Source organism: Brachypodium distachyon, chromosome 3, assembly GCF_000005505.3.
Source record: "Brachypodium distachyon strain Bd21 chromosome 3, Brachypodium_distachyon_v3.0, whole genome shotgun sequence".
In the NCBI taxonomy this organism is placed as follows: Eukaryota; Viridiplantae; Streptophyta; class Magnoliopsida; order Poales; family Poaceae; genus Brachypodium; species Brachypodium distachyon.
In genome coordinates, this window is record NC_016133.3 from 19,790,543 (window position 1) to 19,859,377 (window position 68,835).

Below are 68,835 nucleotides of genomic sequence, written 5' to 3' on the forward strand. Positions count from 1 at the left end.
ATCATTTTTTCAGTTTCAGGTGGACATCCACCCTAATTGTTGTGAATAATTGAAATGATTTCCTTCTAAAATCTTATGCTTAAAGTTTTTGCAAGGGCTAACAAGCGCCCAAAGAATACCAGTTAGTTTGACAGCAAAGCAAAGGAGCTCAGAATTCTAGCATCCTTGGAACAAATTTGGGGAGAGCATATTTGAAACAAGGAAGGTCTGCACTCTGCAGGTACATATTTTTTCAACATCACCAGGAAGGCTGGAACCCCAAGTCACAGCAAGTTTTGCCTTTGCTGCATCAGGCGCAAAAACTAGAATGTTGAGTTACAAATTTCACAACTGCTAGATCCGAAACGATGAATTCAAACGCTAGAATTAACATTGACTTTGCAGCTGCTATGTTCGAGAGGGTAAGGGAAATTTTTCACAGCTGCTAGATCCGAAACGATGCTAGAATTAACATGGACTTTGCAGCTGCTATGTTCGAGAGGGTAAGGGAATTTTTTCTGGAAACGGAGAGGGCAAGGAAATATTGAGTTCAAGAGGAAGTGCTCATATGTAACTTTGCTGCCGAAGAATGGAAAAACAAATGGTATGGATATTATATGGATATTGGTCAGGTCTTCATCAATGAAAAGGTAATAGTTTTCATATGTCTCTCTTTTATTTTTTCAAGTGATCAGGTATGTTAACAAATATTTATGTTAACAAAAGCCCCCTAAAGTTGACCCGTAGTGTTCTCTTCCTGTAATGAGTGCCAGTCGAGGATTGTTAAGTACATCAACCAGATGCTCAGATACACGAGTTGAATGAAGGATAAGGTATAAATTATTGTTGTTTGTCTGCAGTGACTCCTTTTTTGCCCTGCGTATGCAAATTAGTCAGGTTCCTTTGTGATACCGTTTTTATTTTGTTTTGGAATCACCGATGGTTTGGTCTATGTGGAGTTGCATTGTTCATGTCCGAGTTAATGGGATTTAATTTATTGAGACAAAATTCTGACCCTTCTGTTTTCTTTCAAGTGACAGTAATTGTAACTGCTTATGTTACTTAAAAGACCTTTTTGACACTTATGTTGCATTTGTACCATGTGTACTTTTGTATAGTCATTTGATGCTGAAAATTGAGTAGGTCTCTTTGAAAATTTGTTGCCCTAATTATCTACTCACTCCGATCCATAATAAGTGTCAGGAATTTAGTATGTTATGGATCAGAGGGTGTAGCTGTTACCAGCGCTTGGACATATAGCAGCCCACGTGAAGCAAATCTCAAGATTGATCGATACATTTTTGTGTTCGTTTTGGACATGCGTGCCAAGATGTATAACTTATAAGCTGATCACTTATACGTGTATACACGTTAATTGGCATACAAAAATCAAGAGGAAAATCATATCGCTTATTAGGGTACGAAACATAAGATTGATATGCACGGTTTTGAACACAATTTTACCAACACGACCCCTCAACCTATGTCTTATTTTTGTGAGAAAAAAAGTTTGATGAAATTTCCAACTGATGTAAGAAAATAAAACCTTTACCAATTCTAGTTACCTGAAAAACTTGGGTAATATCCTTGCAGTTTACATAATGACATACACTATAGATGTTAAAATTGGTCAAGAACAGTAAATTTCCATGAATGCAGGTAGAGAAAATCATTGACAGAATATAAATATAGAGCAGAAGCAAATCCAAGTCACATTGTTCATCAGAGTTCAACCACGGTAATATGATGTATCTCCAATAATTCCATACAGTCGGCAATGACAAGAATATTGAATCCATAATCCAGGCAAATGGGTGATCGCACCCTACGTCCTGATAACATCACATCAGTGACATAATAAGAGTCTGCAAGTAAAGGAAATAGGTACTAGGTGCTCACACCTCATTTGCATTGCAAACAACGGTTTCTCACATCACATCTGAGCTGCCTCTCTGCCGCTTATTTGAACTTTCGGAAGGAGGAATTGGTGCATGTCCAATGCCGGTACCAGCTCTGCCGCTTGTTTGAACCTGCCCGGCAGGAAATCCAGCATTACCTTCCATGTTGGTAGCATCAGTTGTAGGTGTACCGTTCACTGTCATTGGATATGGATGCCGAGGTGCAACATAAGAAGGATAGTGCAGGGCATTTTGATCATATCCTGCAAGGTAACCAGGATAGTAGGGGGTGGCATTCTGAACAGGACCAGAACCTGGGTAAGCATATCCACTAGCCTGCACAGCCTGATGGGACGCCATGGGATTGGCGTATGCATAAGGCACAGGATAAGCGTAAGACCAACCTTGAGTTGCTTGCTGATATGCGGCTGGAGGGAAATAACCATATGGGTATGCATAAGGGCAAACTACAGCAGATACAGCCGGATTTTGTGCCACCCCAGATTGACTTGCTTGAGTTTGCTGATATGAAGCGGGGAGATTATTGTATGTCCTTCCGTAAGGGTCCATGCCTGGTTGTGCCACTTGAGCTTGTGCCATCCCAGGCACCATTGTTGCCAATCCTGCAGCGGTTTGTTTAAAGAATCAAGCACCAAACCGTTATAAGAATCATGCTGCCAAAATAACAGGAACTTCTCACCATTGCTCAATAAAATCGCATCCCTGCCGTTTTGTTTATTACTAAAAACTAATAATCACATATTTGGTCACAACTTCAGAAGGAATTGCAGATCTTGCTCAAAGTTACAAAAAATTGCATCAGCATTATTCTACAGAATTTTAACTAAAAACACATGATATTATAACAGCCGTGCAACACTTCATGTGTGATATTATCTCTCACAAAAGATAAAATGTGATTGTCATAGTGCATCCAATGGGACCTATTTCCAGAATGTCCGCGGCAGTGCTAAAAATAAAGGCATGTTGGACCATGTACCAAGAAGAGAAGGGAATATGCACTGGGACTTCAAATTTATTTATGTGAAATTTATAAATCTGCCATTGGTTCCAATGTTAATCATAGATTCAATATACATGTTACATTTGCCAGTGAGGTGTACTAAATTTAGCACTACGCACCTTACCAGTCCCTAGCCATACTTCATCACAACACATGTACAAACCTTAAAACGGGCCAAGGGGGAAAAAATACCGTGCGCTCTCATTTCAGCTTTTTGTGCCTCCTCATGTAACTTGTCAACCTGTTTCATCATGGCTACAAGGCTCATTTTCATTGTTTTCATCTGCTCAACTATCTTGGTGAATTTGTCTCGACTGTTCTCAAAGACACGTCTTTTGCAAAAATAAAAGCAGGCGACAGATTAGAAACAATCTCATATGCTACCAAAAATGAAGTTGACATGGAAAATCACAAAGTGAGTGCAAGATCACAAACCGTATGACATCAGATTGTCCCTGCAACTTATTTAGCTCATCATCTAATTCATTGCCTTCAAACCTTTTGGCTGCGTCCACTATTAGTTCACTCAGCTCTTGCAATGCAGCACTTAATTGAGCGTGGAGTTTATCTTCCTTGAGAATACTTTGCAGCCGTTCCTCCATTTCAGCCTCTATTTTTTGGATCCTCCCCATCAGCTCCCTCATTTGCATACCAGATACAGCTTCAACATTACGTCGCACGGCTAGAGAAATTTGTATCACTTGCTCAGTATTACCATGATTCTGCCTCAATGTCTGATGGCCTGTAACGTCCTGCAGTGCATCCCTGGATTGCATCATCTCAAGTACAGATCGAGGCTCCAACAAATATTGGAGACAAATATTGGATCGACTTGCCACCAGCTGGCAACAAAGGAGCTCGAATTGGATGCGAATGATCTGAAACCAAACAAGCGCTTACGGTGAGGAATTGAATATGAGGGGTCTGTCACCAGACAACACTGGGGAGGGAAGATTGGATCTACGAGATCTGTTACCGGACAACCCCTAAGGAGGCAAGATCGGCGAGAACCCGGTTCGTTCGGGTCGAGGAACGGGATCGTGGGACGCGGGTCGGCACCTTTGGGGATAATTGAGGATCTACCTTGGGGACGCGGGTCCGGGGACACGGCGGCAACCTGCGATCCCAGCTTCTATGGATCAGATCTGATGAATCTTTCACGACTCACAAGGTGTAGTGGCCGCAGGGAGCGGTGCAAACGCCAGGGTGTCAAGCTTTGCCAGACTTGGATATGAAGTCGGATTTATAGTTCTTTTTGGGATATTTCCTGGTTTCCTCGATTGAATTTGAATTGGGTATAAGGGATCTAATACGACGTGTGCGGATAGGAGGAGGCGTGGGGGACTGGAGGAGGGGAGAGCGGAGATTAAGGGGCAAGGTTTCAAGCTTTGGCCAAATTGCTCCGTTTGGCTTTACTATTTATATCAAAATTTCCACAGTTTATTTTCATGACTTTGGATTGGATCCAGGGGCGGAGGCAGAAAAAAAACATAGGGAGGGCCATAATAGAAAAGATGATTTATTGGGGGGGCGAAGCCTAAAAACTGAAACTTATAAGATAAAATTACAAAGGTTATGAAGGGGCTCAACTAAAAATTTCAAATCTTACGGGGGGGGGGGGGGGGGGGGGCAAGGCCCATGCTGGCCTGGGTGCTGCCTCCGTCCCTGATTGGATCCATGATAGGACAAGGTACCAGGGAAGGGATGTTAGGTAGAGGTGTTAGACACTAGAAATTCTATAATGGGGGTACAATCCTAGTGATATGTAAAACCTGGCAACAGCTGGCAATAGTTTTGAGCAAAACTCCACACTGAGGTTATGTCAGCCATGCCCAACAATTCTGGCCTCTCTGATTCAAAGGAATTTCAAGGAAATTTGGAGGTTCTCATTCTAGGGATTTTTTTACTATACAACTCGTTTGATATGCAGGATGTGAAACCATAAGAAGTTTTCCTATGGACCACTTTGCATGCGATTCTAAAGGAAAATTCCCATGAGGTCCAACATCATGGAATTTTTTCTGCATTTCCATGACTAGCACCTGATCCTTCAAGTCCCTGTATTGTGTTCATTTCTCTTGTTCCTATGTTTTTGAAATCCTGGGAACCAAAGAGGCCCATCTATGGGAGCACCACTTAAAATAGGAAAAAGAGAAGTTAATAATATGCTAGCATAAGGGACCCTTGTCATGTAATTTTGGCAAAAATGAATGTTGTTGCAAGAGATTTGAATACTGTCATAGGGTGGTCAAATGCAAATACTAGAAAGTGACATTAAAATCCCAGTCCACAGTAACATTATACACTAACTATGATTGTCTGACACAATTGTAGGTAATCACGTTCATTTGTAGCTAATCCTATTTTAATGTCTAGTAAAATTTCTCGGTCACTTAATCCAGGCAGACTGAGAGTATAGTATGAAACCTCCTTTGATGCCTACACATTTCTGAAAGCATGCTGCACATGCATTTTAAGCAATGGTTGACATCTATGCATATTTCTGAGTATGTGTATGTTTTACAGGCCTTTCTGTGTGCACTGTACATAACATCATTCAGTAGTTAATCTCAAATTTCATCAAATTAAATTAGCAATAGTAGGAAACTGAATTACATACTATTCTCGCAAATTATAACAGGGACAGCACAAAATGTAAACATTGAATTCAGATATAAGAACAATTTTACATTTCTTATTGTTATAGCATGTTTTTTTTTCTTTTACGAGGAATAGCAAGCGTTCTGCTTTTGCATTAAGAAGAGGGTAAACAATTTTAAATCAGTTGAGTAGCAAAATAGCCACAAAACTCAGCCAAGAAAAGGAGAAACAAAGGAATTCCGAATCTGCAAAAGCAGTTCGGCTAATTCAAACTTGTCAAGAGGGATATACACAAAGGTGATCTTGAGTTTGATTTTCTTTGAATCAATGTGGTTTAAGAAATTTCATAGGAATAAGGGGTACCTTTTAGACTCCAAAGATCTAAACCCACTCCATCCCATACAGGCTCCACTCCAAACCGACAGACACCGGCTCACTCCCTTGTCCTTTTGAACTTGCAAACAATGGGAGCATAGGCGCATGTGCTACTACAGATTCACTCTTATAACTTAGTATTAAACATCATATTATTACTTTAACAGAAAAATTGAATTCAAATATCTAGTACATGCTATATCCATTCATAGAAGAGGCTCCGCAAGAGAAGGGTTCGTTCAGCTCCTCTACAACAACGCAGGCATATGAACAAAGATCGTAAGTGAATATGCAATCAGAACTCACTTTAGTTGATCATAGATAAAGGCTACACAGTTAAGCTTGGCAGAAACCAAGTGCATGTACCACAAATACAATTCCGTGTCATAATACAGGATTCAGGTATGCCATCTCTTCTACCAAATTCCATTGCTTACCTGAACCCGTACCCTATAAATTGGTCGGCAGGTTGCCTGCCGCTGCCTGCTTTCTGCCCCCGCCCTCAGTGGCAAGACAGGTTGGGCTATATGTGTTGCCATTGTCAGGCCGATAGGTGTGATCTGAATCCCTTCCTGGTGCTCGCATTCAGAATTCATCTAACAAATGTAAGCCGGGTGCTCAAATATCTCAATCCATGCATACTTCCTTTGCAATGGCCTTATGCACCCCACCTGTCTGAAGAAAAGGACAAAGGTTTATATTGTTGCTATAAGATGCATCTCAAAGGAAATTAACGGATCCAACATAAACGCCATGCTTCCTATTTTGATGTACTTTTGTTTAAAAAAAGGAGTGGCTTGGCATTTATTTTGTTACAACTACTAGAGGTAGAGGACTAACTAACCTGATCTGCGCTTGCTGTGTTTGTTCGTGGCAGGTAATTCTAATATAAGCATTGCTATGTGACGGAAGAATTAGTAGCCTTGGGCAGAAACATGATCGATTATATATTGAGTAAATTTCACAAAACCACACATTTTATAGCTAGGGTTTCAACAAACAGCTTCTGGACACATTTTATATGTTGAGAGACCCATGCTAATCTTAGAGAGTTACAGATGCAAGACCTTCTGGACTTCTCCAGCTTATTCCCCTTGAACCTAGCGGAATCCACAGTTCTGAACGAGAATCCCTGGAAGATCCCAACAAACAGCATCCTATCACCAATGCTCCTCATCTGAACCCACCACCACAGCGCCTCATTGTTCTCCCCCGCAATCTCCAGCCAGTGGAACCTCAAATCTCAATCCCGCCGCGATAATCCTCCTGTAACTGCCCACACTCATCTCCCCCGATGTACCGGACCATGTCAGGGACTCATGTTACGCACAACAGTTCGTTCACCGGAAGGGACAAAGGCGGAGTATCTGAAGGCACCCCCGCTCAGATTCACAGCCGGCAGCGGCGGTGGCACCGCCCCGACCACGGCCAGCGCATGGCGGAGGGGTGGGGACAGAGCGGACGGCGCCGGAGGAGGTGGTCGGGATGTCGAGAAGCGAGAGAGGAATTGGGGAGGCCGCGGCGGAGCACCGGCAGCGGAACTGCGGAAGTGGAGAAAGTCGAGCGGGTCGTGGAGGCCGCGGGAGACAAGGGGGAGAGGATGTGCCTCGCCGGGGGAAGGCCAAACCGCAACCGGAAGGTGGTAGGCCGGGAATTTCCAGCATGTTTGGCCCTATAGGTGCAAACGGGGAGAGAGCCAGAGGAGCAAGTCGCCGGCACGGCCCAGGCCCACATATAAACGGCCCGTTCCGGCGAAACCCGGACCAGGCACGGCACACGAGCCCGGTCGTTCGGGCCGGCTCAGGCCCGGTCAGCACGATGGGCCGGAAAGAAGCCCGCACAGAGGGAGAGAGCCAGAGGAGCAGGTCGCCGGCGAGGGGACGGGCGGGCGGGCGGAGCAGCAGCCGGCGGCGAGGTGCCGAGGTTGACGGGCGAAGGAGCGCACGAGGCTGCAGCGGCGAGCGGCAGGGGGTGGGAAAGGCCGGGCTGCAAGCCGCGGCAGCGGCGGCGAGGCCGGCCTCGTGCTCGTGCTGCAGACCTCGATCGGGATCGAGACAGGAGAATGGGATAAGAGAGGGCAGCCTGCTGGGCCAGAAAGATGGCCGTCATGACTTATAAGATGGGCTGGGAGGATAGGATACGAGGGAAGTGGGCAAGTGGCAGAGTGAGCTGAATGAGATGGGTTGCTCGTGTAAAATATTAAAAAATATTAGACGGGCCGGGCCGGCACACGGGCTCGAGGCCGAGGCCCAGGCAGCCCAAGACGGCTCGTGGGCCGGCATGGCCCGTTTAGATCGTGACGGGCCAAGCACAGCGGGCTCACGGGTTTTTTTGGCCCGGTCTGTTGGCCACCTATATTTGGCCCTAGTTAATTTTAATGTGTAGTATTAGATTTCGATAAAAACACTAAATATTTTCTGAACATAAGATTTATATGACATTGCACTTGCATTATTCAACATACGATTTTTTTCGAGGAGAATATGATTTTATTTATATCATATGAATCACGTATCAATAGATATTCTTAATCGCAAACTTGTCCTAAAAATGCAACACATCTTACACAAGAAACTACAGCCGCCGGATCAAAAGAAACTGCTGCTTTGGTTAAATTTTCAAACAAGGATTATTTCGGCTGAACTTCCTACAAAAAGACAAGTTTGTCATTTTACCGAAATAAGATGTGTGCGCTCGCTTTGAAAAAAAAAGTGTCTATGTTAATGTAGGGTTTGTTCCCAAACGTGCATCTTCCTCTAGGTTTTTTTTTTTCACGTATCCAAGTTGCACTTCATTGTTTTGTGAAACTAGACCGGTTAGAATATGTAATTGACTATTTTTATTATTTTAAATGATTTCTACTCCGATCCATAATAAGTGCTTCAAATACGGCGACTGGGTACTTGACGCTTTTCTTTGCTCTTATTATTTATTTTTCCTCGATTGCACTTTACGAATTACGATACATGAAAGTTGCACGCCATAGTTTTGTGTAAAACTAGCTTTATCTACGACGCCATAGAACATCACAGTTATTTTTTCTTCAGAATGGTTTTTTTTTAGCAAAAGATAATAGTTTAGAATTAGGAATCTAGAAGAGAGCGGGGGGAGACTAAGGCCAAGCCCAGACCGTGGGCAATGCACGTAGGGGTGGTGGTGGGGGACAGAATTTTCTCAGCCGACTGATGATGATCAAGCATGCTTTTGGCATGGTGACGGGAGGAAGCTGCAGCTGCATCTTCCACGGGTACACAGATTTTCACAACGGTACGATAGAGAGCACTGATTCCATGCCCCCACCAAACACCCCGGCCGCTCCGATCCAAATTCCTCCAGCTCACTGCCCACACACACACTGTCACTCACTCCCTGCCAGTGCCTCGGGCCTGCAAGCTAGCTGATCTCGCCTCGCATTGTCTTCTTCCTCCTCCTCCTCTGTCCCAAGCAGCAAGGCAGCAGCAGACATTGCCGTTCACACTTCACAATGCCGCTCCTCTTCTTCTTCCTGCTCCTGCTCCTTCTCCCCGCGGCGCCCGAGGCGACATCGTCGGCGCTGCTGGGCATCAACTACGGCCGTGTGGGCAACAACCTGCCCCCAACCTCCGCCGCCCTGCAGCTCCTGACAACCCTCGGCGTGGGCCGCGTCCGGCTCTACGACGCGGACCCGGCCACCCTCCGCGCCTTCGCCAACACGGGCATCGAGCTCATCGTGGGCGTGCCCGACGAGTGCCTCGCCGCAGTCTCCACGCCCTCCGGCGCGTCCTCCTGGGTCCGCTCCCACATCCAGCCGGCCTTGCCCGCCACAAAGATCTCCCTCCTCACCGTCGGCAACGAGATCCTCACGGGCGCCAACAGCTCCTCCCTCTCCCGCTACCTCCTCCCCGCCATGGGCTGCGTCCACGACGCGCTGGCCGGGCTGGGCCTCGACAAGCAGATCGCCGTCACCACGGCCCACAACCTCGGCGTCCTCGCCGTCTCCTACCCGCCCTCCGCCGCCGTCTTCCGCAAGGAACTCCTGCCAGTCCTCTGCCCGATCCTCGACTTCCACGCCCGCACGGGCTCCCCGTTCCTCGTCAACGCGTACCCGTACTTCGCCTACGCCGGGGACCCCAAGGGGGTAGAGCTCGAGTACGCGCTGCTTGAGCCCGGCCATGGCGGGGTGCCGGACCCGACCTCCGGGCTGCACTACCCCAACATGCTCGTGGCCCAGGTGGATGCCGCGTACCACGCCGTGGCGTCCGCCAACGGCGCCGCGGCACGGGCAGGGGTGGAGGTGCGCGTGTCGGAGACCGGGTGGCCGTCCGCCGGCGACGGCAACGAGACCGGCGCCACGCCGCAGAACGCCGCAAGGTACAATGGCAATGTCATGCGGCTGGTCTCTGAAGGGAAGGGGACGCCGCTCAGGCCGTCCGGGCCGCTCAGGGTTTACATGTTTGCGCTCTTCAATGAGAACATGAAGCCCGGGCCTTCGTCTGAGCGGAACTATGGGCTATTCAAGCCTGATGGCACGCCGGCGTACGAGCTCTCCTACCGCCTGCCCAAGGATAACTCCACCACCTCTGGTGGTACCGGTGGCGGCATTAGCGGCGGCGGCGGGTACAATGGCCACGGCGACGGGTCGAGTGACAGCGGCTACTACAGCATCTCGGCGTCGGGGAAGGCCCCCGTGGTGAGCTGTGCTTTCATTATCTCTTGTCAAATCAATTATTTACTAAATTATTACTAGTGATGGTTTATGCTTTGCTTTGATTCCTTTTCTGAAAAGTTTCATTTTGGAGTAGTTTGCAAATTTCTTGGATTAATTAGGATGCCATATTATTTACTTTAGTGTAATATTGCCATGGAAAAAGTTTAGGCAACTTCAAAAGCGCCTTTGCATCATCCAGCTTCAGTTATCCTCCTTTCCGGACTGCAGTTATCATCACGAAATGTCATGTAATAAAGGAAGATGCCTTTGTCTGGTCCACGAACGTGATGCTACAATTGAGAAATTTCCTACTCTATGTACCAAAAGCAAAAGTAGCGCAGTTATAATTGTTTGTGCACCAACGCGCACACACACCCAAGCCAAGTAACTTCTCTCCAATGACCATTTTGACCTCGATTTGACATTATAGACCGCTATCACCAATGATCAATTCTCTCTGTTCGGACTATAGGCACATAGGAGTAGCACAAAGCCATGCTTGTGCTATAGAGAGACTGCGTTACATTAGCCGACAGGTGGGACCATGGACAAGCGTAGTCAAGAGCACACAACTTGCTAGCTAGCTCTACTGATCTGAAATCATAGAGGAGAACGATTTCAAGCGACATACTGTCACATGAGTTGCAATCATGGAGGAGAAGAAGTTCTCCAAGGACCTGTGTACCTGTTGTTCTTCTCATTGGAGTTTTGCCCCCCTTTTGCTGATCACCTGCTGATATGTTCCCTTCTGTTTGTGTTTGCTAGGGTTGGTGGGGATGGACACCGCAAGCAGCTGTGGCTGCATGTGTGGCTGTCCTCGTGATGGCATTGTGATTGGGAGCAGATTCAACTTTCAAGTGAGGCTTGGATGGAAGGGCGTGTGGACTGAAGGAAGCCTCTGGTTTCTAATGGAGTCAGAGGTGCGTGCACAGGGTGAATTCCATTTTGCTGCTGATGTCCTGGAGAAAAGCATTGATGATGGTGTCCTAAGTGTCATTCCATGTTGTTTTAATTGGTGTGGTAATTAAGCTAATGGGGTAGTCACTAGTCAGTGTCACTAAACCGGATGCTGTTTTCCGTTTTGGTTTTATCTCTTGAACTTTGATATTAAATATATTTTTGAAGAATAATAGTAGCACGTAGTTATATACCTATATCCAGTGGCAATAGTTGGGACATCAACAGAGCAATACAGTTATTCCTGGGGTCTATTATATGAACTACTGTATATAAGATATTCTCTCCGATCCTAAAAACAACAAGAATTTAGAATCGGAGAAAGTACGACCCATGGAGACGGCTTGTCTAACTGACATGACAAGCGTGGCCAGAACTAGTAAGAGAAAATGCACCGAAATTTCTAGCTTTGGCTATCAATATGGTTTTTCAAAATATTTACTTGACAATGAAACTTTTTTCATCTATATGTGTGCAAAATCTACTAAATATTGTGATATAGAGAGAGAACATTTCTAATGACAATAGTTCTAATACGCGCAAAAGCATGTGTATCTTTTGATCGAACACACGCTTTAAAGCTTAGAGATGGACTTCACTGAACTGGAGGTATAGATGCGGTTTACTTGTCAATGGAACTTTTCTCCTGCCATCCAAAGACGAGTTTGTTAGAGATATAATACGGTTGGGATTAGAGATAAGATAGAATTAGTTTAAACGAGATTACTTGTCTTGTACTTCAAGTCTATCTCCCCCTTTACCTCTATATATACCCCATGCGAGGGTCAGATCACAACGAATATCGTGAAATACAATTTAGGGTTCCAGTCCTAAATTCCAATCTACTAGATTGATTTCGTTTAGCCACCAATTTCCAATAACAGTCCGGTGAGAATCCGTAGCAAAACTCGGTGTATCCAGGCGAGGCGGAGAAGATGACGACCTCGACGCTGATCGGGCGCGCAGGAGGACACCGTCACCTGCACGGAAGAGACGCGGCCATCCATCGGCCCGCGCTGCTACGGCATCGAGTCTTCATCGCGCGCACGATCAAGCTCCGCCACGAGATCCTGCTCCATCCACCAACCAAGGTCCAGGGACATGCATGCACGTGTGCGTAGGACTCCATCCAGCCGGATCAAGCAGAGCAGCCCCACCAATATGCTGCTGTTCGGTTATGATGCGTCCGTGCCCACATCGCCGATCACCGATCGATTCGATCGTTACCTGGCGTCGTTTCTTCCTGACGCGCGGCATCCCGCCTCAGCGCCTCTCCTCCTGCATGCAGCATCCACGTCACCGGATCTTGGACACATCAGTACTGCACCGAGCGCACGCTGATCTACACCGACTTCTGAACCCTCTACATCGAGCCTTCTACAACGCCGAGCTGTATGACTACATCAGGCCTAGCCACGAGAGCTGCTCTACGTCGGGCACATACACGAGAAGCGACATCAACATCCATCCGCACGCCAGGCCGGTGTGGAACGAGATGCAATCTCGATCGACTTCTCAGGCACGGCACGCCGCACGGCAACGTCGTCAAAAGGGACGTCTTCAAGCGACAGATCATCGTCTGACATGCCCGCTGATACGCAAACGCACACACTTCATCGCCAAAGGTCTTCGTCAACGTGGTCTCCATCAACAATCTTCATCAACTAGCCGCCGCAACTTCATCCACACAAATGGACATATCTCGCATCCTCTGACAGTTCAACTGCAAGACGCATCAGCAACGACGGCATACCCGCATTAGTTTCATCGACGACGGCATCCCCGCGTCAGCGACACCGACGCTGGCTTGACCGCGTCCGACGTAGAGCAACTGCATCGACACCGGCATCACTATATTGTGATAGCCCCTACACGGTGCACACGGTTCTAGCAAAACCGTTGTGTGCGGTGGGCTACCTCCAATCTTGGCAAAATTGGTGATCTCACCTCCGACCGCGTCCTCTGACATCCGCAAGACGCCCCCGACGGTACCTCTCAAGGTGCAAAACGTCGGGCCCGATGGTACCATGTGACTTCCACAAGGTGCAAAACGTCCCTGATTGCAGCTCCGCCATACACATCGTGTCTTTTTTTTTTGCGCCTTCGGCTATTTGCGGTACCATCCACTACGACGACTACTACTTCAACCACTACTACCTCGACCACGGCTACATCATGATCGGCTACCTCGACATCGACATCAAGGGCTACGACGTCTACAGCGACTCATCGACAACAACTCCAGTCAAAGCGTCCGCGTCGTCACTAGCGTCCATGGCACTCCCGTTATGACTGCGGGAGGGAATAGAGGAGAGATAGGGGACGGCACCAGAAGGAGACAACAGGCACGGCCCTAGGTGACGGACCAGTCCATCAGAGACACAGTTGATGGTGGCGAAACGGAGAAGACGACGGAAGCACAAGACTTCAAATCCAGTCGCAATCGTCCGCTTCGCTCCCGCTACGACTGAGGAGGAATGTTAGAAATATAATACGGTTGGGATTAGAGATAAGATAGAATTAGTTTAAACGAGATTACTTGTCTTGTACTCTAAATCTATCTCCCCCCTTTTACCTCTATATATACCCCATATGAGGATCAGATCAAAACAACAACGAATATCGTGGAATACAATTTAGGTTCCAATCCCATATTTCTGCAGCCTATTTTTGCTTCTCTCACACACAAAAGGCTTGCGAGTTGTGACTGTGAACGGTGAGCGTGCTTTTAAGCTGCACTGGACGGTGATTTCTTAGGTTCGGGTGCCCGTGTTAACGCTAGTTGTTGGTCCAGACAACGGTCGTCTACTGCAGGAATAATTTAGCCGGCCGGGTGTAAATTACTGACAAAGGGGACTAGTATTTTCTTTTGTAAAGGCGACTGGATGAATCCTTGGGACGAGATGTCTGTTCACGTGCGATGTGTCTGTCTCCCTGCGTGCGCGTGCCCTGTCGGTGTTTCTTTAGTCCCCTATCAACTGTGGGCTGTGCGCCTTGCGGTAAACGTAGAGATCGCTGCTGCGTGCTTCCTGGAGCTGTCAGCTGCAGCACTGTTGCGGCTGCACGAGCGGTATATTGTAATTCCACTCGCCTTCTAGGCAGTATTTGGTTGTTGGAAGATGACGAAATATAATGAAACGTTCAGATTTGGCCATGATTTCTATGTTTAGTTGTTAGAATATATTAAACTGAAATGAAACTTCGGAGGGGAATACAATGAAACCATCTCATCCTTTCAAATACTCCATCCGACCAATATTACTTGTCTCAAAATTGCGCAAATATGGATGTATCTATGTTTAAAAAGCGTTTAGATACATGTAATATTTCGACAAGTAATTTCGGCCGGAGGAAATAATAGATATCGACAGGACATGCCATCAAGTTTGATTGCTAGCTGAAGAACTTTACATAGGTTTGGCATTATTTCTCCGTACATATATCTGAGCGTACAAGAATGTGGGCTACTGTCAATTCTGGAAAAGAAGTTGATTGCCTGTGGCTTCTAGTGATTTGAGTGATCATTGCACAAGCAACATACAGCTATATAACTAACTGGACCATGTAGTTGGTGCTTGTGTAGTGTTTGTGCTGTTATATTAAGAACTACGAACTCAAAAATCTTGGAGCAAATCAACTGGCACAAGGAGGGGTCTGACCACTATTTGTTTTGTTTTATTTTTGCAATTTGCATGTCATAATATTTTTTTATTCATGCATTTCCAGTGGTTTTTTATCCTGCCCCTTCTCCAAAAAACACACATATAAGCATGAGCTTTCTCAAACACTGAAGGTACAACTGACCAAACACTGAAGGTGCAACTGAGAACTGACCAATTCCTTGTTTTACGTTTAATAGCCTGTCTTGCTGACAAAACACTGATGTGGTACCAAAAGGATTGACCTCATAGTTTATACAACAAAAACAACTGCACAATTGTTGAGCTATTGGATTCACCAAGCGATCTATAGCAATCTGTCTGCTCAGAGTCGGATGCTTATTTGTAATTATACATTGCAGATACAAAACCAGTTCAGAAAAGAATAAGCGCGTAGAGTCTTGGCATATATGCAAGCAAACTACAAGAACGCTTCATCCATCTCTTCAGTTTTGCCAGAAAAGGATCGCCACACAGAAAACACTATGGAAATGTTATTTTTGCAAGATGATCCGCCCTTATGGAGCCTTCCTTGAAGCTAACCAATGCAGATGAGTTAATCCCTTTGGTTATCCTCTCATTGACCAAGCGCTGGTTCCTCTGGGTGAAAGGGAAGCAGAGCTTATCGCGAGGGATCGGCAGGCACTCCCCGCACGACATCTTAGCATACAGGAACACGTCACTTAGATTCACCGCTGCTTCCATGACACGTCTCACATACCCCACCATGTAGTCTTTAGACTGAAATCCGAAGATGACGAGTGTGGTCAGATTGCGGTGCTGGAAACTAGATGAAGGTGATTTCCACTCTACACCTTTCTTCTCACTGTAAGAATGTGACTTCCTATCCTCCTCATCCGTTACCATTTTACACAGATGGTCCCATACCTGCATTGCAAAAAGAGATAAATATGAACAGATTATTAGGTTTCCAACCATTTGTATTTTGTGCTATAATTTCATAAATTCAATATCAAGTGTAGTGGTGTAAAGAACATACCGTCAGGTATAGATCCTTAAGATTCGATGCAACTTCGAGAATGAACAATGTCCATGTGAGATCATACCCTTCAGGAATATCATCTAGATACACAAACCTTAGTCGGTGGAAACAGATGCCAACCTTGTCGTCAGACATTCTGGTTGAACCCAGATCTGCAGCAGATAAAACACATGATGAGGTGAGCAGAAGATCAAAAGCCACACCAAGCAAAAATATTTGTCTTGAACCTTTTCACATTCAAATCCCAACTTCAGGTTTCGTAGAGAAGTATCAACAAGAAATTTACTTAACTTGACCATCTTGTGCCAGCTGAGGCAAACATTAGTGAGGCATAATGCCTCTAGCAATGGGACATAACCAAGAGATAGTGGATCTTGGAAAGTGATCCAACCTTGAAAGGTCATCCGTATGAGCCTCGGGAGCGAGTTGAGCTCAACTCTTTCAAAAGAACAATCAACGATAGAGAGCTCACTAAGTTGCGAGTGTTCAAGTTGCAGCACTTTCAAGCTCCCAGAGTCACAATTGAACAAGCGTAGATACTGTAATCTTTTGCAAGTGATGAGAACATTAGATATGCCCAATTCACCTAATCTTAAATTCTCTAGGCGGAGGTGTGTAAGACCACCAAATGCAACTGGGCATGCATCAAAGAACAACATGAACTGTCGCCCATAGCCAATCAAATGATCGTCATTGCAACTGATGTCATCCCTATCTGTCAGAACTGTGAAGTCGGCTATCTCAACCTCCTGAGTCGCCATGGACTGACCAACAGCATGTCCAATAGAAATCATGTCATCATCTTGTAAAAAGAAATCTATGGTCAAGGAACGGATTGTGTATTGGCTCGAACCCCTGCGTGTGAGGATGCTCTTGTTGCTTCAACCACAGCTGCATTGATCTGAGGAATTTCTCCAAGGGAGCATGTGGATTTATTCTCAGGTAGGAAGTCCAAAACATCTATCTTAAGATGGGAGAGCATGGAGGGGAGATGGCGCCACCGTCGCGAGAGGACACTTGTTCGTGCCGCATTGCGGACATTGAGTCGGTCAAGGATGTTAAGCAAAATGTCGTCAGTCAAGCTGCTGAGCCTGTCATCTCCAATGATATTCTGCATTTGGCATGACAACAACTAAGAATTGATTTCATATTATCAAAGATGCTACATTAGGTTCAAAGAAGCGTTTGTTATAGTTTGCGATTTTTGCAATCTCTAGTATAGCATTTCGGTAAAAGAAGATGCAATTCTGATAGATTATGACGAGAAAAGATGAAATGTGCAAGATACAGAACACACACACGCAGAGAAGCATTTCCCGACAGAAAAGGATGTGAATTTTACAACTCAGTGACTCACCATCATGGCGTAAATCAGCCAAGCTGCCGGGGCCCCAGAGGACGAACGAAGGAGTCGGTCCCTGCAGAAGGGAGGTAGCCGTCGCAGTAGAGTTTTTCTGATGGCCGGCGAGCGTCTGTTCTCCTCTTCCTATAATACTCCAGCTTGGTTTCCGGTTCCGACTGCAGATCAGAGATTGAAAAGGACACGGATTCATTGAGGGGGGAAGTCGACTTCCTAGTGAAATCGATTCGAAAAAAGTCTGATTTCCGAGTTCGGTCTGTCTCTTCCTATAACGAGCTGGCAAGGATGGCTGTTAAAAGACGAGCCGGCAAGTGTGAATTATCCTGGCGGGCATTCCATAAGCAGCATCTATGTGGCGCGGCGTCGTGGCTAGCGAGGATATGACGGCGTCGGTGCGGCGGGGAAGCTCGGCTGCATCGGCACTACGCCGGGGGCGTGGCGGGGAACCCATCTCTCTAGCCTTCGATTAATCTGTCTACATAGTTGGATTGGCAGGAATAGATATAAGTGGCCTAGATATATATTTTTCTTTTCTTTTATTTTCATTTTCAGGAACCACTTAGTTGGATCGGCAGGAATCAGATTACGAATTTGTTATTTAAATAATTTTATTTTTATTAATTTCCTTTTCTAAAAAAATTTCATTTGCAAAAATAACGCCCACACATGCATCTTTGATATATATAAATAAGTTTCCTCGCTACATATTTCTCTCGACATATGATCATGCCACTTAGCAGATCCAGCATATTGTTCATGCAAATCATGTCGCATCATGAAGTTATACATGTCTTTCTTTAAATCATGCATGTACTCACTTACATTTTTCATTAATAATTTATCAATTCAAATCATGCCTCATCAATTCAATTATATTTGTTTAGAAATGTTTTTCTTTTCTATACACTATTTTGTCATAAACTTCTTAGGTCTTATTGTCAATTTGAATTGTCTTATGTAAGAAAAGGAGAAGACTCGTGCTTTTTTTCTCTTTTTTCCAAAATTGAATGCTCTCCTCTTGGGATCCAGGGATCCTTTGATGTTCTAACCATTTTCAACGGGCCAAATTATTCCATGCTTTAACATGTTTAACCCTCGAGATTTTTAAAGGTAAAGTACCACTCAAATCTGGTCATCAGACTAGAAAGGTTGTTCAGTCATTGTCTCTCATATTTCCATCTAACTAGTGGGGCGGCCCACTCACACTGTGCGGCTAGATACTTGTATAACACTCAGTCTGATCCTAAATATTTGTCGGGGTTTTAGTTCAAATTTGTACTAAAACCACGACAAAAATTTAGGATCGGAAAGAGTATGTTAATATTTTATGTATTTTTTCTAAGAATGTGGATTTTTCTAATAGTTACATTTTGGATGGCATTTAGATATGTATAGAATTTTTAAATCCTGGTTTCTCTCTATGTATTTATATTTTTTTTTCTAATAGAGTCATTTGGATGTTTTTGTTCACGGAGTTTTTTCTTTTAGACATCTATTACGTGTGTGTGTGTGTGTGTGTGTTTTTTAGTCCTCGATTTTTTTATACGGATGACGTGTAGTAGTAAGCATTCCTTTTCATGTGGTGCAATTTGTATGTATCAAGCTCATCAACCATTAGCATGTACGACTTTGCGTCCCACACGAACTCCCCCCGTTCGTTCTGGCATGTGTGTTGTTTCTGGTGCAACTACGGCTTCTGGCGGCCGGCAATAAGAGCTGTTCGGCTTCACGCAACTGATTGCGATCGTGGTTGTGGATTGGAGTGAGATAGTGGTAGATCAGCATCCCGTTGCCGTTTGTGCAAGGGTGTTGCTTTCGATCGGCGGCTGGTGGCACATGCATGGAATCGGAGACATTGCATATGTGAATGACTTTTTTCCATCCGATACACATGCATGTCACATCTATCCTATCATTTAAGACACATTGTTTACTTCGCTATTTCTAACCCACTAAAACGCACCATACACATATAGACAAAGTTGCGTCACTTAATTCCGTAGGAATGGAATATGTTATTACAGTTCATCGGCTCTATTTTTAGGAGACCCCATTAACCATTTGGCACATGTGGTGGATGAGGTGGAGTAGAGATGGAGTGAAATGTTAATGTGAAGTGGAGCTTAGAATTTAGAAGAAGAACAAACACACCAAAAGTTAAGCTCCGCCGATTCGGCAGCGGTGCGTCCACCGATCCGGCGCGGCGGCCAGAACAATGGTGCGGGGAACCCAAACTTGTCCAGCAATTCTGTTGTCCCATTCTACAGGGACCCACATGTCAGCGTGCACCATTCCAGCGGAGCGCACGCGAAAGGACCGGGGCTTTCCACGCCCAGCCGTCGCCTACCATTACAGCCCGTAATTTCAATTTCACTTTTTTCCCCTTGCGTCCTCTCGTTTCGTTCCCCCTCCGCTTCGCGTTCTACATTCCGTCCAAATAAAAAGCTCGAGCTACCAAACCCTAGGTAGGGCTCGGTTTTCATCCGATTCGACTCGATCTCGGTTGGGCGGCGGATTGAATCGGAGGTGGGCGGAGGAGGGATGACGATACCGAGCGCCGAGGGGTTTCTCCCGGCGGCGAGCTGCCTGCCGTGCACGGCGGAGGAGGAGCGGGCGGCGGTCGACTCCCTCACGCGGCAGGCCGAGGCGAATGTCAAGACCGGCGATCTCCGCTACCTCGTCTCTCAGAGGTGGGCCAAGTCCTACCAAGCCCTGTGAATTGTGTGCGCATTTTATTTTTGCTTGCTCGTGAAATTCGTTCGTGTTTCTGGACGATAGGCTTTAGGCCGTGCGGATCTTACGTGGGCGAGTAATTTAGGTCTTGAATTGGGGCAGGGGATCTCACGCCTGTCATTTTGTTTTGTGACCGGCCCAGCGATCGAATCTATGTGTGTTTGGGGCTGGTTGTATTGGGCGCCGTAGAAATGATCTAATTCTGATGCGCTCTTTCGATTTGCTCCTGCATCATTTGCAAATCGTGGGGTTTCCAGGTTCTGGCGGTAGATTATCTTTATTTTGGAAATTGCAGATTTATCAGGGTCATCGACTCAGTTCTGGGTGACTTGTTGACATAGGGTACTTAACTGTTGTCCATGTCCTCCACATTTTCATGTTGGTGTATTAGAGTTTGGTGCTTACATTGTAAGTGGTGATCTGTGAGGGTCTGTAGTTACGGTAGTGGAGAATGCAACTCATGTGCTGAGTGCTGGTTGAGGAGAGGACGAGAGGTTATGTATGACCCTTGTGAATGTGGCTGAGGACTTGATGTGGATGTATGACCATCTGTTTCAATATCTTGTCTGTGAACACAGATCATGAATATCCAACTGACTGTTAGAAGAATGCCCTACTTCGGTTTAATATCTTGCAAATATAATGTCCGCATTGAAGACCTGTTGAAGTTAAAATATCAAGCCATCTGCTTCTCATTCAAATGGTTATTTTAATTAGTGATTGTGTAAATTTTGCAGCTGGTGGAACAACTGGCAATCTTATGTGGGCTTACCCCGTCACGGGGATAATGACACTGACATGCCATCACAACCCACCAATAGACCTGGAGAGATTGATAACTCAAAGCTTGTTTTGGAGGAGACCATCAGTGGTAGTGAAGAGCCAGAGCTCCAAAGAACCTTGAGAGAAGGAGAGGACTACGCTTTGGTGCCCGAAGAAGTTTGGAGGAAACTATATGGCTGGTATGCAATCGCAATACCATATAATGCATGCATTGTCTTACTTTTGCTAATACCATCTACTATAACAGTATAACTTAGCAGGAAATTTGCTAGACCAACAATATCGCCTCCATTATCCTGTTCAACATGTTTGTTGGCAATTAGTTGTTGCACTGTTATTCTCCTTTTACCTGACTACCTACGAGTAGTTCAGGGCCACTATGCCTAATTATACTGACAGCTTGTCAGTTGAAAGACAGGATTCTGTTGCTTCATTCATTTGTATTTCATGATAAAATTCAGAGTTCCTTACCTCCCCCCTTTTCGGTTGTGTCTGTGTGTGTTTTGGCGGTGTGGTTGTATGCAGGCAGACTATGGATTGTCATCTACTGGTAGCAGTTCATGTGAAAAATTGTTGGTTACTACTCCATATATATAAACAAAGTTCGTGCATCTTGCATAATAATCTAGGCATGAGCATTGAAGAACGTAATAGTAATACCCTTATTGGATGGCTTACTTAGAGTTAATTTCATTCAGTCGTAGATGCATCCAGACTTCCTCCTACACATGGAATTAAGAAATACATGTCGGCCAATTCCATCGTTGGAAGTTGCAGTGTGAAGTGACTGAAGTCATGCTAGTTTGGTTGCAAACTTTAAACTCGGATGCCAATGGCATGAAGGAGACTAGTGGCATATAAGAAGAAAAAAGGGTAAAATGCCATGTCATTCAAAGTTGAAGAATGACATGTACTTGGATTTTGAGAACAAAATCTGAAAGCTAGATGTACACGTAGTTGGAAACATATGAGTTATTTATCTATATTTTGCACGATCTATTTTACTCATCTTGGGTAGATGGTTATTTTCAGGTATAAAGGTGGACCAGTAATTTCTAGGAAAGTGATTTGTGAGGACCCAAATTCCAAGAGATACATAGTGGATGTCTATCCCCTCCGTTTGAAACTAATCGATGAAAGAGACAGCTCTGAGCGGATTATCCAAATAAGTAGGAAGGTAAATTAGCGTTACTATATTTCTTTTGATATGATCCACAATTCAAATTGGGGTTCTTATAATTTTTTTGATGTGTGATAGATTATGTGTCAAAACACTTGTCCATATCCTTTATTTACTATATGCATGTAATAAACTTAAAATCCAGAATTTCTCCTTTGGAGCGATGGCACATTAAAAGAAGAGAAGAGTCAATTTCACTTGTCTTTTTCTCAGCTTCCAGTTGGTATCTCCTTTTGTTCTCCGGCACACTATTTTGAGATCTTCAATACTTTTACTTGTCCTTTGGTTAAAGTGTTATGTGCTAGACATGGTAAACGGTTCGGAGACCGGGATAGGGTGCCTGCCCTCTACAACTTGCGACAGGGCTCATCCCTGACGTGGAAGACAGGAACTTATTCTTTGGGGAACTTTTTATTACTTCATTGCTTAACCAATAATGAGTGCATAGTGTCCCTTTTATAAGGAAGGCTTGGCTTGACTGCTAAGAATAGAATCCCCACTTTCCTAACAAACCATATCTTTGTTTCCCTATTTCAACTAATCTCTTTCCTAATTGAAGATATCTTTCCTAAGTCCTAACATACTCCTCTCAGGATCTTCTGCCCTACAGAACGGACAAAAGTTTGTTTCAGGCTGATGCCAAAGAAACTACTATGGGTTGACGTTTTCAATACTATATACTTCCGAGTAAAACTGCATGGAATGAAAGAATTTTGTATGAGCTATTTTCCTTGGCACTGCTTAGTATTCATCGAGAATTAAAATTGGTTTGTTCACTTATTTGGCCAGAGTAAAATTGGCTGGCAATTTTATTCTTTAAGCAATTATTTATTTTGACATATGTATTTGATGCTTCCAGGCCAAAGTTCATGAGCTTTACCAATTGGTGTGTTCACTTATTTCTGTAGAGCAGTCTAAGGTATAACCATTGCCATCAATTGTGTCACATATATCTGCCTTTTATTTTTAGTGCAGCAGCAGCATTGCTGTGCTTATGCTTTCCATTCTTTGCTCTCATTTGTATTTTCAGCTCCATATCTGGGATCATTTCCAAAAGATGAAGGTAAAAAAATTGACCAATTTCAATGAGACACTGGAGGAAGCTCAACTTATGATGGATCAAGAGGTACCATGTTATGTTCATGCATTCCCGTTCTGAAACCTGTCAGGGTTTCTACTATGCTCAGTAACAACATGGCACCTGTTATTTTGCTGCATTACTTGCATCTTGTTCTCCTACATGAATTAATAAAACCCTTAAATTGGCTTCCGTTTTTGTTATGTTAGTTTGCTTCTACATTTGGTAGGCTATCTCATGGCTGACATTGGTACTACCTCCGTTCCATAATTCTTGTCTCAAATTTGCCCAAAAATGGATGTATTTATTCTTAAAAAGCGTCTAGATACATGTAATATTTCGACAAGAATTGTGGAACAGAGGGAGTATTACTTTAGATGAATGAAATTGGCTCTGATAGTCTTATTGTATAATTCTCTTTCTAACTCTTGTGTTTTGAATATGTGAAATGAATAATCTAGTGTTTGAGTTCAATTCTCCTGGAACTCAGTCCTTCCTATTCATGAAACAATGCTTGTGGCTTTCTCAAACCATATGCTTTCACCATGCACAGTTGTTACCCTTTGTTTTAACTGAAGCCTGTAACTACTTGCTATTCTCTCCGGTGTGGCTGGAAATCCTTAATTTTGCTTTATGCTTGCAGATTCTGTTGGAGATAAGTGCAGATGATACCTGGAGTTCTGATCTTAGTACGAGATCCTTCAACAATGAATTAGCAATAGTTCCACTTGAACCCTCCACGTCATCATTTTCTATTGCTGGAGGCCCTACCTTCTCAAATGGTTATTCATCTGGAATTGGTTCCAGTTTTTCACAAGATAATAGCTTTAATCCTTTACAAAGGGATGCAGAAGATGGGTATAGTAGTTTCAGCAATGGAGTAAAAGACGACATGCATGGATTGAGTGGGTTGCATAATCTTGGTAATACATGCTTCATGAATAGTGCCATACAGGCCTTGGTCCATACACCTCCACTAGTACAGTATTTTTTGAAGGACTATAGTCAGGAGATAAACACGGAAAATCCACTCGGGCTTCAGGTATGAGCTCCCTTCTTGTAGTCCGAATTTTCTGATCTTGGGTCTGTATGAACCCTATATAGTACTACCTCCATTCTTAAATGTATGAAGTCCTAGCTTTGCCCTAAGTCAAACTTCTTAAAGTTTGGCCAAGTTTGTAGAAAATATATCCAAATCTAGAATATCAAGAAAGTATACTATGAAAATATATATCCAGATGGATTTAATAAAACTAATTTAGAATCGTAAATGTTCGTAGGTTTTTCTATAAACTTGTCAAAGTTTAAGAAGTTTGACTTGGGACAAAGCTAGGACATCTTACATTTAGGAACGGAGGGAAGTTTATGTAAAATCATATCTACAAAATTTAGCATTCGAAAAAAATCATGTATGTAAAGGATAGGTTTAGGGAAATTTGGTAAGGAAGTATGATCATTTGAGCTGTATGAAATATCAAGTTAAGTTACTGTACAGTTAGGTACAGTACAACTTATGTAACTTGTTGTATAAATATCTGAAAGTTACGGTTTGCAAAGACTACAAGCAATCATGTATTTTACCAAATTTCACATACACGTGTTTCTAAATTTGTAGATTAATTTTCTGCCAAGTTGCTAAATTCTCGGGTTCATATGAAGCCATCAGACTAGCATTTTTATCATTCTTATCCCTTAATAACTTACAAGGTAATACTGTTTGTGACATAGGATTTTTCAATTGTGCAGGGTGAACTCGCGGTAGCATTTGGAGACCTACTGCAAAAACTTTGGTCAGCTGGTCGAACTTCTGTTCCTCCCCGTGCATTCAAGTCAAAACTTTCTCGATTTGCTCCTCAGTTTAGTGGTTATAATCAGCATGATTCTCAGGTTCGTGTTGTTGTGAACGTTTTGGGTTTTCAAATCTTCATCTTTATCTTTACTCCTATAAAGATGTCAATCGGTGGTAGCGGTACGTCACCTTGTCACCACATACTAATTTTGACATACATATCTGAGTTGAAAGTGAGTTACAGATGGACGTATAATAATATTTTTAAACATGCAATGTTATTATTTTTATCTGTTGCAACACATGGATATTGCGCTAGTTTTTGTAGAATGTTGACTTGGAATAAGTAAACACATAATCCCTCCATTCTTTTATATAAGCGTATTGGGTTTCATTAAGACAAGGCTTTGACCAATAATTACTTCATTAATATGTGTCTTATATGATATGGAATTGGTATCACTAGATCGTCTTCAAAAGTACTTACTGAAAATTTTCATTTCGTATTATATAAACCACATTTTCATGGAGTAATTCTTGTTCAAAGCCTTGTCTTAATGAAACCTAATATCCCTTATACTCCCTCCGTCCCATATTAAGTGACTCAAATTTGTCCAAATATGGATGTATCTATACCTAAAAAGCATCTAGATACATGTAATATTTCGGCACTTAATATGGGACGGAGGGAGTATTATGGAACGGAGGGATTATATTTATATTTTGTCATGTTTTTGGTTCTGTACTGTTTAGTCATGGGAGTGCCAGAATTACAATTCTTCAGTGACATTCTTTGTTTTCTTTAGCTTGGTATTGCACTGTCGCTCATGCTATAGATATTATATAGCCTCTTCTGTTTTACGTGCATAGATTGTAATCTATGATTTCCTATCTGCTCTTTTGACACATGGCGTCCTATTTTGTACTCCCTCTGATCCATAAAATGTGTCGTCCATTTTGTACTAAGTTAGTACAAATTTTGTACTAAGTGGGCAACACTTTTTATGGATCGGAGGGAGTACAACGTATATCTGTTTTCCAACTTGGTTTCTGTGCTTTATTCAAGCGAGCATGCTTATGGTATCCATACCAGATAACCTTCTTTTTTGCTTGACATCATTTGCAATGCAAAGCACGTTCAGCTGACATGTATATGAAAAACATCAATTCTGTTTGCAATACAAGTATACTTATTTGTTTTTACGTGTTGTCTTACCTTGAACATTGTTGATGTGGAAGAAAACTAAAAAAATATACACCCTTCCTTTCAGATTGTAGGGCCCATCTCCTAATTCACATAAACCACTAGACTAATCATTAATAAAGCATGCATGCACACATGTCCTCTTCAATCATCGGTTGATTTCACATTGGGAACCAAAGTTTGCTTGTTCCCAAGACAACTGGACATACTAAAAACTTGAGATTTTTTAGATGAGCCTTACAAACCGAAAGGGAGGGAGTATAACTGAGTAATACATATTAAATCAAACATATATAGCTACAGGGAAATTTTTAATTATCAACCATCATAGTGACTAATGTTAAATTTAAAATATTAATTGAAAAAGTCATATAACTTGCACATATCAAGAGCAAAGACATGGAGAATTTCTGTATTAAAGATAGTTCATGGTAGAAACATGTTCTGTAAGTAGAATTTTTTTTTCTCATCTATACAAAATAAATTAGAGAATAATTAGGAGGCAATAAGTGCAATTAAGAGGCCTAAGTATAGGAATGATTAGGGGAGGGTACAATTTGCCCATAACTGCTAGATGGATAAATATGTATATGGATTAAAGATTTTGATGGATCACATTTAAAGTATCCCAACCAACTTGTGGTCTTATTTCGGTATAGAAACAGATGTACACAGCTTATTTTCTTTCTCTCCCCCTTTACTATAATTACCTTCTCTTCTCTAACCATTATTCCCTCTTGTTGAATCTTGTATTCTTCTATTTACCTGCAGTTTTGTCATTTTTGTTTGGTTATACTCTGTGGAATACTTAAATGTGATATTCTCTTGTTCTTATGTCAGTATCGTCCCTCTTTTCTACAGGAGTTACTTGCATTTTTGTTGGATGGTCTGCATGAAGATCTTAACCGTGTGAAGAAGAAACCATATATTGAAGCTAAGGATGCGGATGGTCGTCCCGAAGAAGAATTTGCTGAAGAATGCTGGAATAACCATAAAGCTCGAAATGACTCCATAATAGTAGATAAGTTCCAGGTAAGTAAATGTTTCAGACTTGCTGAATTAGATCTTAATGTGTACCTTCAGAAACTATATGTATGTTGCTGTGAATTCTAATTTTTGATGAATGGCAACTGAGTCATTACCAGCTAAATGAGTGTGTTCTGACCAACACACAGAAGTTGGTTGCTTCTTGATGACACCAGGAACTTGTTTAGATGTAAATTAACACAACCTGTTCTATTGGTTACTGCTTTTAGCAGTTTTTATGCTTAAATACAGCTGGAAAAGGTTATGAAATTTCAGATTTCCTTATTTAAGAAAGCTTATCAACATTTATCAGAGGACGTGTTGAACATATTGCTGGCTGCTGATCATAGAAGACTGCATCTTTCTGCCTGTCTGATGTTTCTCTGGTTATTGTTAGTTGTCATCAGGAGAATCTAGTTGCCAGCATGGTTATTAGGCCCTCAATTGAATTTGGCTACGGTTCCAAATTTGTTTAGGATTGTGTCCTGTGAGTTTGATTATCAATTGTTAAGAGTGAAGGTCCCAAACCTAACTTGAAAGTTCCTTTCAAAACATGTTTCGTCATGGCAAGTGGCACCAAACCTGATTTGTCATCTAGTTGAGTCATGTGCTGTTGTGCAAGTCCAAGAGAAAGCAGCCTTACGATTGTCCGTCCTGCTGTGATCTGATGACAGCGGTAAAAGTTGTTTCACTATCGCTTACATTCTTGTTCCTCTAAATGGGACAAGATAAAACCCTCATAGAAGTTTAAACCTTATCATATGAGCTCACTTTCACCTTTTAACCCTCAAGACATGTAAGTGAGGCCATCAATTGAGTGGCAACATGCATTCTGCTGCATTGCTTGGTGGAGGCGCTTCCCTGTTTAGTTGGTTGGTCTTGACTCTCAATTCATCCTCTACTTCCGGCCCTGTTGCCAAGGAGCATCAGAACAGTTAGAACACTATAGAAGCCATGATTTGATGAGATGCTGAGTAGGAGCATTACTTTGTACATAAGCTACAAATATTTTAGACAGTGCTTGCAGCTGAGGAGGTTGTTCTGATTTTGTTGCCTACCTCTATCAGGAGCTACGTTCTCATGAGTTTTTCATTGCCTGCCATCACCCTGCATAGTTTTTTGACATCATGTCCAAACCAGATGATGTTAATGTGATCTGCATGTTGATTTATCAGCATACAAGAATTTAGATCTCCTTAAGGAGAAGAGAAGAAACCCATGGGGCATGGCCATTTCGCTGGGGTCCATCATAATGATGGCCGTGGCTTCGTCACTATAAACATTTCCAAGGCTGCTGTAACATTGTGGCAGCCTAGGTTTGCTTTTAAGTGTTCGAGAGCACACATTATCCCTGCTTAGGTTGCTACAACGTTTTCAAGCCTGGGTCCATCATAAGATGATATCTTGGTGTCCAACAAGTGTTTTCAAAATTTTCAAACAAGAGGTGTTAGACGGTGTTCAAGATCAGACAATTAAACCTTATTTAGACCTCACTTGATCGGTCTGTACAATTTAAATGTTAAATGTCCAGTTCGCAAGGTTTGTACATCCTAGACTCCATAGGAGCACATTATCTATGCAAGTAAAGATGCAAATGGGTCACCATTAGGGTACCCTTCAACGTTCTTTAGTTCCAAAGAGTGACGTGAGTTTGGAATTTTATTCATTTGATTGAACTAAGTAGGGTCAGATTGTACCTTAATGGTGACCCATTTGCATGTCTGCATACAAATTTTAGAGACATGCATTGTACTGTGCTCAGTGATTGTCCAGTACTTAGTATATTTACCTGAACATGGAAAGATCTCTCTGAAACTTGATAAGTCGACTTTCGTAGTAACGTTAGGGAATGAAGAACCGAAACAATAGTGATCCATAATTTTCAGTTATGTTGTTCTTTGCTTGAATTATAGAATTTATAGAAGTTATGTTACATTCTTGCTATCTTTTGGTTTGTCTACAGTGATAGTTTCCCAGCAAGATATTTTCACTGTTTCCATTCTCTGCAATAACCATTATTCTTTGTTTGATGTTTCAGGGACAATACAAGTCCACCTTAGTCTGTCCAGAATGTAACAAAATCTCTGTCACCTTTGATCCATTCATGTATCTGTCATTGCCATTGCCCTCAACAGTTACTCGAATGATGACTGTCACTGTATTTAGTGGTACCGGGGATTCACTTCCCATGCCTTACACTGTTACGGTACAAAAAAATGGAGTTTGCAGAGATCTTTGTAAAGCCCTGAGTGATGCATGCTGCTTAAAAGATTCTGAGACATTGTTACTTGCAGAGGTAAAATCCATGACTGCCTCTTTTTGCTTAGTCATTCTTGGAACTGGAAAGGGTATGTTTTTCAGCAAAGAACTAACTAAAGTTTACTCACATACATCAGGTGTATGATAATCGGATGTACCGTTATTTCAGTCCGTTGGAGCAACTTCAAATTATAAAAGATAATGATAAGCTTGTTGCCTATAAACTTCCGGTTGGCCATGAAAAACTTTTGAGGGTTGAGATCCTGCATAGGAAGGTGGACAGGTAGGAGCCATGCAAATGCTGTTATTTGGTTTTAGTTTGCAGTATTTTTTTTCATTCATTCATTGCATACAGAAGTTCAGTACAGTAATCCCATCATTTCCAAAAGAATCCATCAAAAAATGTTACAAAACGGTATTTCAAATTCCTTGCATGGAGCTGTTATGGCAACATATTTAGGTTGGGATTTTGAAGATTGGGGATTGTACATAGCTTCCTCACTGGTCGAGTTCTGTCTTCAAGTATTTATCATCTAACCGGTATGCATCAGCAAAGCAGTAAAAAGGGGCACAGAGAGTCCTAAACTATCTCTAGAACCTAGTATGTGGCATACTGGTTGATTGTCATTCAGCCGATCACAGCCAAAAAGTTCAGAAAATTATTGGTGCGTCCTGTTAGCCCTCACTGGACATCAGATCTATGACGGAGACTGCTAGCATGGGACACAGAAACTGTTGCAGTCTATGCCACACTTATGATTCAGAATCTGCTATTACTCACTACTACGTTTTATGGTTTCTTCTTCTAGTTTGTACTTCATAGCATGCCATATTACAGGGTGGTTTTTGTCTACAATTAGTACAATTTTTGTTTTGAATTAAGAACTGAGAGCACTTAGAGAGTTCGTACTTTGCGTTATTTTATTGTCTTGATTTATTTAATGGTGTATCTGTTTATAATTCTGTTAGTATGCTTGTTGGAATTACATTCAGATTATGCTCCTATTGACATGCGCCTGTTAATTCATCAGATTTACTCCAGAGCTCCAGTTCAATATCACTCGAAAGCTCATTGGAAGCCCTCTTGTAACTTGTATTCCAAATCACTCTACAAGCAAAGCTGATATTTATGCCGCTGTGACTGCTGTGCTGGCTCCATTTGTACGAGCAAAAGTGCATACTCCAGATGAGTCTGCTGTTAAGTTAAATGGCAATGGGCCAAGTCTGGATGGTATTGTACTAACGGATAACAGCGCCTGCTCTGAGAAGGGTCTTTCTACTTCGAATCTGGATGAAGAGACGGCTGATGCTGAGCTTTCACCCTCCTGGCTCTCCTTGAGTGATGAAAAAGGTCATGTGAGAAATCCTATACAAGAAGATTCTAATCATGTTGTTGGCTTACCCATGAGGTTATCGATGGACTGGTCTGATAGAGAACATGAAATTTACAACCTTAAATACATGGATGATCTTCCTGATGTTTTCAAGACTGGTTTCATGTCCAAGAAAACCCGGCAAGAAGCAGTCAACTTATTTTCATGCTTGGATGCTTTTCTGAAGGACGAACCTCTGGGCCCTGATGACATGTGGTTAGTGATATTTTCCTGCTCTTGCTTAACAAATACTCCTCAGCTAATTGCATTGTTTACCTGCAAAACTTACTACGAAACTTTTTCAATCTCTGATTACTCGCACACTCTGTTGCCTCTGTAACAGGTACTGTCCTAGCTGCAAAGAGCACAGACAAGCCCGGAAGAAACTTGACTTGTGGAGGTTGCCTGAGATATTGGTGGTCCACTTAAAAAGGTTCTCATACAGCCGTTATATGAAAAATAAGCTTGATACCTATGTGACCTTTCCAATCCATGATCTTGATATGAGCAAGTATGCGAAGCACACATCAGGCCCCCCTATTTATGAACTCTATGCAGTGATAAACCATTACGGTGGTTTGGGAGGTGGGCACTATTCTGCCTATGCGAAGGTGCGTGACCCATCTTTTCGCAATATTGTTTCCATCACTTTAATGTTCACTTGTGGGTTGCCTGAAATTCATTTGCTACCTTTTATGTACTTGCAGTTAGTAGAAGAAGAGAGCTGGTATCATTTTGATGATAGTCACGTCTCCTCTATTAATGAAGAGGAAACAAGGACATCTGCAGCTTATCTACTCTTCTATCGACGTATTGATGGCAACGCCTGTGCAATGTCTGAAGATGTTCCAGTTGACACTGATATGGTTGATTCAGCAGAAACATAGGTTCAATTTCAGACATCAGTATGGATGTGATTTTTGTGGCACACATGGTGCCCCGCAGGTTGTTTTGGAACGTGATTTTTCTGGTTTTAGGGCACTATTGGTGTACGGTAGGTCCATCGAGCCAGTGAGATTTTGGGATGCAGTGCAGATTTGACATCTAAATCTAAGTTAGCATGGACGTGAATCGTTGATACGTTGCAGTCCATATATGTTCCTTTAGAAGATCTCGACAGGCCAACTCAGATGTGGTTAAAAGAATGTCTGATGTGAGGATTTTTTTTTTCCGCTGATATGGGCAGGCGGGTGCTATCATTACTGGCGTCCATTGTGGTGAACTGGTACTGTAACCAACGGAATCGAAAGTAGAGATGGTGCATGTTTGCCTTTCCTGTGTTCCCACGCGATTGTTATTCTTACACCACGAAAATCTACCCTCTCAGGGTTTGTTCGGTTCGTTTTTTCTTGCCGGGTAAAAATGGTTGTACTCCCACCTGTCCAAGTTTGTCAAAATTTGAATGTATCTAGACATAACTTAGGCATCCAAATTTAATCAAAGTTGAGACAACCTTTGTTGGACGAATGAATATTAAGAAGCTACTTCTTCTGATACTAAATTCTTGACTCAAATTTGTCAAAATATGTATGTATATATTCTTAAAAAACGTCTAAATACATGTAATATTTCGACAACAATTTAGAATCGGAGGGTAATATTTCGACAACAATTTAGAATCGGAGGGAGTACATCAGTACAATCTTAACCAAAGAACGGTGCCCCTTTCGTGCAAAATTCGCAAGAGGCAAGGGGATCTCGTCTATCCAATGCAGCAAGGAGATCTCGTCGACCATAAACACATAGCAGGCCTATCCAGGGCCTTGCAGTTCTCCGGTTATCTTCTAGAGAAACTGAACCACAACCCCTCTCATTACCTCTTGATTTGTGGGGATAGGCATAAAACGAGCTTGGCGCCTCGGCATGATTCATTTAGGCCTTACTTTCCGTATCGCAGGTCATGTGCTCGGGAATCATAGTTCTGCTGTGCACTGGTGGTAAGCAGCGCAGCCATTCCTGCAGCGTTCCCATTAAGTTCATCATGGTAGTTGTTGAGATCGGTGACAATCGTAGTTAACCTTGTCATGTTGCCCTCGTTGAGATCAGTGGCCATCACCGGTCAACCCTTTTGTGTCATATTTATCGAACCGGCTGGTCTGCTTGGGTCGTGGTTGTCATCGCTCAGATTGGTTAGTTTGCCTGTGTTGTTGTCATTATTGTTGAGATCGGAGATCGTCCAGGGAGAACCTGCTCTAGAGCCTGCCATCTCTTTGTCAAGGTCGACATTGCCGTGTCTTGATCATCGTCGTTGAAATCGACCGGTTTGCTCAGGCAATGGTCATCATCATCATCATTGACATCGACAAGTTTTCTCTGGTCGTTGGTAATATCTGCCGTGGTTCAGGATCATAGTCGTCGGGTCGTACATATGCAAGATAGTTGAGATCTGTGGCCAGCATGGTTAGCCCCCACCATGTCATGTTTATTGCTCTACTTGGATCATGCATGGTTGTGGTTAGGGTCACCGAGATTGGTTAGTTTGCTTCTGTCGTGATCGTTGTTGTTGTTGTCGAGATCGGTGACCATCGAGGTCTCGAGCTTGTCGTCTATGGGTCAAGATCGACCCTATTGTGTCTTGGTCGGCGCTGTTGAAATCAACCAATTTGCTCATTTAGTGGTTATCATCATCATTGAGATTGACAAGTTTTACTCATCGATAATAACGGCTAGCTTGCTTGGGTCATGTTGGTGCTCAAGATCATTGTGACAAGTTTGTACATCTGCAAGATAGCAGCATTGTATTTGAGAAAACTGGCAAAATCGAAAAGAGAAAAATCATATAAAAACAGATACTTGTTTTTTTTCCGGAAACGTCAAAAAAAGCTCCACACCACCATGTGCGGATCAGTGCAAGGACATGCGAAATCTCCCCGCTTCTTTCGCTAGCTCTGCTCTCTTTAGGTTTAGGTCTCGTTCGGTCGTGGAATGAAACTATAACGACCTCCCCCATCCCCATCGGGGCGAGATAACCGAACTGGAACTTAGAGCATATCTTTAACGGGCTACCTATCTCCAATGTCCTATTTAGGACAAACGGACATTTTAATCTAAAAATCAGGTTCCAACACGTCCAAGTTGTCTCAATCCTAAAATTGTCTCAAATTTGGGAGAGGTTTGAGGTGTCCGGCTCGCTCTCTGTCCGGCCCAGGCCCACAGATTTCCTCCCCCGCAACTCCCGAATCGCTCTCGTTCGCTCGCCCCATCCCAATTCCTCTCGTCCCAGGGGCGATTCCCCTCGTCCCCGACGACCAGCTGCGGCCACCGGTTGCCGCCGGAGCCGCCGCCTCCGCCTTACTCGTCGGCTGAGAGCGCCTTTTCGTCGAAGTCCATGGCGCCAGCGTCTGCTAGTTGTTGCTGGGCTGCTGCTCCAGCTGAGAGCACCTCCTCGTCGACGACTGCCGCTGTCACCGGCGACGTGCTCGCGCTCGTGGTCTTCAAGACAGGTGTCGAGGACCTGCCAGGCTGCCAGGCCGCCTCGCCGCGTCGACGGAGGACGACGACCGCCCCTGCTCCTGGCTAGGCGTCGGCTGCGACGCGCACACCTGGCGGGCGACCTCGCACTGGACGCGCCCGTCGGTTCTTCCCGTACAACGAGCTGCTCGACCACCTCGCCGGCGTCTCAGGCATGGCGCGGATCCGGTGGTTGGGGGCGGTCGGGCGGGCGCAGGCGAGATCTACGCGCGGCGGCGGGGGAGGAGGAGGGAGGGGAGTGGACTGAGCAGGAGCAATGCGAGCGAGCGCAATTGGGGGGAAGCAGAGAGGGAGGTGTGAGGCCAGGAACAGAGAGAGAAGCAGCGTGCGAGAAGGAAAGGAAAGAGGAAGGAAGAAGGGTCAGGCGGGACCCACTGGTCAGCCAGATGGAGAAAAGGCAAAAGGAAAAAAGAAAAAATTTTGGGGACGGGTGACCAAGGCGGACAACTGGTGGACACATGTCCAGTTGCCCCCCAAATAGAGAAAAAGAGGACGTTTGAGGATAAAATTTGGAAGATCCCAGTGTAGATGTTCTTAGGGGTCGTCCTAGATTCTCACCCCCACACGCTAACCAAAGTGGAGAGATGCAGTCTCATGAGTCTTGACTTAGAACTGTCGAGAAGGGTTGTGAAGCAGAGTATTTTAACTTCTAAGGCATAAGAATTGCATCATCCAGAGCTTTCCAAACCTTAATTGGCACAAAGGACATATTGCTGTGTACATCGATCGATGCAGAGGCCGGAGGTCTTCCTTCTTTTCGAAAAGAAGAAAAAAAAACTATGTTCCCGGACAGTGTGGACGTTGTCCTCTTTGTCTTTCTCAGTCTTTGGAAAATTTGCTCATAAACGAATAGATACTTTAAAAAACAAAAATCTTATTAGCATCAGCTTCTGATTGCAAGTGAGACGTGCACTGTAAGTTCACTGTTCATCCACGTATGTATAAAGAATTAGAATACGTCTGAAGGAACTCCATAGCATGCGCCAGAAGTGAGACCGATTGACCCAAGGATTCGTCTGCATCCAATATTTAATATTTCGTGACACACATCTATATAATATACTCTTCCGTCCGGTAACAAGTAGTGATGTGAAATAGTATAGAAATTTGTACTGTATTGTACAAATCGACATCACTTATTGCAGTACGGAGTAAGTATATAATTACACGTGGGCGACATCACTTATTGCAGTACGGAGTAAGTATATAATTACACGTGGGAGTAATCTCTGACACGTCTCTTCAAGTTGTAAATATATAAAAAGCGCCGACAGGCCGGTCGGGCTGTATTCTACACTGTATAATATCGCAGCTCAGCCAGGTCTGCTCAATGTTTTAGATTAATCAACGCACATGATATGTTTTTCAAAGTCTGTGGTGATGTAGCATGTTGATTTTGCTGTACATTTGACTGCCGTGGGAACTGCGAGTAGCAGGGTAACACCGGTCCTGGACTCCTGGAGCTTGCACGGCCTCGCTTTGTTTTTTCGGTAACGAAATTGCTAAAGCGTAGGATACTGTATTCTTTACAGTTTCAGTCCTTTTCTTTATCCATAATGTTGCAGCTATTTTTATTTCTTTTGCGGGTAATGTTGCAGCTATTTTTGCGAAGTTTATTCACTGGAGAGTCGAGAGCCTAATTATGTGTTTGTTGCCTATGGGGTTCGTTAAATCGTAGAGACCTCCGCTCTAGATGTAGAGGGTGTTTCATAGAGCACGCACGCGTGTATGCAATTTGTGTCGTGGTGGCGTGGCTGTGCCTCCTTGTTCTCAGTAATTTAGTTGAAATACATGACTTCCAAAACGTGTGTCCTCAAAATTAATTCTTATCTTTTTGCAAAAAAAAGTATTTATCTTTCACAAGTACTCCCTCCCTTTCACAAAAGTTAGCGTATTTTGTTTCGCTAAAACAAGGCTTTGACGAAAAATTACTCTATTAATATGTAAGTTATATGATACAAAATCATGATCATTAGCAAAAAACTTTTAAAGACGCATCCATTGATATAAATTTCATATATGAAAAAACGCATATCAATAGAGTTTTCATTGGTAAAAGTCTTATCTTAACGAAATAAAATACGACAATCTTTGTGAAAAAGAGAGAGTAATTAACAACACATGATAGATTTATAAGTACAAATTACCGTTGGACTTGTATGAAAAATAGTTTCAATGTATTTAACTTTATAATTCTAATTGACAGCAACTGTCAAAGTTGCATATTGAAGGCTATGTTTTGTTTATATCTAAAATATCATGTACTCCCTCCGTCCCATATTAAGTGACTTTTTATTACATGTATTTAGATGCTTTTTAGCCATAGATACATTCATATTTGAGCAAATTTGAGTCACTTAATATGGGACGAGGGAGTATTTATTTGAGGGGCACATATATGGGGAAAAGCTCTCTTTCATGAAAACTTGAAAACTTTTAACCATAACCATTAGTAAATGGTTGAAACAAAAGCTGGAACATCTAATCACTTAAATGTATTTTATGAAAACCCCTTAGAGAACCCCACCTTGTGTGTTTTTTCTCCTAAAATGCCTTAGAGGTTCCACCTTTATCTAAATCATTTATGCGAGATCAAATGGTTGTGATTCGATTTCGAAGTTTTCAAGTTATCACAAAAATATGTTTTCACCTGATACATCGCCTTATTAGAGATCAATGACCACATTTTCCATGTAATCCTCAATTTCTTGATACTAAGGCCTCTCCCAAGGATCCTAAGGGGCACTATCTCTCATACGTCTGACGGTATGGTCGACTAGAGGGAGGGGGGGGGGTTGAATAGGCGATTAACAATTTTACTTTTTCTTTTCGCTTTTAGGGATACAAGCATCAATACATGGGTTCACTAAAATGTCTAAATGATGAACACCCCTAGTATGATGCAATAACCGAAGCACAAGATATACAATTAAGCCTTGCAAGTAAGTAAAGTGAGGAGTGCGCTACCATAAAGGTAGAGGCGCCACAAAAGCTCACTATATTCTCCTCTCACGACACCACAAAGGTGATGTGAGCTCCACTAATGGCTTCCTTGAGGGCGAACGCCGAACCCTTACAAACTTGACCAGTGCTCTCTCCACAACTTAATTGGAAGCTCCCAATCCGAGGAGAAGGCCACATTTCCACAACTTATTTGAGGCTCCTTCCTGAAACCACAAGCACCACCACACCAAGGATGTGGCCTTGAGGAGACTCTATCCGGCTAGGGATCCCAAAATCCTAAGAGTAACAAAATCCACAAAGGAAACAAGAGAATCAACCTTTTGCTTTGGTGAAACCCTAGATCTAGTTCTTCTCCTCCAATCCTCAAAGAATCAACAAGAGGGGAGCTCTATGGAGGGAGATCTAAAAAAAATACTACGTAAAGAAAAAGGGGGGTATGAAATATCCATAGTGGATGCATCGGATGGACGCCAATTGATTGATATTATACCTCCCGGGCCAGAACTTCTTGTTTCAGAGGGGGAATCCATCAAGCTTGATCAACCATTAACAAGTAATCCCAATGTGGGAGGATTTGGTCAGGGGGATGCAGAAATAGTGCTTCAGGATCCATTACGCGTCCAAGGCCTTTTGTTCTTCTTCGCATTTGTTATTTTGGCACAAGTTTTGTTGGTTCTCAAAAAGAAACACTTTGAAGCTTTAGAAACGGTGTGGGGAGAGTTTGGCTTCGGTTGAGTTCATCCCGAGATAGGGGATGACTATTTATGGGGGTTCTGAAATCTAACCATTATGCACTGAGTCTGCCAGGGGTGGAAGTTTCGGCCGTACCCCCGGAAGTTCCGCAAATTCTTTTAAGAGTAATCGAGAGCACCTGGAGGTGCAGCCGGAGGTTGGGGCGGAAGTTCCGGTGCACTGAAAATGATTTCCTGAAATGTCTTTTCTCTCTCACTCACTTTGGGTAGGCTTTATGTGGGTCCAAATATGGTAGATTTGTGTACATGAAATGTCTTTTCTCTCTCACTCACTTTGGGTAGGCTTTATGTGGGTCTAAATATGGTAGATTTGTGTACATGAAGTTGATTCACCCATTACCTTCCCATGTAGACTCCCTCTTTATATTACGAAGTTCCTACGACTCAATATAAATAAAAAAGCCACTAAACACCGCTACGCTTCTTTCCTTTTTGAGGGCAACGAACCGTCTTGTGCCATTTGATCTCAAATCTGAAACACTCAACCACACAGTTAGTCTACGTGTCATGTTGTCATTAACACCAAAACATTTAGGGAGGGAAATGCCCTTTCAACGTCTACGTTATCATTTTTTCTATGCGGCATATGGTTAATGTGGAAACTGTCTCATGATACCCACTGTCTTTTCACGCAAAACTAACAGAGAGACATTAAATTTCTCTTATAAATCTATTAAATGACAACTCATTTAGATACAACACTAAGATACAATGCATTGAAGTTGTGGTCTCTTAGCATTATTGTGCACTAAAAGACAACACCTAAGAGACTATTCATAGTAAATTCTTGAATTTGTAAGTGAAATAAGTACTCACTCCTTTTCATAAAGCATGGCACCCAAGCATTTTGTGGTTTTATTTTGACCAACAATTAGACTAAGGAGGATTACATGTTACAAAAATTATATCGTTGGATTCGTATTTAAAAAGCGTTTCCGACGATATAAATATAATGTATAATGTACAAATTAATGATCTAATTGTTGGTTAAAGTTTGACCTCGAAATGCATGTGCGTCATTCTTTGGAAAAAAGAGGGGGTACTTCATTCAATCACATCTAGCATGTGATCCTCACTTTCTTCGTAGTTTATTACTGAATTCTTGCTTTGGTGAATGAAATAGATTCTTCATTCGCTATGTATCATGTCATTCCACAAAATAGTGTGCGTCCCTACGCCCCCTCACCCTTAATCACCCAATTATAGTGTCGTAGCTTCGCTAATTAAATGTAAAAAAAATGCATTTGAATTCTTTTTTTCTCAAACTTAACCAGGACAATTGTGAAGGTACCATTGCAATGGTAGTCATGTTAAAATATGTGTGCCAAGCGAATATAATTATCAAAATACATGGTAATAACTCTAAGTACCAAAGTACTCGAGAGGATATGTAGTGCTACCGGGGTATGTGGTGCTCCTACCCAGTGCCTTGCTCTGGAGCAATCTAGACCACTCGATCTGAATCCAATGGACGAGTTTTCCTTTTAAGCCCTTAAGTTTTCTTGGAATCAATCACACTCCAATTCCCTCACGGGTCATTTTTTCATTTACCCCCTTGAGTTTTGTCAAAATCAACCCGTAGTCCACTCCTATCTCTAGTCATTATTCCATTTGCATCCTTGAGCTTTGTCAAAATCCACCCGCTATCTACATAAGATATTTTATTGATTGCATTGATATTTCATTCAGATAGTAACAAAAAAATAATAATAATCAGATTTCATTATTTTATTCCTTTTTGTTATGACATTTCATATAGGTTAGGTATTATTATTTTAAAACATTATTTAACTAATGTATCATTATTCATTGAGATATCACTTGTTAGAAGTGCTTTTTGTTGTTCATACACTGGTATATGAAGGTGGATATCTGTGTGCTGCTAAAGCTGTTCCACTTTTTTTGACCGGAGTAAAGTTGTTGCACTTATATTGCAAACAACTGTTTATAGGGTTACAGGGTCGGTTCAGAACTGCCAGCCTGGCAGTCAATTGTTGCTAGCTAGTTAAAAAGACAAATCAACGAAGTGAGCACAGCTTAGGCGGTTGGCTCCTTGTGGTGGAACCAGCCCACCAGGTTCAAGTCGTACACTTGACGTGGGTGCTCCCATTTTCTGAATTTATTTTAACCAGTGCTGTTTCTTTAGTGGGTGTGACATATCCGAGAACTACGAGGCGTATGTGATGACTTTGTCAATCTCAAGATCCAGCCGGCTCAGTCCCTCAGAGGTGTTCATAGGATAGGGTGTGCGTGCGTGTTCATAGAGATGAGTGTGCGTGCTTGATATATGAATAATCAAATTCTAAAACTCTGTTGGTATTTTCATCAACATATCATTATTTTTTCGATATATCATTGAATTTATTTAAATATTCATTGATAGACCAACATTTAGAACATATAATTACTGTATTTATATGTAATTATTTTCATTCAAATATCATTAAAAATGAAATCCTAAAAAAAAGTAGAATATGGGCTGATTCAAAAAAAGGCCTAAATGAAAAATTGTCAGATACTTTAGTCCTAGATTAGTTGGTCCAGATTGCTCAGGAGCATAACACCGTGCGGCAGCACCGGATGACCCACCAGCACGGGATACTCTTTCCAAAGTACTCCTACTTGTACATGACAATCGTACTTTGCCCATAGCGGTTCCAAAAAAAAAAATCCCTCTGTCCCTAGGCTACAGTATAAAAGCAGTCCAACCGTCCAAGCAGCCTGCCTCACTCGCTAGAACCAAGAACTTCATCTCCCTTGAGGAAAAAAACAACAAAGAAAGAAGTTGACGCCATGGAAGCTGCCAATGGTTTCTCCAACGGCGGAAGCACCCAAGGAAAGCCCATCAAATGCAAAGGTTCTTCTTCCCACATCTTGATAAAACTACCCCTCTTATTATTCAAGATTCTTCAGTTCATCATCCTGTCCTATATGCACCCGCCTGGCGGGTGCCATGACTGACCACGGTTAACTGGGTATGACGACGCAGCGGCCGTGGCGTGGGGTCCCGGCGAGCCGCTGGTGATGGAGGAGGTGGAGGTGGCGCCGCCGGCGCCCATGGAGGTGCGCGTCAAGGTGCTCTTCACCTCCATCTGCCACACCGATCTCAGCTTCTGGAAGGGAGAGGTATTTAATTAAGCTTCATAAACAGAGTCTTTTGCTTGATTCTTTGCTAGAGCTTTCTGTCATGTTAATTCGACCTTCGATTTTCATGATTTAGAACGAGCGTCAACGCAAGTTTCCTCGCATCCTGGGGCACGAGGCAGCCGGGTGAGTCTAATTAATTTTACGCTTTTCTTTCAGAAACTGTTTCTTTTTCTTCATTTGTCCTCTTTCTGTCAGCCGGTCACTCTACGATCTCTTACCTTCCTTTCTCTTTCGCAAGGAACAATGTTCTTGTTAGCATTTTGTTCTACATACAAGTTGACTTTAAGATATTAAAAAGGACAGTTGTATATGTTATTATTTCCTTGAAAAACCATTAATTTATTCGAAGCGGTGCATGAAGATTTGTTTTCCCCTTCCGAGCGTGGATCTTTTTTTTTTACAAGTTTATGACCCGGTATTAGTTATGCACTTTTATTTTAAAGTAGGACAACCTTTTTGCTTTTCTAGGAGAAGTCAAGTCTTACATAAGTTTCTTTAGACACGAATAACGTGTTAATTTCCTAATTTACCCAATTTGTTTCAACACAAATCAGCTCTTATACGGAACTTAGTATATAAACCGTTGTTCAGGGAGAAAAAAATAGTTACGCATTCCTTGGTTTTTAATAATGAAAGCCCAAAAAGATTTTCTCATGTATATAGAATGATTTCTTTGCCCTTGTGGACATACAAGAAACCTCTTTGATTTCTTTGCCCTTGTGGACATACAAGAAACCTCTTATTCTGGAAGGTAGCTAGGAAGCTCCAATGCATGGCGATCAGATCGATCGACCGATCATAGCAAATGGCATGTGTGTATATATTCGGTTATGTATATATGCACATACGAATGATGATAATTAATTGTTAGTTGGCACATGGAGACGGTGATCAACGACCCGTTCCTGGCCGCCTTGGATCCTGCAACGGCGTCATATGGCCAATTGACCATATATCCCCAAGGCCTAGCTACATCATCCCAGCTTAGCTCACATGCCCATGCTCTGGCATGTTTCTTTGTTTGTACCTGCCAGCTGATGCGGTGATGCCGCACCGACTTTGACTTCGATAGAGCCAAGTTTTCTTCGGTTATCCAGATATCCAGTGCAACAGCCTTAAAAAAAAGAAAGATATCCAGTGCAATAAATTGTTTTAGTTTTTAGGAGCAACAGTTTCGAGATATGGGCTTGCCAACCAAGTGAGCAAGTCCAATTCAAGCATGGTCTCGGGCGTGTTAGTACAACTGACAATTTTTATAATTAAGGATGAGATTTCATTCTGTTTAGACATGTTTTTTATGTTTTGTACCAACGTTTGACGATGACACATATTCAGAGTGATTGAGAGTGTGGGCGAAGGAGTGAAGGACCTTGCACCTGGAGATCACGTGGTCCCCATCTTCACAGGTGAGTGCGGGACATGCGCCTATTGTGAGTCCAGCAAGACCAACCTGTGTGGGACCTATCGCGTCAACCCTTTCAAGAGCACCATGGTCTCCGACAACGGCACAAGGTTCTCCGTGGTAGACCGGTCGAGCGGCGCACCTCAACCCGTGTACCACTTCCTCAACACCTCCACGTTCGCCGAGTACACGGTGCTCGACTCTGCCTGCGCTGTCAAGATCAACCCCCAGGCTCCTCTTGAGAAAATGTGTCTTCTCAGCTGCGGCATCTCCACGGGTAATATAAACCTAGCTTTATTTCCCGTGCACAAAAGTTTTAACTTCGTTAAAAGTGATAATATCATACATATTTTTTCTCATTTCGAAATGCCATATGCTCCTGTCGTTGAGATCTTGCGTGATCTTGTCAAATTGGCTGGATTTAATTAAGCAATCAATCAACCTGATTGAGCAAATTAATGCACATATCAGAATTCGGCTGTATTCAACGTGACATGCGAACAAACCGGCTTGCACATGGCATGGGCTTGCCAACCAAGTGTCTCCTGTGTTTTCAATTTGAAAAGACAGCATGGCAATTGGAGTGTCAGGGAACTCTCTCTGAAACTGAAACGCTGATACAGTACATCTTTCTTTTAGAACTAAACACAGACACATCTTCACGATCCATCTAAAAATCGGAGGTCAAGTTCAACAGTGACAACCACGAGGGACACGTTGGTGATGGATCTAAAAGGTCTAACACTGACGGTCCATCCCGTTTCCCGTCCCAGCCCGACCTACTACAGTACACAATGAAATATCACACTGTACCGGTCTAATTGCAATGTAGACATGTAGTAGAATCGGTTCTTTTTTCTCCCAAGAACATAGTAGAGTCGTTTTAACGAAAGGTCCTTGTCACACATCGGTTTCCAAGGTAGCGGCTGAGCCCCGTAACTGGTTTAAAGATTGGTCCGAGGATTGAAAGAGGTTTCAATTCCGTGTAGAGTTTATTGTTGTCGTCTCCTCCATCAGTGTTTGCGTCAGGTCAGCAGCCACCGGTGTCATCTCGACAGCGCTGGGTTCATTTGATCATTTCCTCCTAATACTAGTACGCGGCAATTAATATTATTATCTCGCCCTGCTCTCCCTAAATTTTTCGAGTCACACCATTTTGATGCAGCAGCTTGCGTATGAAATCGACGACTAAAGTGTTTAGCATAAGTTCCATGGAAATTCTTCCGAGGCTCTCTTCAGGCTGTCTTTATGCTTTTTCTCACATTTTTTTTTCTCGTACGCGTTTGATAATGGCATTGAAACAACAAAATTTGTTTTCTAGGAGTGGGAGCCGCATGGAACACTGCAAACGTGTCCAAGGAATCCACCGTGGCTGTATTCGGGCTTGGAGCCGTTGGTCTCGCGGTAAGAAATTAGTTGATTCTTTTACCTATCATTAACCATTACTAAAAAAACACTATTCCTCCGACCAATATTAATTGTCGAAATATTACATGTATCTAGATGTTTTTTAAACATAAATACATTCAATTTCGGCAAATTTGAGACAAGTGATATGTATAGAAGGAACTAGCATATCTAAGTTCTAAAATATTATTACTACCCTGTGAATAATGCAAGTCTTTTACTTCTTTTGCGGGTAGTGAGTAATGCAAGTCTTTTTTGCATTTTAGGTTGCTGAAGGCGCAAGGATCAGAGGGGCAGCTCGCATCATCGGCGTGGACATTAACCCTGACAAGTTCACCAAAGGTGCGTGTTTCGCCACGTGTTTTGTTTTTTTCTCGTTTCGCCGTCGGTGTGGACAACTCGACATTTATTAACATTGAGACGTTCACCAAGCCAGGATGGTTGATTGGTTCTTCTGCCACGTGTTTCGTTCCTCTATTCTTCTTTTCATTTTTTTCCCCCAAGGGACGTTTCTTGGTCACGGACATTGAGGCATGTCCCTTCTGTGCCATAACGAAAATTTCCTTTAAGCAGAAGCAGGCAGCGCTGCCTTCGATTTTTAGGTCCCCGAGAAATATATCCGATGTTGATGTATTCCAACTTGTCAATTCGTACAACGAAGCTCTCTGTTCGTTTGCTTGTGGAAATGAAAGTAGAATTTCCGTTTGCTTGTGCCAAATCGTGCAACAAAGCGACCACTTTCAGTACTTCTAGACTTGACAAGGACACAAAGTGGTGGCTGATTGAGATGTGTGCAACTTACACCTGCCATGCGCAGAACGTGTCATCGAGACGGCAAAACACAGCTATAGCCAATTAATTCCCGTTTTGTGCACAGCTCAGATTTATTGATTTTCTGATGTGTACGGCTCGTGCAGGCAAGGAGATGGGCGTCACCGATTTCATCGAGTCCAAGGCGTGTGGGAAGCCCGTCCACGAGCTTATCAGGGACATGACGGGTGGGGGCGTCGACTGCAGCTTCGAGTGCACCGGCATCGTTGACGTGCTCCGGGAGGCCTTTCTCTCCACACATGACGTATGCACATTTCCTCCTTCTTCTTTGCTATACCTTCGGCTTTTATTTTATTTAGGTTGATCTGAAACTTTTTCCAGAAATTATCCATCGACAGGATAATCATCTTGCCATTATCAATATTAGAATTCTTGAAAACAAAACATCTCTTTTTTCAGGGTAAAAATTTCAATAGAGCAATATCTTCGCTCTCATAGGATTTTTTTTTGACAAAAAGAGGGCTCTCCCTCCGGTTTCATTAAAGGAAATCATATGTCTTTTACATAAATAGTCCTGTAGTTAACACAGAAACAAAACAAGAGGATTACATCAAAACTCGGTTGAACAACCCACACTTTCACACACACCGTTGCTCCTTCCAGTTTTGTCAACAAGCTCTTACTCCTCCAGCACTCACAGCGAGCTCATATCCCCTCAGGCAGTTAACCTCAACATTTGTCGGCGCCCACCCTTGCGTCCTACGGAAGACCTCACCCGTTGCTTGCCAAAGCCGCTAAGAACAGCCCCGCAGTAGCTCTTGGGATGATTTTTCCTGCAAGCCAGCCCACGAGCCAATGGTCGAACAAATAACAAACATCACAGCAACAGCAGTAGGGTCGTTTGGCCAAATATTACGAAAGTAAGCATCGTTTTCGTGTTTTCCAAATTGACCACAGAACAGTAGACACACCAACAAAAACCGAAACAAATTCCTTCATACAGAAGCGCAGCAGCCTGAAATCCAAAGCTACAAAGCACAACTCGCCAGACACACCTAGCAAGCGAGCACGAGAAGAACAGGTGATCAATACTCTCCTTTCTTGCACAGAAAAGGCAAAGATCATTCCCCTCACCGCCCCTTTCCTTGAGTACAACTCTAGTTAAAATGCTCCCCTTACCGGCCAACCATAAAAATGCCTTGATCAACAGAAGAATTTTAACACGCCAAAGAAAATAATAGTGGGGAAAGGTAACTGAGATCTTTTCATACTACGAGACAAAGAGCATACTGAAAACCTCCCCCTTGCATCAAGCTTCCAAAACAGTTTATCCAACAGAAACTTATAAAGTGAATTGTCTCCCATCTTTCTTGACAGATAGAGTAACAACACTACAAAGCTCTATGAAAAATTAAAACGACACTTAGAATGAGAAGATACAGACAAGGTATTGATCACGTGGAGGCCTGCCCCTTAACTGATATCTTCCCCAAATCTGATCATCCTCCCATTCTCTCAAACAACTACAGCAGCTAATGCTAACCCCTTTAACATGCATGAATTGCTCAAAAGACAAAGCAATAATTGAGAATTCTGGCACTTTCAATCTCAAATTCCAACATGAAAAATGTATCACCTGCCTATTGCAGACTGACACAGCCAAATCTAAACTAAGAGCAGAAACAACAAAATTCGGACCACACAAAAGAGAAGAGGTACAGTATCCTTAAATTCATTCGTGATCCAACATGGAACCCAGCGAAGATCAAAGCAACAGTAACAACCTCCAACGGATCAGACGAAAATCTAACAGATAAACCAACATTGAAAGTGGGAAGAGACAAACATAGGAATTGATTATCCGGAGGCTAGCCCCCTCAGCAATCATTTTCCCTAAATCTGTCCCTCTTGCCTTTCCAGCTTTCCTTAATAAACATCTACTACATCTAACAAAAAACCTCTTTACCATGCATAATTTGCTTAAAAGACAGCACACAATGAGATGTCTAGCACTTTCTAACTCAGATTCGAACAGAAAATAGTATAGCCTTAATTGAACTAAAGGAAAAACGAGCTCAATCACTTTGCACAAACAAAACTAAACTGAGAGCAGAAGCAAGAAATACAGAGCACATAGGAGGCTGCGGCGGTCACACACAGCAGAATCGGAGGCTCGGGAAGCAGGATGACCCCGCCCCCGTCCTCCTCCTCCCCGGTAACGACGCGGGGCCTCCTGGCTCTGGCCCTTGCCGAGAAGCTCACACCGACCTCCTCGCCGGCCACACCGACGCCCTCATAGGATGCTCAAATAGTAACAGTTACACCTTCAAACTATATATATCACTTCTTGATTTGACACAAATAAAAATCAATTTATCTCTAACTAAAAATTAGACGAATTAGATATAGCAAAACCGATATAAATTACATGATCAAATTAATTGGTAGCAGTAAATTATTTTATTTAAGTGTATGATATAGTATTTCTTAGTCTTTAGTCCGTAACGACACAACTAGTTAAGAAAAGAAAAACAAGCCATTAAGCTGTGTGTTAATTTTGTTTTGAGGGCAAAGCTGTGTGTTAATTGGGCTTCATGGTCTGTATAGGATTTACTTCTGTATTTTAGTGCGGCCTCATTCGGCCTGGCCCATTAGGATTGCTGACACAAAGTGGGCTAGTTATGTCGTGGACGGGGAAATTTTTGATGCAATTCAGCTCGTCAGCTTTCTCAATTAAGTCGTGTACATTGGTGTTGAATTGCAGGGCTGGGGCCTGACCGTGGCGCTGGGGATCCATCCGACGCCCAGGATGCTGCCGCTGCACCCGATGGAGCTCTTCGACGGCCGTCGGATCACCGGCTGCGTCTTCGGCGACTTCAAGGGCAAGTCGCAGCTCCCCCTCCTCGTCGACCAGTGCATCAACGGGGTGCGTAAAGCTCTTATTCCTCCCTCAATGCATGGCATGAAAATCTTGAGATTTGAGCGTGTGCTGAACTCCGAATTAAGTGATGAATTAATCTCGCAGGAGGTGAAGATAAACTTCGACGGGTTCATAACCCACGAGATGCCATTCTCGGAGATCAACGAGGCTTTCCGGCTGCTGGAGGAGGGCAAGTCTCTCCGGTGTGTGCTCCGTCTGTGATGTGAAAAAAAATGGGACGGGAAAAAATAAGCGTTAATTTCTAATACCGTGCTGTAAGTTTGCTACCTTGTGGGCATGCTATATACTCTACGACCAGGCCCGAGTCGTAGAGTATATAGCAGAATTATTGGCTTCCCCTCAAAGAAGAAAAAAATTCTCAGAATTATTGGCTTCCCCTCAAAGGAAAAATAAATATCTCAGAATTAACCTGTTCCTTTTTTCTTTTTGTGTGTCTTGTACGCCTCCTTAGATTCCCAACATCCGATACTCTTCAAACTACCGGCACCTAATGTGGTAGAATAATACAGTATGACCTTGAACAGAACTGAATAAGGTATTGCACGTTGACATTTCATGCATCGAACCTGTACATGCGCAAGCCACGACCCGAGACCTGCGACAGCGTACGGGGGATCCAAGTCTAACGCATCCTGAGGTTTCCGACTGACTTTCCCTGATCGCCAGATTCCCGTCCCAACCCTCCGTCACAAGTCAGTCTTGGTTCCCTTGGCGTCTCAGAAAACGATAAAACCCCATTCCTCCCCTGAGCACTCCATCAGCACAGCAGCCAGCAATCCAGAGCCAGATGACCAACCAGGAGGGAATGGCGGCACTCACCGACGACCTCCTGGCGGCGATATTCCTCCGTCTCCCGGCCCCAGCCGACCTCCTCCGCGCCTCCGCCGTCTGCGCCGCCTTCCGCCGCCTCGTCACCGCCCGCTCCTTCCTCCGCCGCTTCCGCTCCCTCCACGCCGCTCCCTTCCTCGGCTTCGTCGACCGCGACGCCTTCCACCGGGCCCTCCCGCCCCACCCCTCCGCGCCCGCCGCCCGCGCCGTCTCCCTCGCCGGTGACTTCTCCTTCTCCTTCCTCCCGACGCCCCGCGACGGCCGCTGGACCGTCCTCGACGTCCGCGACGGCCGCTTCCTCCTCGACCTGGGGCGTGCCCCCGAGGAGGAAGACGAGTACGCGGACGAGGAGTACCCGGCAGCCTTCACGGACCTCGCTGTCTGCGACCCTTTACAGCGGCGGTGCCTCCTGCTTCCCCGAATCCCTGACACCCTGGCCGCCGTTTCCGTGGACCATCCATTCCACGTGCAATTCGGATGCTTGTGCGAGCCCTTCCTCGTTCCCTCCGGCGGCGACGACGACGAAGACGAGGAAGAGACGTCATTTACAGTCATCCGAATCGCACACAGCGAAACCAATCTGCTGGCCTTGGTCTTCTCTTCAAGAACCGGTCAATGGCGTGCGGTTGCTTCCCAAGCCTGGAGCGATTTGTTAAGGGGTTCGGGTGTCTCCATGGGTGTGATATTCAGTCGCCAATACGCCTGTAACTGCTTCTACTGGATGGTCGGTTCGACGGAAAATTTGCTTGTGTTTGACACCCGCAGGATGGAGTTCTCTGTTGCTTGCCTCCCACCTGGTTGCTATGGGCAAAATCACATCGCCATTGTGGATGCAGGGGAAAGCAGACCTGGGCTGTTCTCTGTCCGTGAACACGTTCGAGATGAAGCAGTGGACCTTTGTTATACCGTCAGGAGTTCCAACCAGTGGCAGATGGAGAAGACAATCCCATTGGATTCTGGGTACCGGTACTACATCAGAGGTGCAACAGAGAGGTACTTGCTCCTAGTAAGGTGTCGCCGGGAAATGAATCTAAGATCGCTGCTGGATACCCGACACTTCGAGTGGTTCTCACTGGACTTCAAGACCTTGCAGCTTGAGAACGTGTGCGTGTTGAAGCACGGAAGCCTACGTGCGCACATATATACCAATTTCCCACCATCGCTGTTGTCACCGACAGTATGAAGTGGTAAACTTTTATTGCATCCTAGTTATCTCCTTGCCAGTATAGTTATCGCTCATCACATGTACAGCTTGTCTGATGCTTGATAATCAATTATTGTAAATTGTAATGGCCAATTCTTCTTCACAACTGTTTAGTACAATAGTACTAGTGGTTGTTTTGTCTGCACTAGTACTAAATAGGTAATGAAGCTGATCAGGAACATAAATGTGACCTATTTCCTTTTCTGTGCCGGTTGCCAGATTATCAGGCAGGTAAAAGGTAGGTAGGGTCTTGCAGACTATGTTTAGCATACAAATCCACGATTTAGAAGCCTTGATCACGGAACCGCAAAATCACTAGATCATCTCAATTAATTTGGCGTAATGGTTTACATTATGAAGCTAACTGAGAAATGATACAAGTTTAAATTCAGTTTACGTTCGGTCGCAAAAAAACAAAAACGTCAGTGTACCTTGGGATAGTTAAGCATGACTTATTTTGCCCACCTTTCTTCTCATAGATATATAAGGAGGCAGTAATGCTTTTTTTGGTCATACTCATGACTATGATGTTGATTTCTTCTCATAGATATATAAGGAGGCAGTGTATCTGGTATAGTTGCAAATAAGAGCCTGAATGATTGCTCTTAATAGTACGAGCAATCTATATCCTGTGTATGATATGTGAAAAATAGAAGTAACGAGCTTGATTCAAGTGCTCAGCTGTTTGGCCAAGGCGCCAGCAATACCAAGAAAAGCTAGTATTATGCTTGGTCTGGAATTAGCATCGTGAGATCAAATAAGAGATGGACACCCTTGTTATTATGAGAGTTTAAATTCTGTACATTCCTCAATTACAATTCTCCAGGGTTTGAGCAAACGACATATTTTGTTTTAGGATGGCAGATGATATATTCTTAGTTTGTTGAAAGTCTAACAAGACTGGCTTGATTTGTTTTCCTTCCTGCAGTAACCTAACTTAGAAACTTGTCATACTGCTAGCTACATTACGAAATCCTTCAACGGGAACAGAAAATTTTGTACGAGTCAACCTTTTGATGTTTACATGCCTCCGTTTGTTGCTATAATGAAAAATCTGTAGCATATTGGTTTGGTACATACCCTAGATAATTCTTGTGTTGCCACAGCCGTAACTGGTTAGTAGTAAGTGGTTATTGTCTTCCTTGTATTGTGTCGCCTATGAGCCAACTTTTCGTTCTCTTTGAATTTCTGATCTCAACATGTCTTTTCTTTAGGCGTACAGAACTCAAGAAATCATGTAAGAAATGATGGAGTGGATACCAGAAAATATGAGGCGCAGCCACAGATTCTTAATCTCGTAGCAAAGCACGGACATTTAGCTACTAATGAAAAATCTGCAGCATATTGGTTTGGTACATACCCTAGATAATTCTTGTGTTGCCACGGTCGTAACTGGTCAAGTGGTTATTGTCTTGCTTGTATTGTGTCGCCCATCAAGCCAACTTTTCGTTCTCTTTGAATTTCTGGTCTCCACATGTCTTTTCTTTAGGTGTACAGCACTCAAGAAATCATGTAATGTAAGAAATGATGGAGTGGATACCAGAAAATTAGGAGTGGATACCAGAAAATTAGGAGTGAATACCAGAAGCAGTTTGGTGGCCAACATGTGTGCTGATGGGTGGGCTCTAGTTGTGAGAAATGATGTTAAACCTGTGGATGTGGTCGATTTGTGCTTCGCGAAAATGATGACCACCCCAACAGTTGTGTTTAAGCGAAGAAGACCCCATCGATTGCGATTCTATGAAACCCTATACTCCAATATATTATGCGTTCACTAAGTTTGACTCACAAGTGGATGCATACTTTATTGATTTTTTTTCCTTTGTTGACAACACAAATCGCGTACAACGTACATACATTACAGACGACCATAGGGAAAAACAAAATATGTATATATAGAGTGCGGTTGATTATTCATGACTCATGCGGCTCTCTTGGACATGTACTCCTCCATATTGCCGTAGGTAGAAATAGCCAATGCGTATGCGCATCAAGCACTTTGTAGCTATAGCTGCTTGATATCAACATTGATCCTCCTTCGAGCGTGCGCCTTGACCTTGGCGATGGTGACCGTGAGCTTGCCGGAGGCCAGCTCGGCCCTGACGTCCTCCCTAGTGTACCCCGCCGGCACGAGCAGGCGGGCGCAGACGCCGCCGTCGTGCACCGGCTCCCTGCTCGGGTCCAGCCTCTTCTTGACGACCAGCACGTCCTCGTCCAGCTCCACCACGAGGTCCTCCTTGGACAGCCCCGGCACGTCGAACTGCATGCTCACCGTCTCCGCCTCCTCCTTCATCTGCCACCGCTCCCCCGGCTTCGTCGGCACCGGGTGCACCAGAGCTATATATATATACAAGAATGAAATGTACACATAGATCATCAGAACCGGCAATTAACGACGTGGCGAAAATGTTACTCCGCCCGACCCATAACAAGTGTCTCGGATTTAGTACAACTTTATACTAACTTTGTATTAAATCCGGGACACTTATTATGAATAGGAGGAAGTAACATTGTGTGTTTAGGTTGATGTATAATTTACCGAAGGGTGAGATACTGAACGGTTGCAGGGCCTTTGGGTTGTTTGCAAAGCATAGGGACGACGACTTGCGCTGGAAAGAAGGGAGAGCAACCGTGGCTGCCTTCCACGGTCCTAGGAGCCGACCGCCGGAGGAGCTCGGCGGTGCCGCCCCAAGTCCCAGGAGGTTGCAAGAGGTAACCGTCGACATGGAAATTTCTTGCTTTTGATTGATCGTGGTAATTAAGATCGCAAGCTGGAAAGAGTACGTAGAAGAAAGGTTGAGTGGTGGAATGGAATGCATTTCTAGGGGCCTCTTATATACGGTCAGTAGTGCTGATGGGAGCGTGTCACCTTTGCTTGCGCCATCGGCCATGCAGTGATGCAGGGAATAAAGAGTTGAGTTGCTTTTGTTAAAGGAGATATTTGTAATTGGCACTGATACCTATCTTGTTCTTGCCAAGGAGGGAAAGAATATCACCAAACAACCCATATCACATACTTCACTTGATCTATCTCAATCAGTTCAAAATAGGCGCCGGTGAAAAACATGTCGGTCGTCTTTCCATGCAGTACTCAAATTTTCACAATACATCTAATATTTGTAAAGAAACACCGAGTGCATCGTATACTAAAACACAAATACACACCACCTCAGATTATCTTCAAAGCCAAGCACTGGATTCGACTATGAGATTTCTGCTTCCCGCGCACCTGCAGGATCCTTTGGCTACTGGATGCAACCGGTTGGAGATGGTATCTTGGGATATCTTCAATCAGACTGGCTGGCAGTGTACTAGGCGTCTTGAAGCATAGAGGTCGCTAGGTTGATTTCTTTCGCTGGCTTATTTTCGTATCCACGATCTCCGGTCGGTGAACTGTATGACTTGTACGTTTTAAGGCTGAGTGCATCGACTGATGCAGAGGCTGGGGACTTTCCTCTTTTCAAAAAAAACACACCACCCCAGGTATACACTCACATAATTTCTGGCAAAAATTAGAATTGCAGAGCATCAAGATTAACTATATAATACACTCTTACAACATAAATGTATGTTCAAATTTAACCGTCAATGGGTGATGACAGAGAGCGGAGACATGTATGGGAGATGGAGTTTCGTGAAACCGTCAAAGAGAAATAGCAAGAACCAAGAGAGGCAACGGTGGAGAGAGTTACTCTGTCAATGTAAAAATTCCAGGACAAATCCTAAACCGAGAAATCCAAAAATATAAAGACAAATTGATCCTTAATCTCCCATCACAGGTCCATATGTCTTTGTTACTCGTTGCCAAATTGATTCTTAATTGCAACTCCACTCAGTGTTGCATTGTAGTTGACATAGTGGAAAATTTACTCAGGAGTAAAACTCATAGACTTCAATGCCCTTCTTGGGAGGAAGTTTTTCTTCGTTCCCTCAATTCTCAAATTTGTCTTTTTATGGATGGAGAGAGTATAGGATTAGCCTTAGGTTTGGTTTTAGGTTTGGTGCACACAAACAGAAAATGAGCCAAATGTACCTGTATGCAGAGGCGGAGACAAGCCTCGGATGGCAAGGGGGGCCATATGTCCCCGGGCTTGAAACTTCGTTCTTTGGTAAATTATGATAATTTCAAGTTTGGCCTAGAGTGTCTATTCCTTAATTACTCCTGCTACAGTCTCATACTTCGAAATAGTGTCACTGACGTCTTAAAAATCTGGAATTATAAATTCTCTAAAATGAGTACTTTGTTGTAAATGGAAAATCAACATACTATCTAGGGACAAAATTTTCTTTTAGTCTCTTATGTAACTGTCAACTAACGGTCAACTAACGGTAGTGCCATATTTGTACCCCATGAAAAATTTGAGCGGCAATTTTGAAACAACAAAATTCTGAGTGACATTTGGGCATATGGCCAAAATTTGAGTGGCAGATATGGAATTCTCTCTCTGATCTTTGCTAGGTGTTCAATGTTGGTGGCGCCTTCTGTCCGAGGAGTGAGACAGCAGGGTCGGGTTCCATGATCACCAGGGCAACATTCTAGACCGTCTATGGGGCAAGATCTTAATTAAATAGACCTGTATTCTTTGAAATTTTGATACTGAGTCTATTTTGTAGATCGGCAATACAACGAATGAGATCTATAATATGTCAACATTTGGTCAAGAAAACAAACAAAAAAAAGATGTCCAATTCCTGCAGCTAGGCCAAACACAAATTAAAGTAGGGAACCAATCACACCGTATGGTAGGCCAAACACAAATGAGATCTATTTTGTAAGTAGTGACCATCGCATCTCTCTCCTTCTGAAGGTAGGAAGAAATAGGAAAAAGGAGCAAAAATAAAGAAGCATGTCCTGTCCTAGCAAATACGGGCAACTCCACACATCGTCCAAAAGCCCACAACAGCAAGATTTGCATATGCCCATCTGAAGGATCGCCGCTTTGCGTGCCAAAACATCTTCCCATTCTCGGCCAATAACCAGCCTGCCTGAGACCTCTCTCTTTATTCCTTCTCAACCCGACGAAGCAAAGGTGGCTTCATCACCAAAGGACCGGACACGCCACGATCTCTCCCTGCCTAAACGCTTGTGTCTTCCATGTACTAGTATAAATTGGAAATGGCTGAAGTAGTACGAGTTGTCAAGTGCAACTTGTAGCGATGTCGACGATTAATGTTTCCTCTTACACTGTTGTGTGCCGCCGTTCGCGGCCGCTGCCAGCTAGTTCAGCCGGCACTACGCCGGCTAGTCGTTTTTGGAGGCCGCGGCCGACGTTTCCTGCTACTCCTGTCGCAATCAAGTGCCGACGGCCCATGTCCGTAACCTGCGCCCAGCGGCCGGCGTTCAGCATCCCCCCTACTGGTAAACTAATTAAACACCTTCCAGATCAACGTACATTTCTTTCTCCATATGGAGTTGTAGGAAGTTAAACTCTAGTGTATTTGGGTTTGTTTGTGCAGCTCTGCTGTACCCGGTGCCTCCGGATGTGAAGGAGCGGTGGGAGATCAAGGATGAGAAAGACCATGTGAAGCTATGGTTCCAGGTGCCCGGGCTGTCGGAGGGGGACCTGAAGGTCAGCACCAGCGAAGACATGCTCGAGATCGAGAGGATCGGCGGCGCCAAGACCGGCCCCGTTGACGGGGTGGGCTTCTTCCACGTGAGGCTGCTCATGACCAAGGAGTACGACAGCGCCAATGTCACGGCGGAGCTCAAGGCCGGGATGTTGGAGATCACCGTCGGCAAGACCAAGGGCCGCAAGCCCCACACAGTCTTCGGGCCCAAAGACACAGTCCAGTCTGGTAACAGCCCAGGCTCAGGAACGAACGGAGTAGGGACCCAGCCCAACTCAAAACCAGAACAGAAGATGGGCAAGAATGGAGCCCAAGGCTAAGATAGTTTTGGGATCTCCCAAGAAGAAAAAAACTCAGGACTGGTCGGTCGGCCCAAACCGAATTTCCCAAGGAGACCAATGGCAGGGCATTGTTGACATCCTTTTCCATCATTCCATGTTCGTCTGCACTTTGCTCGCGAATCTGGTCTCCGTTTGTTTGAAAAAAAATAAGGTCTCATTGAACCATGTTTACTCTAGGAATGATAGAGACAGCGTGAGCCATGATTTCAAGTAAACATTACTCCGTACTATTTTTGCACAAAATTACTATTGTCTGGGATTCAAGGTAATGGAGCTTCCAACATGAGAATAATTTCCTTTAGTCTTGGAGCAAATTATAATTTTAATCCTTTAAGCGTGAACAGCACAACAGGTGCCGTGGGAACGAATATCCAATTCAAGAAACATGAGTACTAACATGTCCATTCAGTGACATGTTAAGGTGTGTTTATATGACATGAAATTAGTATCGCTAGATTCGTTATCACACTACTCCATAATACTTTACTTGTGGTATCATGTCATATAAAACCACAACTTAACATAGTAATCTGAAGTCTTGTCTTAACGAAAACTAATATGCCCTCGAATGAGTAACGTACATGCATATGTCGAGGGAGCGAAGGTTTGTGTGACATGCTTCACCGGCACGCTCATTCATTCAAGCACGTGTACTATACTAGGATAACGTATGTACACACGCAATATAATATCAATGCATGTAGTGTGGTGGTTATGGTTATCTGTCCGTCTTAAATTCCGAGTTCGTTGAGCGTCCCAGAGAGAAAGAAAGTCGATCTCCCGTAGCCCGCCGGCGCGAGTGAACAAGCCAGCCAGCTGGCAGCTGCAACGACCACACTCGATCGTTTTCCCATCCCGGCCGCCACCTGGTCAGGCTCAAGTCGCGCACCTTCACACCATTTGGCTGCCTTGCTGGCTTGTCCAGGTGTCTCAATTTTGTGCAAGCTGCCTCTTGCATGGAGATCTCAAGGATGTGTGGCCTTTATGTGCTTAGGTCATCGCAAATGTATAAGACCAACCTTTACCATAAATTAGGTCTCACATATCTTATGGGCATATTCCACGATGTATATGGCTACACGCAACCTGCCACATGTAAGAAAGATAATAAAGAGAAAAAATAAAAATTATAATATTTAGTGCTTGTGGGCAGCCCATAAGTTTAAGGTCGTCCACAAGTTTAAAGACAACTATGTTTTTTTCCATGATGTATAAGGTCGATCTTGATTAAGCCTTGCCACATAGAAATTAAGATTAGGTTTTTTTGCAAATGGGCGCCGAAGAACCTCCGCAATGCATAAAGTTGTTCTTAAAGGTCACATTTTTGCTTATGACAATTTTTTTAGCACATTGTGGATGCCCTAATTAACAACATTACATTGCACAAGCGATCGAGCGAGAGGAGCACTGCTTACCCGCTTATTGCCTTCAAAATTATTATAATTACACATTCCATATAATATTGTTCTAATCGATGGTCATACTTAAATCTCAAAATATATGGACACCGTTTTTTTTTGAGAGAGTACTTGTTTTGATAATAACTTAAAGTGAAAGTAACAATGGAAAATGTTTTAAAAAATGCCGAATTTGTATTTAAAGAACTCTCCCCTTTTTCCAAAGTCTTGCTATAGATGAACAAATATAAAAAGAATTGTGAGGGCCGGGAAGCTGAAGAAATATAATCCAGGATTAAAAAGTTAAATCAAATTCACCACTCAGGTTTTCTGGCCTACCCTCACCTAAATTTGACCGCTAAAATGGCACGACAGGCTCCGGTTTCTCCACAAGCCGTTAGCTACTTCGCGGCAACTGCAGCCTGCCCCTCCATTTCGTTGCCTATAAGTTCACTTCTTGGCTATCTCGTGCCATTACCAGACTCCAACGGCACACACAAAGAAGTCACCAACTCGAAGCTAAAAACATGTCGTCCACGGCGGCCGTCATGGAACGCGAGCGCCTGACGGCCGAGATCACGCCGCCGGTCAGTGTCGGTTTCGAGACTAGGGCCGAGGACCAGCAACGGCTGGCGCCCAGCATCGTGATCAAGATCCGGCGCCGGCTCCCGGACTTCGCGCGGTCCGTGAACCTCAAGTACGTCAAGCTGGGCCTCTGCTCCGGGGGCTTCCTCCCGGCGCCGGCTTCGTCCTGGGCCGCGCTCGCGCTCGCGCCGCCTCTCCTGGCCGCCGCAGCGTACTCGTTCGCGCGCCTGGAGCAGCTCGAACTCGGCGCGCTCCACTCGGCCTCCTTGGACCTCCTGAGCTGCGTCGCATTGCTCGGCACGGCGCTGTTGTTCCTGACCGTGAGCTACCTGAAGCGGCCACGGCCCGTGTACCTCGTGGATTTCGCCTGCTACAAGCCCGACGAGGCGCAGGCCATCTCCAAGGAAGGCTTCCTCGACATGACGCAGAGCACGGGCTTCTTCAACGCGGAGGCGCTCGACTTCCAGACCAAGATCACGAACCGCTCCGGGCTCGGCGACCGGACCTACCTTCCCCCGGGCATCCAGTCCCGCCCGCCCAAGCTGTCCATGGCGGCAGCGCGCGCCGAGGCGGAAGCCGTCATGTTCGGTTGCCTGGACGCGCTCTTCGCCGCGACCGGCATCGACCCGCGCCGGGACGTGCGCGTGCTCGTCGTCAACTGCAGCCTCTTCAACCCGACCCCGTCGCTGGCGTCCATGGTGGTGAACCGCTACAGGATGCGCGAGGACGTCAAGTCCTTCAACCTCGGCGGCATGGGCTGCAGCGCCGGGCTGATCGCCGTCGACCTCGCCAGGGACCTCCTCCAGGTCCAGGCCAACAGAGACTCGTACGCCGTGGTTGTCAGCACGGAGAACATCACGCTCAACTGGTACTTCGGCAACGAGAGATCCATGCTGCTCTCGAACTGCATCTTCCGCATGGGCGGCGCGGCGGCGCTGCTGTCCAACGACTCCCGGCGCGACGCCCGTCGCGCCAAGTACCAGCTGCTCCACACGGTGCGCACGCACAAGGGCGCGGCCGACGAGTGCTTCAACTGCGTGTACCAGCGCGAGGACGACGAGGGAAGTAAAGTCGGGGTGTCGCTGGCGCGCGAGCTCATGGCGGTGGCCGGGGACGCGCTCAAGACGAACATCACCACGCTGGGGCCGCTCGTGCTCCCGCTCCCCGAGCAGCTCAAGTTCCTCTGGTCACTGGCGATGCGCCGGGTGTTCCGCGTCAAGGGCGCGCGCCCCTACATCCCGGACTTCCGGCGCGCGTTCGAGCACTTCTGCGTGCACGCAGGGGGGCGCGCCGTGCTGGAGGAGGTGCAGCGGAGCCTGGGGCTGGAGGACGCCGACATGGAGCCCAGCAAGTGCACGCTGCACCGCTTCGGCAACACCAGCAGCAGCTCGCTCTGGTACGAGCTGGCCTACGCCGAGGCCAAGGGCCGCGTCCGCCGCGGCCACCGCGTCTGGCAGATCGGCTTCGGCTCCGGGTTCAAGTGCAACAGCGCCGTCTGGCGTGTGCTCCGTGACGTGCCGGCCGTGTCCAGCGGCGCCGGCGAGCAGAGGTGCGGCTGCAACCCGTGGGTGGACAGCGTGGAGAGCTACCCGCCCAAAACATACATTTGATGATCTTGGTGGGACGGGCCAAGTTTGTTGAGCTGCTGCATGCACGAGAACTGTATGATAGAACAACTAGCAAATATTTGTTGCCTCTCGACTCTGTCTAGATTTCATCATTTCTTTCTAGTGTTTGCGATACATTTTTGCTACTATACGATCCTGAATTCCAGAGTGTTCATATTTTAATTAGGATGTAAGAATGTACTTAACTGAAGCTTGTAACATAATTAAGCTGTGATGTTGAAACCTGAATGTACAAATTTGTTTATTTTTCTCGCGTGTATACCGCTTTTTGCGGCGTAGGGATTTTATTCAGGCGAAGCTGGTAAGAATTCTTTTGGTCTGACAATAACGTCTGTGTTGTTCGTAGGTGAACCAGCTTGCCTACTTCTCAGTCAAGTCGTCAGGTTTAATAGTCAGCTGTTTGCTTTTCTTGTCAACTTAAAAAAAAAGATTGTGTTCATAATCTGTCCACGTAGGTGTCTCTGAAAGCGGGAATGCACCTCGTACGCTTGTGGACGCAGGGATTTATCCACGTACCACGAGTAAATATATAATATGTTAGTTCACATTTTTCAGTGGTCTCTTCAGCTAGTTCTATATGGCCGAGAATACTGATGGTACAAATTTGGGAATACGGTTGCCAAAACAGCTTGCCTGCTTATCGTCTTGGTATTCTATTTCACTGCAACATTTGCAATCGCACTCCGAACAATCTAACGCAATGAAAACACTAATTACGATAAACACAATGTTCAAACAACACTAAAATGAACTCCAAATAAAACGAACCGAAGTGCAAATAGAACAAATGTATGATGACAGTACCTAAGCATGGTATAGACACTCTAATACAAAAGGTAGGTTCAAATCTAAAGTGTAGGAAAAGGTTTAATTAGGTTCCAACGAGTGAAGCGCTAAAATTTGGTTTAAACATGGTTCAATTTTGATTTGAATATGAACTCTTATAGATCTTAACCTAAGATTTACAACAAAAAATATTAACTAACTAAAAGTTATGGATAAAAGATGTAGACTTCTAAAGATGGCTAAACAAAACAATTTACTGCGAAAATCGTTGCCGTGGTAGGATTTTCATCCTCTTTTTATGCCGCGGAAGTGGATCGGCAGGGGCTGTGAAGGCTGCCGTCTCGGGGAAGCGGCAAGGGTTCTTGGTGTTCCACGCGGCATCCTTCGGCGTCCTCAACGTCCAACCGGAGCGGCGGCGGCTCGGGCGGATAGGTGGAGGGTGAGAGAGGAGAGGACGGGGTGCCTTTTATAGGACTACGGGAGGCCAGGAGGCGCTGGGAGAGGAAGGGGCTCGCTGACCGGAGTTAATGTCAGCGGCTTCAAATGGGAATGAAGAGGATGGGAAACACTGATTTTATGGGTAGAATCAATTCGTCGCGTGGTGGGGATTAATTTGGAGGTTTCAGTTTGGAGAGGAACGGTGGACTGATGGAAAATCAAGGCAGCGATGGCGAGCATGGCTGCTGCTGGTACGTTCTGCAAAGCCAGTGGATTCGCTACCCGAGCCCGGCTCAGCCCGAAACACCATCGAGCCTGACAGTGAAGCTTGGCTCGGGCTTTGATGAGGCTCGGGCCAAGCTCAAGGGCTTGACGATCCATCAATAAAAGTGGCAGACTCGTAGTGTTTTTTATTATTTTGGAAGGAAGTTGACATTTGAAAATCATGTATCGCACTAGATCATACTAGCAGATGAAAACCTTGTAAATAATAGATGAATTAAGGCCTATTACAGATTCATAGATGCATCATGGATTAAAAAAAAAGTCAACCATAAGTGTGCTTCACAGCATACATGTACATCCATGTATTTACTATCATCAATCCGTAGATTCAAGCCGAAGTAGGCGACATTTGATTCCTCGTCATCATCGCTCCTACGCGCCCTTGTCAGACCTTGTCCAAATGCATAGCTTTTGACCCGCCATCGCTGTGTTGCCTCCCATGATTCATAGTTAAGATTAGTTGAAAATTAGGTTGCTAACCAAATTGTCAAATTCATTTTATACAGAGACACAAACAAATCTAAAAGACTCGAACAAATGCACATCTAACAAAAATGTATTTATTACTTGTTTTAGAATTAATCCGAAATAGCCAACAATTCCTGGGTAACAATGAAAAACAGTGTTGGGGTGTGTGTGTGTGTGTGTGGGTGGGTGGGGGGGGGAGGCATGACTCCACCCACTAGAGTTTAAGTCCGGATGCTCACAATTATATTTTAGGGGTTTTACCTACGGTCTTTCCCTTAAAAAAAATCCTGTGCAACAATTGCGTCATCTAACACGAGTTTATACTTCTTTCATACATGTATTATTTCTAGAGAATATATATTTGTAAAGGAGTATTCTATATAATATATTTATTGTATGGATATTTAGATGATAACACTTGTCATACATGCAATGATGTTGTACAAGTATTAATATGGGGTGCTCCCTCACCTCACAAGGGGTATCATAACTAAAGGGTACATTACACGAGTACGATGAGTGATCTAACATGAGTGAGTTAGAGTTAGGTTATTAGTAGGGTAGCCGGTAACTAGTTATTTGTATCAAAATTGTGATAGTGAATAAAGCTTTGAGTCTTCTTCTACTAAAGTGTGATATTCCAAGTACAAGTGTCACTAAAGTATGATATTTCAAGTAGAAGTGATTATACGTCCTCAATAGCGAGTATTACACTTTCATACGAAATCACTGCACGTTTCATTTCTCTTTCTCTCTATGTATATAATATAGAAACTCTATTATATACCCAGCCGGATTACATCCGACAAGACATAATTTTCCTGAATCTAGACGTAACTTTTTCTTGTTCTTTCACGACCGCCGTTCCTCTTGTCGAGCTAACCTCACCTTTCCCAGACCCCACCTACCCTCCCACCTCCCCCAAATCGTGTGTGCGTGCGGTTGGGGTAGAATCGGTGCGGCCGGCGGCGACCGACTGCAGCCGAATTGAGGCGCGTGACAGCACACGCGTACCGGCGGCTAGCTACGAGGCGGTCCGGCTCGACCCAAGGCGGCGGCGGCGGATGGGCGGCGGCCGGTGCCTCGGACGCGGTCGGCCACGGCGGTCGCCGGGCGTCTGGAGCCTCAAACACGGTCAGAATCGAGCGCCCGATGCGGTACTGTGGGGACATGGCGCGGCGGCCGGCGGGACGGAATCATGCTGCGATGACATCGAGCAGGTGGCTTATGGCATGGTAGCGCGGGGCCACGTCTTGGGCGTGGTGGCCAGCGGGACGGAAGCACACGACCACCGCATGGAGCAGACGGCCGACGGCACAGAGGTGTGTGGACACGGCGACGATGCAGCGGTCGGCGACACGAACGCGTCGGACCAGCCCTCCAACACGGCGACATGTTTCAGCTTCATGCAGGCAACTCGCGAAATCATGGAATCAATCAGCGTCCTTGATCGACATGGTCCGTAATGTGGTAGTAGTAGATTAGCTTAGTGCTTTTGCAACGTGATAAACTTGTCATTTTTTTCATGCTTTTCAGGCCATTCCTTTCCCCCGCTCAATTTTCCTGCCCAATCCTGCCTTCTCACTGACGAGCAGGTTCTCTTCGTCGCTCAGGAGCGAGCACGTCTCGCTTCGGCAAGGTTAGGAAAATTAGGCTCCACCATTTGTGCTGTCCGTCACAAGAATAACTATCTGAAATGAAATTTGCTCCACTGGTGCTACCCAATTTTGCAAGGATTTGTGCCTGAACTGTTCTGTTTCATGTGCCAAAGCATTGTCATATGTCACTTGAAATTTAGTTATTTGTCAGTTTATTCTTGATTGTTTCTACAATGACAACGAGAAGTATTTGATACTGGGATTGCTGAACTGATTTCTTCTAGTGTACTGATACCAAAGGAATGAAACCAAATCGGCAATTTGTATGGTTGAAGAGGCCTGGGTTTTGTTATCTCAAACAAAAATTTCAGATGCTGTAGTTGACATTTCCTTTTTGAGCCACCAGCAAGCATTTTAGTTTTCTTGCTTACTTTGTTACATTGTGAATCAGAATTCTATGCCGTGGAAGCATTGTTAAGGACAACTTGTTGTTCTTGTTATCCTCTTTATTTTAATTTTGTTTGCTCCATATTTCTGCAAGATGGTAAATTTGGGAATAAGCTGATGTTTCTGACCCGAGGACACATTTATGATACAAGTTTAGAACAATACTAGTGAGTTATAGACGTATCTGCCTGTCAAATTAAAATCTGCTGCTCCTGTATTTATGATACAGTGCATATGATCTTTTATTTATGGCATAAACTAATCTTGAGTTCATTGCATTGCGTGATCTTTTGCCTTTTTTAGTGACTGCAGTTTTTGTTCTATTACTAAGTCCTTATAGGCTGCTCACCATATTCGGTATTTTCTATCATGTGCCACTGAAATTTACTCTTGACATGAATTGCTTTGTTGTTTTTAATGAATATATGTAGTTTCAAACACTACCATTTGTTATGGGCATTCCAGTACATCCTTGTGCCAGCTAACCTGCACTTTAAATGGTTATGATAAGTTGATCACTTCACTTGAACCTTCCTAAGATAACCCAGTTGCTAGTGTAGAAACAGGTAATTGGCCTTATTAATATATTGAAATTGAACTTCGTTTTTTGCTGTTGTGGAACTGTGCAAGTGTCAACAACACTCTCTAATAGAAAGTGAAATTTATGTACTGGAAATGATCATTGATGATTTATGAATTTAACATGTTTATGGAGTTCTAAACATGCAAAGCTATATCATAAATACATTGATCTGTTGCCCAGTATAGATTATTTTTCTGACTGCAGCCCTGCCGGCGAGTAAGGTCAGCATACTTCATGTAATGTAACATCAGGCTAAATCCCCATAATGTAAGATCCAATTATCTGAGTACAGCAAGCTCCTATCAATTCAGTTTATTCAGTACTATTCGCCGTACGAAATTGGCTTAGCAGAACATGATCAGGAGGGCACGTTATTACTTTGGAGTTTGATTATTTCTACTTGGTGAATGCTTATGTTCCAAATTTTGCTCAGTTTATTTACTTCTTTGGTCTGTTATGAATTCAAAATTGTAGGTTCAATCAGGTGTTTTTGCAACAAGAATAGTCAGTTGCATTCTATTGTTTAGCGTCTCTGTTTCCCTTAATTAATTCATGTTCACTGCAATGATTTCAGGATTAATGAATATTGCTCACTGCTCATTAGGCCTGCTTAGGCAGGTGCCATGAGCATAATTAAGGTCCTTGAGGCTGCATGCCGCCAACAACTATAGATGTTCTCTGAAGCAAGGCCTGGTCAGCACTGGCAAGGCCATGCTCACCGAGGTCAACCTGGGCCTGGCATGGCCTTTATCGAAGCTCCACAATCATGCATTGGCACTCTGTCAAGGGGCTGAGGATGGTGTATGGGGTCTTCCAGGCTGACCGTGACCAAAACGGCCACCAGCCACCATTGCTGGAGCTTCTCACCGAGCTGGATGGGTGTGACAGTGCAGCACCAATGGCTCAGATGGTATACAATTTTGCTCTTTTGTTCATCATTTAAAATTTAGAACTCATTATAATTCCATTCATTTTGTCCATTCATTTTGCCTTTTAGCCTAGATCTTGTAAGCTTGTAGCTCTAGATTAGAATTACATTAAGCAGAGAGATAGAAAAGCTTTTCCAGTTTAAACTGAATTGCAAGATATGCTTGTAAAAAAGTCTCTATGATAGCATCTTTTTTAATGTTGAACATAGCTCAGCTCTATAATTTTTGCATAGGCCAGGTTGCTTGGCTGATTAAACCTCCAAGGGTTATATAGCAGTGTTTTGCCATGTCTTGCGATTAAATTTGTTGTCGCTATCACAAATGGCGTAGTTAATTCTATCAGCCATGAGAAAATATCATGTTCGATCAATTTGACTTGCACCTGTTCGATGGAATGCCCGTGAGAGTGTTTTTTTTGTATACTGCAGGTTTGTTCTTTATTTCCTTCTCTGAGCTTGAAACACCGACCAATATTACATGATTTTGTTGTCTGCGGAAGTATTTAATTTTGATGCCACTGTTTGAGCTTATACTCCTTGTTTTAGCATGCTAAGCAAAAGGTATATAAATGCTTTGTCCAGAAATTAATATAAGTTGTTATGGTCATCTGTCCAGAAATTAATATAAGTTGTTATGGTCATCTGCAGGTCACGACATGATTAACGTGTTTCTTGAGTGGATGTGTTCTAGATGCTACGAAAATCATGGTTCCTTTGAAGTCCATAGGTGATATAGATGCTACCAAAATTATGGTTAATATCAAAACGACAGTTCAAGTGTGTCTCTGTTGGACGACACAGGAATTATGAAATCAAACAAGTTGTGCAATTCTTATGTGGCATTATTGAGGGCGTATATTTGTATGTGCCGGTTTTCCCACAATTTTTTTGTGTTGCCGGCATCTTTCTTTGTACCAAAAGTATATTTTGGTCTTTCTTATGTGAAGAATATTTCCTGTTTTATGTTGCTGTCAAGAACTTTTACTTTTCCTTATGAAGCACTCGATCGTTCACCGTAATTAAAGGGGGTACTAGCTGACTGACTAATATAATTAGCCATTTTTTCGTCAGTTCATTCTAGTTCTAGTTCAATGTAGGAATTGACGTGCAGTCAGCTCAGCTACAAAGAGGAATTAATAGGTATAACATGCAACATAATCTTACGACTTCTGACACCGGCCCAAATTTCCACATGCATAATATTTGTACAGCACATAAAAAATAATTTAGCAGGCCACTCGGTGCAAATTATGTTGCAAGAAGCCCGAACGTAACTTATGTCTCATGCAACGAAAACTGCACGTGGCCGGACGCAGGTTGCAAATTATGATGCCAGTATTCCCAACTTAACGTTGCATGCGGAGAAACCGCCCGAGGCGTGCGCTCAGTGCTCAAAACAATGCATGTAGCCTCAACGTAACTTTCTTACGTCGCATGCAGAAAATCTGTGAGGGGCTGAGCGGAAGCACGCGGCTGGGTCAGGCGCGCGGGGTTCGGGCAATATTCTGCACCCTCAGGTCAAATAGCGCGACCCTACATATATACATATATATACCTACAAGTTAAACAGGAACCGGTTCTTATTTAACTAAACATGAAACGATTTGAACTTCCTCGGCTGCACGACCGAACTTTCCTTCTTGCGGATGTGAACCTCCCCTCCCTGCGCCATACTCTGCATGCGCACGCAATACACGGGTTGTCCGTGCGGACGGTAATTTGAAATCTGCTCTTAAACCGTAACGAATTAGCAAAAACTTTATATACGAAAAAGTTGCCCCTCATTCATACCTTTCCAACGCCGTATTAGTTGCATCATTCCCGCGATTGAAAAACAATTGTAAAAATACCGTCCGTCCTTTATAGATTGATCCGATTTTCGGTATTTTTGAAATTGTTTTTAAACTGTGAGGAATTTGGAAAAACATTACATACGAAAAAGCTGCGGATTTTCAATAGCTTTCCAACGGTATATCGTTTGCGCAAATTCGAAAAAGTTTGAGAAACGCGAAGAAAAAATCAGTACATCCTATGCGGCAACACGGCGTGCATGTTCCGAACTTCCATCGATACACGAGTGAACTTCCATTTTATAGACTGGGAATTCATGATGGTCTCTGAACCTCCGTTGGCTGTAATATTTTGCCCGCGCCGGAGAAGAAGGAGGTGTCTAGGCATCAATGTACTGAACTTCCCTATATACAAGAGTGAACTTTTTATTTTATAGACCTTTAAGTTCCTTGGTACAAGATTTTTGGCGAGGAAGTTTTGCCAATCCATATTAATAAGGCTACCACACCTCTGTTTTGCAGCATGCCAACTAGTGAACTTCCCAAATAAAACTTGCAACCTCACATGAAACTAACTAGTGAACTTCTTAGTCTAAACAAACAAAACTTCCATGAAAGGGCATCTGGACTTCTCAGTCTAAACAAGTGAACTCCCATGAAAACTAGCTAGTGAACTTCTCAGTCTGTACAAGCAAACTCACATGAAAGGGCATCTGAACTTCTGTACAAGTAAACTCTCATGAAAATTAGCTACTGAACTTCTCAATCTGCATACGTGAACTTTCCTAAAAGCACATGTGAACTTCTCAGCGTACCACACCTATAACTGTGGTCTACGGGCGTGAACGTTCTGAACTTCCATCGACCACACGAGTGAACTTCCGTTTTATAAACTGTGAACTTTCTGACAGTCTCCGAAGCTCCGCCGACTGTAACTTTTGCCCGCGTTAGAGAACAAAGAGGTCTACAGGCGTGAACGTTCTGAACTTCCATCGATACACGAGTGAACTTCCGTTTTATAGACTGTGAACTTCCTGGCGGTCTCTAAACCTCCGCGGCTTATATCTTCCTCGTTTATACCCTGTGAACTTCCCAACAGTTTCGAACAGCGGACGGTAATTCGAAATTTGCTCTTAAACCGTAAGCAATTAGTAAAAACTTTATACACAAAAAAGTTGTGCCTAGTTTATAGATTTCCAACACCGTATCATTTGCATCATTCCGACAAGTGCTTCAAAATATATCTAGAAATACCGTCCGCTGTTTTTTGTTTGGTCGTAATCGGTGGACGGTGATTTGCAAACTGCTCTTAAACCGTTAAGAACTAGCAAAAACTTTGTAAACAAAAAAGTTGCGCCTGGTTCATAGCTTTCCAACGCCATATAATTTGCATCATTCCGACAAGCGGTTCAAAATATATCATAGAACTACCGATTGCCTCCGCCGCCACTCGCTCACCCTCGCCGGAGAAGAAGGTCCGGTCGCCCGTGACGAGAGGTAGCTCGCCGGTTCCGTTGCAGGCTCTCTCGCGTCGTCCTCCGCCGCCGCTCGCTCGCCCGCGCTGGGGGAAGAAGGTGGGAGCCGGGGGGCGCGTCGGGAGGAGGTGCCGCGGGCGGCCGCCGCGGACTACCTCGTGTCGGCCTCCGCCGTCGCTCGCTCGCCCGCGCCGGTGGAAGAAGGTGGGAGCCGGGGGGCGCGTCGGGAGGAGGCGCCGCGGGCGGCCGCCGCAGACTACCTCGCGTCGGCCTCCGCCGTCGCTCGCTCGCCCGCGCTGGTGGAAGAAGGTGGGAGCCGGGGGGGCGCGTCGGGAGGAGGCGCCGCGGGCGGCCGCCGCGGACTACCTCGCGTCGGCCTCCGCCGTCGCTCGCTCGCTCGTGCCGGTGGAAGAAGGTGGGAGCCGGGGGACGCGTCGGGAGGAGGGTGCCGCGGGCTCCCTCGCGTAGGCCTCCGCCGCCGCTCGCTCGCCCGTGTCGGTGGTAGGAGGTGGTAGTTGGGAATAGTTCCTGTTTAAGGTAAATAGGAACTCTTAGGATAGGTTCCTCTTAGGATATATATATATATATATATATATATATATATATATATATATATATATATATATATATATATATATATATATATATATATAGAAATCGTAC

At 44.0% G+C, this 68,835-nt stretch overlaps 9 protein-coding genes and 1 pseudogene across 18 annotated transcripts; 7 read left to right on the forward strand and 3 right to left on the reverse strand.

Moving 5' to 3' along the window:
* Positions 1-1,662: 1,662 nt before the first annotated feature.
* LOC100831442 lies at positions 1,663-7,929 on the reverse strand. 7 transcript variants are annotated; one of them, XM_024461709.1, is made up of 6 exons: positions 6,945-7,929; positions 6,315-6,548; positions 3,878-4,018; positions 3,337-3,779; positions 3,094-3,233; positions 1,663-2,500 (listed from the first exon to the last, which is right to left on the reverse strand). In XM_024461709.1, the coding sequence occupies exons 2-6, from the start codon at positions 6,471-6,473 to the stop codon at positions 1,908-1,910; spliced, it is 1,476 nt and encodes a 491-aa protein (XP_024317477.1). In that variant the 5' UTR covers positions 6,474-6,548; positions 6,945-7,929; the 3' UTR covers positions 1,663-1,907. The 7 variants fall into 7 exon arrangements, with proteins under 7 accessions (XP_024317477.1, XP_024317474.1, XP_024317476.1 ...); XM_024461706.1 differs by having other exon boundaries at positions 6,315-6,552; XM_024461708.1 differs by having other exon boundaries at positions 6,722-7,929.
* Positions 7,930-9,193: 1,264 nt separating this feature from the next.
* LOC100832048 (glucan endo-1,3-beta-glucosidase 11) lies at positions 9,194-11,772 on the forward strand. The gene is made up of 2 exons (XM_003571598.4): positions 9,194-10,546; positions 11,330-11,772. The coding sequence occupies exons 1-2, from the start codon at positions 9,362-9,364 to the stop codon at positions 11,396-11,398; spliced, it is 1,254 nt and encodes a 417-aa protein (XP_003571646.1). The 5' UTR covers positions 9,194-9,361; the 3' UTR covers positions 11,399-11,772.
* A 3,661-nt stretch (positions 11,773-15,433) lies between these two features.
* On the reverse strand, positions 15,434-17,546 carry LOC100832342 (annotated as a pseudogene).
* A 2,349-nt stretch (positions 17,547-19,895) lies between these two features.
* On the forward strand, positions 19,896-32,282 carry LOC100835030 (ubiquitin carboxyl-terminal hydrolase 9). The gene is made up of 13 exons (XM_003573664.4): positions 19,896-20,233; positions 21,014-21,238; positions 22,092-22,236; positions 23,099-23,158; positions 23,270-23,365; positions 23,961-24,359; positions 25,064-25,204; positions 27,172-27,342; positions 29,375-29,632; positions 29,733-29,878; positions 30,627-31,184; positions 31,312-31,579; positions 31,676-32,282. Exons 1-13 carry the CDS (start codon positions 20,085-20,087, stop codon positions 31,853-31,855), a joined length of 2,796 nt encoding a protein of 931 aa, XP_003573712.1. The 5' UTR covers positions 19,896-20,084; the 3' UTR covers positions 31,856-32,282.
* Positions 32,283-40,852: 8,570 nt separating this feature from the next.
* On the forward strand, positions 40,853-48,224 carry LOC100832659 (alcohol dehydrogenase-like 3). The gene is made up of 9 exons (XM_003571599.4): positions 40,853-41,012; positions 41,145-41,281; positions 41,376-41,425; positions 42,638-42,981; positions 44,026-44,108; positions 44,378-44,453; positions 45,029-45,186; positions 47,647-47,808; positions 47,908-48,224. The coding sequence occupies exons 1-9, from the start codon at positions 40,949-40,951 to the stop codon at positions 48,022-48,024; spliced, it is 1,191 nt and encodes a 396-aa protein (XP_003571647.1). The 5' UTR covers positions 40,853-40,948; the 3' UTR covers positions 48,025-48,224.
* Positions 48,225-48,378: 154 nt separating this feature from the next.
* On the forward strand, positions 48,379-51,458 carry LOC100832968. Its single transcript, XM_003571600.4, has 2 exons — positions 48,379-49,838; positions 51,070-51,458. Exon 1 carries the CDS (start codon positions 48,611-48,613, stop codon positions 49,832-49,834), a length of 1,224 nt encoding a protein of 407 aa, XP_003571648.1. The 5' UTR covers positions 48,379-48,610; the 3' UTR covers positions 49,835-49,838; positions 51,070-51,458.
* Positions 51,459-51,634: 176 nt separating this feature from the next.
* On the reverse strand, positions 51,635-52,673 carry LOC100833282 (heat shock protein 21, chloroplastic). Its single transcript, XM_003571601.4, has 2 exons — positions 52,395-52,673; positions 51,635-52,192 (listed from the first exon to the last, which is right to left on the reverse strand). Exons 1-2 carry the CDS (start codon positions 52,579-52,581, stop codon positions 51,861-51,863), a joined length of 519 nt encoding a protein of 172 aa, XP_003571649.1. The 5' UTR covers positions 52,582-52,673; the 3' UTR covers positions 51,635-51,860.
* A 2,297-nt stretch (positions 52,674-54,970) lies between these two features.
* Positions 54,971-56,065, forward strand: LOC100835647. Its single transcript, XM_003573666.4, has 2 exons — positions 54,971-55,214; positions 55,313-56,065. Exons 1-2 carry the CDS (start codon positions 55,013-55,015, stop codon positions 55,741-55,743), a joined length of 633 nt encoding a protein of 210 aa, XP_003573714.1. The 5' UTR covers positions 54,971-55,012; the 3' UTR covers positions 55,744-56,065.
* Positions 56,066-57,605: 1,540 nt separating this feature from the next.
* On the forward strand, positions 57,606-59,618 carry LOC100833590 (3-ketoacyl-CoA synthase 1). Its single transcript, XM_024460523.1, has one exon. The coding sequence runs from the start codon at positions 57,689-57,691 to the stop codon at positions 59,354-59,356; it is 1,668 nt and encodes a 555-aa protein (XP_024316291.1). The 5' UTR covers positions 57,606-57,688; the 3' UTR covers positions 59,357-59,618.
* A 2,559-nt stretch (positions 59,619-62,177) lies between these two features.
* LOC100833899 lies at positions 62,178-65,870 on the forward strand. Of its 4 annotated transcripts, none has more exons than XR_002965444.1 (4): positions 62,178-62,809; positions 62,888-64,889; positions 65,337-65,468; positions 65,556-65,870. XR_002965444.1 is itself a non-coding variant. In XM_014901123.2 (4 exons), exons 1-3 carry the CDS (start codon positions 62,416-62,418, stop codon positions 64,591-64,593), a joined length of 537 nt encoding a protein of 178 aa, XP_014756609.1. In that variant the 5' UTR covers positions 62,185-62,415; the 3' UTR covers positions 64,594-64,889; positions 65,556-65,870. The 4 variants fall into 4 exon arrangements, 1 of the variants encoding a protein (XP_014756609.1); XR_731450.3 differs by lacking the exon at positions 65,337-65,468 and having other exon boundaries at positions 62,181-62,809; positions 62,888-64,246; positions 64,554-64,889; XR_002965445.1 differs by lacking the exon at positions 65,337-65,468 and having other exon boundaries at positions 62,185-62,809; positions 62,888-62,990; positions 64,184-64,889.
* The last annotated feature ends 2,965 nt before the right edge of the window (positions 65,871-68,835 follow it).

Bases quoted from the DNA above. Each gene is read 5' to 3' on its own strand.
- LOC100832659 (XM_003571599.4), top strand. From the start codon at position 40,949: ATGGAAGCTGCCAATGGTTTCTCCAACGGCGGAAGCACCCAAGGAAAG. The intron at 42,982-44,025 runs GTAATATAAACC...TTTGTTTTCTAG, and splicing joins CAGCTGCGGCATCTCCACGG to GAGTGGGAGCCGCATGGAAC. The intron at 45,187-47,646 runs GTATGCACATTT...GTTGAATTGCAG, and splicing joins CCTTTCTCTCCACACATGAC to GGCTGGGGCCTGACCGTGGC.
- LOC100833899 (XM_014901123.2), top strand. From the start codon at position 62,416: ATGGGCGGCGGCCGGTGCCTCGGACGCGGTCGGCCACGGCGGTCGCCG. The intron at 62,810-62,887 runs GTCCGTAATGTG...CATGCTTTTCAG, and splicing joins CAGCGTCCTTGATCGACATG to GCCATTCCTTTCCCCCGCTC. The intron at 62,991-64,553 runs GTTAGGAAAATT...CAATGATTTCAG, and splicing joins GCACGTCTCGCTTCGGCAAG to GATTAATGAATATTGCTCAC.
- LOC100833590 (XM_024460523.1), top strand. From the start codon at position 57,689: ATGTCGTCCACGGCGGCCGTCATGGAACGCGAGCGCCTGACGGCCGAG.
- LOC100833282 (XM_003571601.4), bottom strand. From the start codon at position 52,581: ATGTCGACGGTTACCTCTTGCAACCTCCTGGGACTTGGGGCGGCACCG. The intron at 52,193-52,394 runs GTAAATTATACA...ATATATATATAG, and splicing joins GTTCAGTATCTCACCCTTCG to CTCTGGTGCACCCGGTGCCG.
- LOC100831442 (XM_024461709.1), bottom strand. From the start codon at position 6,473: ATGAATTCTGAATGCGAGCACCAGGAAGGGATTCAGATCACACCTATC. The intron at 3,780-3,877 runs GTAACAGATCTC...GTTTGGTTTCAG, and splicing joins GCCTCCTTAGGGGTTGTCCG to ATCATTCGCATCCAATTCGA. The intron at 2,501-3,093 runs GTATTTTTTCCC...AAACCGCTGCAG, and splicing joins AGCTGAAATGAGAGCGCACG to GATTGGCAACAATGGTGCCT.
- LOC100835647 (XM_003573666.4), top strand. From the start codon at position 55,013: ATGTCGACGATTAATGTTTCCTCTTACACTGTTGTGTGCCGCCGTTCG. The intron at 55,215-55,312 runs GTAAACTAATTA...TTGTTTGTGCAG, and splicing joins GTTCAGCATCCCCCCTACTG to CTCTGCTGTACCCGGTGCCT.
- LOC100835030 (XM_003573664.4), top strand. From the start codon at position 20,085: ATGACGATACCGAGCGCCGAGGGGTTTCTCCCGGCGGCGAGCTGCCTG. The intron at 23,366-23,960 runs GTACCATGTTAT...TTATGCTTGCAG, and splicing joins AACTTATGATGGATCAAGAG to ATTCTGTTGGAGATAAGTGC. The intron at 31,185-31,311 runs GTTAGTGATATT...CCTCTGTAACAG, and splicing joins CTGGGCCCTGATGACATGTG to GTACTGTCCTAGCTGCAAAG.
- LOC100832968 (XM_003571600.4), top strand. From the start codon at position 48,611: ATGACCAACCAGGAGGGAATGGCGGCACTCACCGACGACCTCCTGGCG.
- LOC100832048 (XM_003571598.4), top strand. From the start codon at position 9,362: ATGCCGCTCCTCTTCTTCTTCCTGCTCCTGCTCCTTCTCCCCGCGGCG. The intron at 10,547-11,329 runs GTGAGCTGTGCT...TGTGTTTGCTAG, and splicing joins CGTCGGGGAAGGCCCCCGTG to GGTTGGTGGGGATGGACACC.